At 37.7% G+C, this 72089-nt stretch overlaps 5 protein-coding genes across 5 annotated transcripts; all 5 read left to right on the forward strand.

Annotated features, from left to right (window-relative positions):
* Positions 1-6827: 6827 nt before the first annotated feature.
* Positions 6828-8150, forward strand: Hbb (beta major globin chain). The gene is made up of 3 exons (XM_027407893.2): positions 6828-6919; positions 7029-7251; positions 8022-8150. Exons 1-3 carry the CDS (start codon positions 6828-6830, stop codon positions 8148-8150), a joined length of 444 nt encoding a protein of 147 aa, XP_027263694.1.
* A 22072-nt stretch (positions 8151-30222) lies between these two features.
* Positions 30223-31188, forward strand: LOC100765480 (olfactory receptor 52Z1). The gene has a single exon (XM_027408021.1). The coding sequence runs from the start codon at positions 30223-30225 to the stop codon at positions 31186-31188; it is 966 nt and encodes a 321-aa protein (XP_027263822.1).
* A 7255-nt stretch (positions 31189-38443) lies between these two features.
* LOC100765191 (olfactory receptor 52A5) lies at positions 38444-39394 on the forward strand. The gene has a single exon (XM_027408020.1). It carries the CDS (start codon positions 38444-38446, stop codon positions 39392-39394), a length of 951 nt encoding a protein of 316 aa, XP_027263821.1.
* Positions 39395-58162: 18768 nt separating this feature from the next.
* On the forward strand, positions 58163-59113 carry LOC100765771 (olfactory receptor 52A5). Its single transcript, XM_027408019.1, has one exon. It carries the CDS (start codon positions 58163-58165, stop codon positions 59111-59113), a length of 951 nt encoding a protein of 316 aa, XP_027263820.1.
* A 7471-nt stretch (positions 59114-66584) lies between these two features.
* LOC100766064 (olfactory receptor 51G2) lies at positions 66585-67544 on the forward strand. The gene has a single exon (XM_027408018.1). The coding sequence runs from the start codon at positions 66585-66587 to the stop codon at positions 67542-67544; it is 960 nt and encodes a 319-aa protein (XP_027263819.1).
* Positions 67545-72089: the final 4545 nt, after the last annotated feature.

The raw sequence follows: 72089 nt of genomic DNA on the forward strand, positions 1-72089 counted from the left end.
TAAATAAAGCTGCAATGAACATGGTTGACCCAGTGTCATTGTGGTAGTATAGAGCATCTTTTGGACATATGGCCTTGAGTGGTATAGTGTGGTATAGGTGGCTCTTCAAGTAGATTGATTCCGAAATTTCTGACAAATTGCCATATTAATTCCCATAGTGGTTGTAGAAGTTTGCACTCCACCAGCAATGGAAGAGTGTTCCCCTTGTTCCATATCCTTGACAGCACGAGATGTCACATGTACTGTTGATCTTAGCAATTCTGACAGGTATAAGATAGAATTTCAAAGTAGTTTTGATTTGCATTTCCTTGATGGCTAATGATGTTGAACATTTCTTTAAATGTCTCTCTGACATTTGAGATTCCTCTGTTGAAAGTCCTCTGTTTGGATTCCACCAAATTCTTTAGTTGGATCATGTGGGATTTTGATACCTCGTTTCTTTAATTCTTTGTATATTTTGGATATTAGTCCTCTCTTGGATGTGAAGTTGGTAAAATAGTTTCCTATTCTGTATTCTGTCACTTTGCCTGATTGATGGTGTGTTTTGCCTTACAAAAGCTTTACAGTTTCATGGGTTCCTATTTATTAATTGTCAGATTTAGTGCCCATGTTACTGGTGTTCTGCTCAGGAAGTTGTCTCCTGTGCCAGTACATTGAAGGCTTTCCCCAGTTTCTCTTCTATCAGGTTCATTGTATCCGGTTTTATGTTGAGATATTTGTGACATTTAGACTTCAGTTTTGTTCAGGTTGATAAGGATCTATTTAGACCAGCACCATTTGGTGAAGATGTTGTCTTTATGATGGCATACATTTCTTGCTGCTTTCTCAAAAATCAGGTGTTCATAGGTGTGTGGATTAATGCCTGGGTCTTTAATTCAATTCCATTGATAATTGGGTCTGTTTTTATGCCAATAGCATGTGGGTTTTGTTACTATAGCTCTGTAGTACAACTTGAAATTATGATGGTAACACCTCAAGCAGTTCTTTTATTGTTAATTTCTCTCATACTTTCTTTTCCTTAAGAAGGGAAACTAAGTGGCAGGATACATTAATTGCTCCTGACTCTGAATGCAATATGACTAACTGCTTCAATCTCCTGTTGCCTTGAATTCCTCAGTATGATGTCCCATACCTTGAACTGTGAGATAAGTAAGGCATTGTCCATTAAGTTGCTTTTGTCTGGGTGGCTTTTTTTTTTTTGGGAAGTTTTTATCCTTTTTATTTTTTATTTTAATTAGAAAGAAAATTATTTTACCTGTCAACCCCAGGTCCCTCTCCCTCCCCTCCTTCCCTGCCCCCCTCAACTAAAACCATACCTATCCCATACCCTTTCTGGTCCCCAGGGAGGGTGAGGCCTTCCATGGGGGGTCTTCAAAAATCTGTCTTATTTTGTGGGATAGGGTCTAGGCCAGCCCCCTGTGTCTTGGCTCAGGGAGTATCCCTCCATGTGGGATGGGCTCCCAAAGTCCATTCCTATGCTAGGGATAAGTACTGATCCACTATAAGAGGTCCAATAGATTTCCAAGGTCTCTATCACTTCTCTGTCTTTTGGCTAAGATCAAGTGTAGATTTCCAAGGTCTCCTCACTGACACCCACATTCAGGGGGTCCGGAGTAGTCCTATGCTGGTTTCCCAGCTATCAGTCTGGGGACCAAGAGCTCCCTTGTTCAGGTCAGCTGTTTCTGTGAGTTTCACCATCCTGATATGGACCCCTTTGTTCCTCAGTCCTCCTTCTCTGAAACTGAAATCTGCATCCGGATTTCAGTTCAGTTCAAGGTTTAGCTGTGGGTGTCTGCTTCTACTTCCACCAGCTGTTGGATGAAGGCTATATGATGTCATATGAATTAGTCATCAATCTCATTATCAGGATAGGGCATTTAAGGTAGCCTCTCCTCTCTTGCTTAGATTGTTAGTTGGTGTCATCTTTGTAGTTCTGCAGACATTTCCCTAGGGCCTGATTTCTCTCTAAACCTTTAATGGCTCCCTCTATTGTATTATCTCTTATCTTTCTCCCTTCTGTTCTTCCCCCAACTCAACCTCCCTGCCCCATCATGTCTCTCACCCCTCCTCTTCTCCCCTTCTCATTCTCCTAGTTCCCTCTCCCCTCCCTCCATGCTCAGGAGATCTTGTCCCTTTCCCCTTCTCCAGGGGACCATGTATGTCTCTCTTAGGGTCCTCCTTGTTTCCTAGCTTCTCTGGCAGTGTGGATTGTAGGCTGGTAATCCTTTGCTCTTTGTCTAAAATGCACATATGAGTGAGTACATACCATGTTTGCCTGTTTGTGAGTGGGTTACCTCATTCAGAATGGTTTCTTCTAGTTGTTTTATCATAGTAATTAAACTTCATGTAACATAGAAGTTTTCATAAATGTTCCAAAGAAACAGTGCCCTGGCTCTTGAAAGAGGATCCGCTGGCGACTGTAAACCTGAGGTATTGCATCAAGGCTGATCACAGCTGTGGTCCACTCTTCTAAAATTACTTTAAAAATGGTATAATTGATCTAAAGCATAGTGGCTACCCAAGGAAGGCACTGGCATGGTTCCTAATCCCAGATGTCTAAACATTAGTTTACAGTCTCTCTGACATAAGCAAAGTTCCCTTGTGTTCCAAAGATTCTCCTCTCCAGCAAAATTGCCAACACGCAAACTAAATATATTCTGAATTTTCTGACTTATGCTCCACTTCATTTCAGGGAGAATTAAATGTTGAGGTTTCATTTTTTAAATAACTTCAATCTCAGACTCAATAAAGTTTTCAAAACTCCCTTGGAAAAATTTCCCTTATTCCTATTTTAACATTGTTTCAAATTTCTTTTTAACTAAAGCACGGGCCATGCCTAATATAGTCTCTCTTTATAAACAGATGTTTATAGTGGATTTTGTCATCATACTGTGGCTTATGCTAAATTATCCAATAGGTGGCAAGAAAATAACTTTGCCCTCTTGCCCTAATAGATGAAGTGGGTGGTTGAGGAGAGACTGGAAGGAGAGGAGGGAGGAAAAAAGAGGTCAGGATGTACAAACAATAAACAAACAAAACCAAAATAAATAAAACAAACACAAAACAGAAAAATTCAGTAAAATAGTCAATGGACAAAGTAATCATTATCTTCAGACATTTGTAGCTAGAGGACAATGTGAGTGATAATACCACCAACCAAATGACAATTCTGCTATAACTGCTATAATATCCAATGAAGACTACCAATCTCATGGAAGCTCTGGTGTAAATTCTATAATAACCAATGAAGACAACCAACTACATAGCAGCTCTGGTGTAAATTCTATAATACTCATGAAGACAATCAATCACATGGCCGTTCTGGTGTATATGCTACAATACACAATGAAGAAGCACATTGGAAATTAAGGCACTGCCTTCACAGTGAGCAGAATTTCTCACTTAAGTGTCATTCTTGTCTTGTATAAAGTTGCCTGGACATTTAGAAATTGCTAATTTATACAGATTTGTTTCAATCTGATTATACTACTTTTGGTTATTTTTCTATTTATGTGATAAACAGATAAAACAATGTTAGTGTGTAAGAGAGCATTCATCATGACTCTGTGTGGTTATGTTATGTTTATTTTATAGTGTTTACTTTTTTGCTTGACTCTGAGATTAAAATTTAATCATAACATTTCTCCCATTATTCTCCCAACAAAACCATCACAAATACCCCTCCCAACTCTCCATCAAATTTTGGTCTTTTTTTCATTAATTATTATTGCACACACATATGGATTTGTATACATTGTGCTGTGCCAAGCCTAAGTACAAATGGACTTTTGTGCTCAACAACATTTCCTGCAAAGAGAATTGTATGTACCAGGCTCAGAGATCACTTTACATTTGATGAGAGTCAGAGAGAGACAGAAGCAGAGATACTACAGCATCATTTTTAGAAGCTTAGTCTTACATCTCTGAGACCATTAAAATCTACATAAAAATCAGATACGAAGCAGGATTCAGAAACAAGACAATATGGAGATCCTAGATATAACCAAATACCACTGGAAAAATTCAATGAAATGATTCTTAATGATATTCTTCTATACTCATAGATCAGTGACTAGCCCAATTGACATCATAGAAGCATTGTCCAGTAACTAATAGGGGTATGAATAGAGACCCACAGCCTAACAGTAGTGGAGCCAGGAGAACTCTGCAAAAGGGAAAGTGAGGAAGAATCCAGAGGGGTCAAGAACACTAGCAGAACATGACTAATCAACTAACAAGGGCTCTGGGGGGCTCAAAGAAAATGAAGTGACTATCACAGAACCTGTATGGGACTGAGACAGGTGCTCTGCATAGACAGTATGGTTGCCTAGCTTGGTGTTCTTGTGGGACTGACAGAATGGGAGGTTTCTATGACCCTTTTTTCCTGCACTTGAGACCTCTTTCTTCTCCTGAATCTCTTTACCCAAACTTGATATGAGTGTTCGAGCACAGTGTTATTTTAATTAGTTATACTATATTGGGTTGATGGAAGGCCTGCTTTAAAATTTTTAAAAGTTTCTTTTTGTATAAAAATAACAGAAGAAGAATAGATCTAGGGGAGGAGGGTGGAGGGAACTGGGAGGAGTGGCAGTAGGGGAAACTGTGGTCAGGATATAATGTATTTAAGGAGAAAAAATTAAAATTAAAATAAACAGGCAGGAAGATATGTTTGGGGAATGTGCAAGAAAGTAAGAAAATTTACAGATGCCAAGATATTTGAAAGGGCAAGGGTGGCACTCTAAGTATTTTCTCTCCAAATAAAAAAGAAAAAGCACAATATCTTCCTGTATCATCTCATGTGTCTCCACTCTGGAAGCAGACAACCATAGAAAGAATTTGGGCCTAAAACAATTACCATATTGGGGAACTCAGGATAATTTTCTGAAACTTGCATCCTACACCAGCAGTTCCTAGTTTCCAGAAACCATGATCTTCATATTTAAATTAAATGGTTGGAAAAAACTCTTAGCAGATTATTTGTTATATTCTCATTTTTTTGTTGTAGAGCATCTGTGAAAGTTTAAGGGTGGGAATCTAATCTTAACTGTTGTTCATAATTTATTGTCTAGTCATTTCAGTTCTTGATGAGTTCATAAACTACTTGTCCATCATGTTTTGATGAAGAGGAGCATATATGTAAATGTAGGGAGAAACAGAAATGTGCAGCAGACTGATAGTCAGAGGGACCTGAATTGGGGAAGGAGGGAGGGATGGAGAGATAGAGGGAGGGGAGAATTGATGGAGGGAGAGAAAGAAAGTGAGAGAACACAGAGCTAATCTTTACTCAGAAATTCTTGATGCTTTTCCTCTTTTCATGGCAAGTTTTGAGGACTTGGTTTAATACTTTCACACATTTCTATAATGTCTGTTAGTCATTTTCACCCACATGTGCCTCTCTCTTTCCTCTCATGATGTAGCCTTTCTTCCCAGAACCTTCTCCTCCTACTTTCATGTCTTATTTTTGTGTGGCTTACAGAGTTTAGTTTCCTGCAGCTAGTTGAACACTAAGAAGAAAGAGTACACTTCAGAATTTCTTCTTATTGAGAAAAGCTAAGGATATTTTGTGTGAGTGTTTGGAGGGTGGGATGGACAGGTAGGCAGGAAAAGACATAGAAATGAAGATTAAACAATTTAATAGAAACAAAACAACAATTATATAAAACAAATGGAACTAGGTAAGGCCTATCAAAAATGAAAAGGATTCTAAAACATAGCATACATAGTGCCCATAAGGCAGCAAAATGCATGAATGAATCAGTGAAGAAATAAAAGTGAGAAACAGAAGAAGGAAGCAAGGAAGGAAAGAAGGAAAAAAGGAAGAAAAATTTGAACACAGTAAGAATTTCTTTCAACCTTCCTGACACTAGGTTTCCCTGACTGTGTTTTATTGATAAGAAGTCCCTCTGATACTCCAGTAATTAACAGACGATTACAGAAAGTAAAAGTTGCTGTTCTTATTTAGTTTTTCCTCCCAGATAATTGAGTCCCTTAATATTACCTCCAATCTTGAGTTCTAATTTTCATTGCATTGATATTGATTTTCTTCTGAATTGAGTGTTTTGTTTCCATTTGTGGGTCTCCAAAACTAAAAGAGTAACAAGTGTATAAGACTCACTCAATTCAGCTGCTTCTCGAAAATTAACTGGACTTAGTGAACAAATTAAAGAAACAAGGACACACACAAAAGACAATCTGGAAATAAATGAACACACGTTTATTTTCTGGAGATTTACCTGGAGAGTTAACCCAAAGCAGAAGAAAGACAGACTTAGAAAACAATAGAAAGAAGAATGATTATTTTGTCTTCTTGTTTATGTTGTATAACCTGAATTCACAGGGAAACCCTCTTTCAAACATTCACACTAAAAATAAAAAAAACAGGCTATTTTCATATGTATAATGTTCTTCTATTTTACATTTGTTTGGTAAACAATATTGAAGAAGTTATATCTAATATACCTACTTGGTTATTGATCCAAATATATATATATATATATATATATATATATATATATATATATATATATATATATATCTCACAGAGATGTTTTAGGACCAGCATTTGTTTCTGTGATAAGAGATCATCTTGAGAGGAAAAATGCAGAGCTCACACACTTAAGCCTGTGCCATATCCACCCTGAGAAGGTATGGCTGTCATCACTGAAGCCTCACCCAAAAGCACCACACCCTGCCATTGGCCAATCAACTCACACAGGGCAGAGGGGGAAGGAACCAGGGCAGGGCATATAAAGCAGACCAGGACCAGTTTCTTCTCACATTTGCTTCTGACACAGTTGTGTTGAGTCACAAGCCCAAAAACAGTCACCATGGTGCACCTGACTGATGCTGAGAAGGCTCTTGTCACTGGCCTGTGGGCAAAGGTGAACGCTGATGCAGTCGGCGCTGAGGCCCTGGGCAGGTTGGTATTGAGGTTACAAGGCAGTTCACAAATTGGGTGCATGGAGATGGAGGTCTGCTCTCCACAGGCACTAATTTCCAGTGTCCTCTGCCTGTTTTCTCTTTCTTAGGATGATGGTTGTCTATCCTTGGACCCAGAGGTTCTTTGGACATTTTGGAGACCTGTCCTCTGCCAGTGCTATCATGAATAACGCCCAGGTGAAGGCCCATGGCAAGAAGGTGATCCATGCCTTCGCAGATGGCCTGAAACACCTGGACAACCTGAAGGGCACCTTTTCCAGCCTGAGTGAGCTCCACTGCGACAAGCTGCATGTGGATCCTGAGAACTTCAGGGTGAGTCTGATGGGTCTGCCGGTGGCTTCCATCCCCTGGCTTTCATGCTCACCTTCCCATCAGAAGGAAGTGAACGAAATCCTAGGGGGACATTTAGAAGGATGGTGTCTGCGTGTGCCACGTGGAATGTTGACAAGTTTGATTATTTCATTGTTTTCTCTCACTTTGTTCTTCTATGTTGTGATTTCCTATTTCTCCAGCAAACTTTTATTTTCCATTGTAGTTTCAAAATGCATTTCTTCTTCTTTATCTGCTCTTTGTGTTTGTTTATTTTGTTTCCTTTCAAGTATTTCTTGGTAACTTGCTTTGAGGACAAGGAAGATAAGTGAGATTCCCTGCTTCCTTGAACAGCTCTAAAGAGTATCAGGGATAATTGGCTTTCTGGTTAGGGCAATAGGGTCACTTGTCCCCTAGAGAACAATTGCCAGCTGTGGCAAAAGTGATGAAGGCCTTTGGACATCTGTTTTCTGATGAAGAAAAGGCATTTATTTTTACTTCAGTGGTGTGCTAATTTATTGTGTGTCTCATAGAAATGTTCACAGTAATAATTCATGATATAAAGAATTAAGGGTTCAGTTCTTACCTTGGGAATATATTTTGCATATAAATTCTGCTTGAGACAGAATAATTCTTATTAAAATTGGCCAGTGGAACCCAGCTGCCGTTCTGTTTATATTTTAAGATTAAAACCACAACAGCCATTTGAAATGAGCATACAGTGTCTGGTATTTTTGTTTACTATCATGTGATACCTGTCTTCTCTACCACAGCTCCTGGGCAATGTGATCGTGGTTGTGCTGTCCCATGACCTGGGCAAGGATTTCACCCCCTGTGCACAGGCTGCCTTTCAGAAGGTGGTGAGTGGTGTGGCCACTGCCCTGGGTCACAAGTACCACTAAAGCCCCCTGTCCTGCCCTTTGTCTATGCTCAAAGCTCACTTGTTCCCTAAAGAACTGTCACCTGTGAAAAAAGTGAGGAAGGCCTTTGGGCATTTGTTCTGACTAATAAAAGGCATTACTTTCACTGTAATGGTGTTCTAAATTTTTTGTGTGTCTCATCGAAGGGTTCATGCTAAAGATTCATGATACAAAGCAATGAGGGCTTGGCTTTGACCTAGGCAAAGAAATCCAACGCTGTGTTTCATGATAGGTACTGACACAGAAAGCAGCAAGTCACAGCCACTAATGTCCACTCCTAACCACTCAAACAACAATTCACGAGGTATCTTCATTTACAGATTAGATTTTGGCTACATTTTATGCACATGATTTATTTTCTCCAGTCTTCCTCATAAATGTCTCTTATCTTTTCCCTTGCCGACACAGCACCTCAGGGACTGGTCTTTATCCATCATTTTTTCTTGCCTAAAGCTACCCTATTCCCTTAAGTTTTCTATCCATGTTTCCCTGGCCACATTGTTCATCAACCCCTGACTCCTCTTACATTAGACAGCCCAGTATGACATAGAGGTCTGCTTAAAGAGGGAATGGCAGTGCTGTTTGTCACTTGAGACTTTTCCCTCAGCTTTACAGTCAATAGTCACCATGAGTTTTCAAATGCTGTTTTCCCTGGGAAGTTTATGCATGACTCCATGCTCTGGCCTGAGTTAGGAGTTGATATTGAGAAAAATATGAGAGTAGAGATACATGTAAAACAAGGCTGTTTCTAATTCAAATTAAAATGGAAACAAAAGACTAGAAAGAATAAGAAAATTCAGTTTTTAAGGCTTATTTCTGGTTATGAACTTTACATAATACCCTGTAAATGGATGCCCCATTCTTTCTCAATATGTCTATGTTCATTATCAAGGAATGGGCTGAGAATCCAATCCCCCTACATGCTGTCTGATAGCACTCCTTTGTATGCAGATAGTAGAGTTAACACCATAGGCAATATATCTTCCATTTTGCTTTCTCTCAATTGCCACCAGGATCATACTATATTCTGGAAAGGAAAAGTGAGTTTCAGGTGTTGTTAACTGTGGGGGACCGAATATCCCTGTTATGGAATATTCTGGGATCCAGGCTCTGGCTGACATAAACAGTGGTGGCGCCAGGGAGCCCAGAGTCACCATTGTATTGTTAATTAACACCAGACTGTAACTGTTTACCATGGCGGAAGGTGATATGCCTCCTAATTTGCATCTCTGAAGCTTAAGCTTTGAGTAGGCCCATACCTGGGCTCAAGACTCTGCCTGCTTGACCAAGAGTTGTTTAGGCAACAGAATCACTTGATGTTAGCGATATGCATTGTGATAAATGCTTCCTGATGTTGCCCCTGCCCTTAGAGGACTATTTAAATGGACCTCTCAATAAACTGGGGCTGCTCAGCGTTAGCTGGGAGCCCTCCTGAGATGATATGGTGTTTCCTGTCTCATCATTAGCATCGTTGGGTAATTAAACTTCCCTAGTCCACACACCTCCACTCAGAAACGGATCCAGGACTGTAAGGCTGGCTCTGTCCACAGTCCTGAAGACATTGGTCCGGAACAGTTAACACTGCTCTCTAGAGTAATAATTTTAGTTAGATTTTGAAATGGTTGCATATAATAAGAGACCTTTAATTATGGAGTGGTCTATGTGGGTTTCACTGAGAATAAATTTTCACAGAGTAAAATCACCAAGGTTTTATGAGATTGTCCTACTGTCATAATGCATAAAAATTCAACTCCAAATGAAGTGAAGACTTAGAGGAAGATGGGAAACTATAGAACATCTAGAATGAAATACAGGACACATTAAGATAAACATGGTATGTACTCACTCATTCATGTATTTTAGATAAAGAGGAAAGGATTATCGACCTACAATACACACCATCAGAGAAGCTAGGAAACAAGGAGGACCCTAAGAGAGACATACATGGTCCCCTGGGGAGGGGGAGGGGGAAAGGGACAAGATCTCATGAGCAAATTGGGAACATGGGGGGAGGGGAGAGTGAGCTAGGAGAATGAGAAGGGGAGAAGAGGAGGGATGAGGAGGACATGAGGGAGCAGGAAGGTGGAGTCAGGGGAAGAATAGAGGAGACCAAGATAAGAGATACCATAATAGAGGGAGCCATTATAGGTTTAAAGAGAAATCAGGTACTAGGGAAATGTCCAGAGTTCTATAGGATGACAGCAACTAACAATCTAAGCAAAAGACGAGGGGTTATCTTGAATGCCCTACCCTGATAATGAGATTGATGACTAACTTATATGCCATCCTGCCCCATCCCTCGGGGCTCGGTAATTCGTGAGTCCGAGGTGGATCACACCTGAAAACAACGGACGGGAAAGAAAAATCGGGACCAAGATTTCTTGTCAAGGTCCCCTTTATTGATTATTACAAGGGGTTTTTATAGAGAAAGGAGGAAGCAGAGAAAAAGGAGGTGGGGGGGGGAGGAATGAATGTTAATTGCTCTCAGGCAGGTATCCGGAATCTCCTGTGTTAAGGAAGTGGTGGAAGGGATAGGTATTAGTTGCTTCTCAGGCCAGGTCCCAGAACCTGAGGGGTGGGATGCTAGACTGGCTGGCGGCTAGCTAGGCATGGGGGTCGCCAAGGCTGGCTTCTGACACCATCCTATAGCCTTCATCCAGCAGCTAATGGAAGTAGGAGCAGACACCCACAGATAAACACTGAACTGAAGTGGAATCCAGTTGCAGAGAGGGAGGAGTGATGATTTAAGGTGTCAAGACCAGGCTGTTGAAACCCACAGAAACAGCTGACCTGAACACAGGGGAGCTCATGTTTCCCAGACTGATAGCTGAGAAACCAACATAGAACTGATCCTGACCCTATGATGTCGGGGGCCTCCTGTAGTAGATCCATACTTATCCCTAGCATAGGAATAGACTTTGGGAACCCATTCCATATAGAGTGATACTCCCTCAGCATAGACACATGGGCTGGGCCTAGGCCCTATCCCAAAAGAATATGACAGCCTTTTAAGATCCCCCATGGAAGGCCTCACCCTCCATGGTGAGCAGAAAGCCTATGGGATCAGTAGGGTGTTAGTGGGGGGCATCGAACATTGAGATTTGCCAGGATGTGGTAGCACAAACTTTAATCACCCCAGTAGGGAGGCAGAGACAGCCTTTTCTTTGTGAGTTTAAGGCCTGCAGGTCTAGAGTGTGCATTCCCGAACAGTCAGAGCTACACAGAGAATCCCTATCTTGAAATCCAAAAGCAAGCAAAGAAAAATATTGGTATTTAAAGGTGTTTGTGTGTTGTGTGATGGGGAATGTACTGTGGATGTTTATCTTATTGATTGTTAAATAAAATACTGTTTGGCCAATGAGGCAGCCAAGTTAGATGGGACTAAGAGTCAAAGAGGATTCTGGGAAATGTAGTAGAGAAGTGGTGATCCAGGCAGGAAGTGACATAGCAATGAGACTCATATTTAAAGGAGAATGCCATCCACCAGTAAGGAGGGACACCAATAAGGCGTCCGATAAGATAAGTCTTATAAAATATATAGATCTATGATAATTAAGACTGAGCTAACAGATGAGGAATCCTAGTCATTGGCCAAGCAGCTTTGAACCTAATACAAGTTTCTATGTATTCATTTGGGCCTAACTCAGGTGGGCGGCTGGCGTAAAGCTCACATGTGGCAGTGGGGCTCAGGCGGCTTTTGGCAGAAAGATTTATCATAACAGTTGTGTGCTTGCCTATTTCTACCTCATTAGCTTGTTCCCACTCCCATAAGTACATGTTTCTGTATTAAGAAATTGTCACAATTTTATTTGAACAGTTTAGTAGTTAAATATTTTACATGGACATATTATGGAATATTCCTTTACAGTTTATAAAGACATGCCATTGTTGTTGGTTTAATGAAGAGACACACAGCCAATAGCTAGTCAGGAAGAGGTCAGACAGGACTTCTTGGAACAGAGAAGTCTTGGGGAAGAAGACATGCTGAGTTTCCCGACATACACAGAGGAAGCCGGACATGCAGGAGGAGAGGTAAAAGCCACAAGCCATGTGACAGCACATAGATTAATAGAAATGGGTTAATTTAAGTTATAAGAGCTAGTTAGAAACCAATCTAATTTAAGGCTGAGCTTTCATAATTAATTAGAAGTCTCCATGTGGTTATTTGTAAGCTAGCTGGCAGGACAAAGAAAGACTCATTATACATGGCACCCAATGTGAGAACATGCATATCCACAAAGGGCCTGAGAAAGACCCAACTCCCCCCAAAAAAGTTCAGAACAAGGAGTCAAACAAGGCTTCCTTGTGACTATGGTCTCTTGGATAGACTCTGCATAGAGACATTCAGCTACTGGCCATTTCCTGCAGGTTGCATATAACTGCCAGCACCATGCACTAAGTACCATCACTAAGCTGAGCCATGCAGCAGCTTACATAGCAGTTTAAGACATGATTCATTCAGTCAGAATGCTTCAGGAACTCAGTAAAGACAGATCCAGACAGGAAAACCCCTCTAAATAGGTTAGTGTTTTTTGTTTTTTTGTTTTTTTTAAGTATGTGTAGGCTTAAAAAAGAAAAGAAAACTGGTATAGACTATCATTGAAAAAATAGTTTATAAATAATAAGATAAAGTCCTTAAATAGAGAATAAAATAATATAAGGAGAATAAGCTATGTAAGAATGGAAAATACACAAAGAGTCTAGATCCTATATGGTGTCATGTTTACTTTAAATTTTTTGATTGCTGATGAGCAAACAATGGCTCCTGAACGACATGGGAGAGAAGAGGGACTGCTGAATTAAACCACCAGAGATACTTTAGGAATACCTTGACTTTAAAATCAAATTCAAAATATGTCTTGCATTGTGGAAGAGGTTATGATTTTGCTTCCACTGGAAAGGCAAAGCTATAGATTCCTTCAAAGTTAACTGGGATCAGATTTGATTGGGGAGATACCCCGAAAAATCCTAACTGCAGACATAAGAAAAACAAATGCAAAAAACCCTTCAAAACAGGTGACTTACATTTTACCTATTTAAACATAATAGAAAAAAAAAATCATCTTTGGCTTGCTTATTTACAACGCAGAGTTCATATTTGTGTTAATGCAGATATGTTTGTCACCTTTGAAAGCTTGTGTGTTTTCAGAGCAAGGGGATCAGGCAACAACTAAAATGGGTGGCCCAGGTGATTCAGCCTCTCAGAGTGTCTCTGTTGTAGTTTCCCAGAACAGCTTAGAGTCTCCTGATTGAGATAGTCTAGGCTTGTATACTACTGAAGTCATGACTTCGGATAAGCTTAGCACTCTCCCATCACACTGAGACTGGACAACAGCTAGTCTCCCAGAACTTGATCTGTATCTCAATTTTTGGGTTCCCCTAATACTGTCACCCCCAGACAACAGAGAATAATTTTAAGAACATGACACCTGCATTCTCAAGAAGTGCTGCAGATAGTTTTTGGTCATTCAATGGAAGTTTCTCATCACTTAGGGGAGTTGGTTACAAGTTGTTATTAGTCATGGTCAGGGAGGATACTAAGAAAAGGAAATTAGATTTAGGTATCTCATTCTAAAAAGGTAAAGGGGGGAGATAAAATTGATAACATAAAAGAGTAGATCACTGTATCTACTTTCAAACTAAAAAGCTACTACTAGTCTCAAATATTTTCCACTGGTATGGATTTTTGTATATTGATACAAATTTAGGATTATTTCTATGAGAGTATGTATGTTTCTAGTCTTGTTTAAGATATTTTTGCATATTAATACAAATTTAATGTCATTTCTTTATATATATATATATGTATATATACATATATATATATATATATATATATATATATATATATATATATATTCTTGTTTAAGGTATTATGCCTATGAAACTTCTTTAAATGCACTTAAATTTCTAATCACTGAAAGCTATTAAGGATAATAAGGAAATCCAAGTCAACAGTTAGTCATCTATGACAATGAAACATCAAACTTGTAGTCTTGCTAGACATATCTCCATGTTTAAACCAATGTATTATTGATTGACTGTCTTCAAACGCTTTAGAGACCTACAGACTATGGCATTTGTGATGTTTTAATAAACTAAGACTTTTCATGACAAAGAGACACATCACCTGGCATCACAAATCTACTAGATAAGAGGATGATGGACATCAAAGAACCTCTATATTGAAAAATGCATGGACCCCAGAGAATGAGAAGGGCCAGGATCTCCTGACCTAACTTGGAGCATGAAGGTAGGGGAGAGAGAGCTGGCAGAATGAGAGGAGGAGAAGAGGAGGGGAGAGGAGGAAATGGAGGAGCAGGAAGGTTGAGTCAGGGGAAGAATAGAGGAGAGAAAGATGAGAGAGCCATTATAGGTCTGAGGAGAGATCTGGCATTAGGGAGATTTCCAGAGATCTACAAGGATGACATGAACTGACAATCTAGGCAATGGTGGAGAGGCTACCATAAATGACTTTCCCATAAATGAGACTTATGACTACTTTATATGCCATCCTAGAGCCCTCGTCCAGTGGCTGATGGAAACAGATGCAGACACCCACAGATATACACTGAACTGAACTCTGGAACCTAGTTGCAGAGAGGGAGGAATGAAGATCAAAGGGGTCAGGACGAGGCTGGTGAAACCCACAGAAACAGCTGGCCTGAACAAGGGGGAGCACATGGACCCCAGACTGCTGTCTGGGAGGCCAGCATGGGACTGATTCAGATCCCTGAACATGGATGTCAATGAGGAGGCCTCGGCACTCTACGGGGACCCTGGTAGTGGATTAGTATTTTTCCTTGGTGTAAGAAGGGACTTTGTGAGCCCATCCCACGTGAAGGGATGCTCTCTTGGCCTGGACACATGGGGGAGGGCCTAGACCCAGCCCTGGATGATGTGATGGACTTTGGGGAGCCCCCACTGAAGGCCCTACACTGCCTGGGGAGTGGAGAGGGTGGGTGGGGAGCAGATGTGGCTTGGGCCTGAGAGTTGGGGGGAAGGGAGGGAGAAGGAATTGACATGTGAAGCAAGCTTGTTCCTAATTTGAACTAATAAAAAATAAAAAATAAAGAAGAACCTCTATATTGAGTTTGATTTAATTGTGGCAAAGCTAGCCATTTGGGCAAGAATGTGTCCTTGCCTCAACTGCTGACAGTATACTGTACAATTGAATAAAAAGGACACAAAAGAATGGGACTGCCAAACTGTCCAGAAAGGGTAGGGCAGTCCTTCAAAATTCCTGCTTCCCAGAAATGTGTGTTAGATATTCTAGGTCTGTAAGCTGAAGATGGATGCCCCAACATTAGAGAGGAACCTTGGGTGACTGTCCAGGAAGCCAGCTGTTTTGTCATTAGTATGGTTCAGAGTACTTTGTTCTTTTGGTGTCCTCCATCCATTTGGACTCTTATGCTCTTTCTGTCTGTTCTTCCAACCAATCCCCTGAGACTTGGGGAAGGGATTTGACGGAGACCTCCAATTTAGCCCCTCTCTCCACATAATGTCTGGCTGTGAGTCTCTGCATCTGTTCCTATCTGCTGCCTGAGGAAGCCTCTCTGATAATGATTGGATAACTCACTTAACTTAGTATAGCAAGATATCATAAGTGTAGATGGAAGTTTCTGTTCCACATGGTCCTAGCTTTGGTTTAGTCCCAGAAAAACACACAGAGAGGCTCATATTGTTTGTCTGATGGTTCAGGCTTCTTATTGACTAGCTCTCTTTTAATTATTAACTGATTTTTATTAGTCTGTGTACCTCTGCATGGTCTTATCTTACTGGTGATGCCCAGGCCTCTTTCTTTCTTGGCAGTTATATGTCATTTCCCTCAAGACTCACTCTCTGCATTCTTCTTCCAGAATTCTAATCTGATAGCTCCATCTATACTTCCTGCCTGGCTACATCTTGCCTGTCTATTGGCCAGAACAGCATCATTCATTAACCAATTAGAGAAACATATATTCACAGCATACAGAAGGACATCCCCCATCACATAAAAATAATTTTATGTTATTTTTTTGCATTATTATATATGTAACTTTTAATTGTTTTTCAGGACCATTATACACACAAAATCAGTAAGTATCTTCTCACATTACAAAGTGTTCTTTCAACTATGAGAATTTTTTAAAGTTTTGTTTTTTATTAACTTATTTTTTATATTCCAATCCCAGTTCCTCCACCCTCCTCTCCTCTCACTTCCCCCAATACTCCCACTTCATATCTACTCCTCAAGAGGGTAAGGCCTCCCCTAGGAAGACTACTAAGTTTGTTGATGATTGTTCAAGGCACCACTGCACTCCCACACCCCTGTGTCTAAGCTGAGCAAGGTTATGTCTCCATATAGAATGGGCTCCACTGAGTCATGTTGTGCATTAGTGTTAGATCTTGGACCCACTGGAAGTGGCCTCATATACTGTCCCAGCCACACCATTGTCACCTATATTAAGGGAGTCTAGTTTGGTTTTATTCAGGTTCCCCTTTTGTCAGACTTGAGTCTGTGATCTCTCCCTAGCTCTGGTCAGCTGACTCTGTGAGTTTCCCCATCATGATCTTGACTTCTTTGTTCATGTGATTGTTCCTCACTCACTTTGCTTGTACTCCAGGAGATTGGCCCATTGTTAAGTTGTGGATTTCGGTTCTTCTTCTGTTTCTGGAAACAGGGTTCTAGTTTCTCTGGGGTTGTAAATTGTAGGCTGGGTATCTTTTGCTTTATGTCTGGTATCCAGTTATGAGTGAGTACATATTATATTGGCCTTTCTGTTTGTGGATTACCTCACTCAGGATGGTTTTTTCTAGTTCTGTCATTTGCCTGTGAATTTTAGGATGTCATTGTTTCTTACCACCAAGTAGTACTCCATTGAGTAAACATACCATATTTTCTTTATCCATTCTTCAGTTGAGGGGCATGTAGGCAGTTTCCAAGATCTTGCTATTACAAATAATGTTGTTATGAACATGTTGAGCAAATGTCCTTGTGGTGTGAATGTGCTTCCTTCGGATTTATGCCAAACCATGGTATAGCATGGTCTTGAGGTAGGTTGATCCCCAATTTTCTGAGAAATTACCATACTGATTTTCACAGTGGCTGTACAAATTTGCCATCCCACCAGCAATGGAGGAGTGTTTTTCTTTTTCCACATCCTCTCCAGCATAAGCTGCCATTGGTATTTTTGATCTCAGCCATTCTGATTGGTGTCAGATGGAATCTCAGAGTGATTTTGACATGCATTTCCTTAATGACTAAGGGACTTGTGATTATTCTGTTGAAAACTCTCTATTTAGATCTGTACCCCATTTTTTTAAAATTTATTTATTAGTTCTAGTTAGGGAACAAGATTGTTTCACATGTAAGTCCCTTCTCCCTCTCCCTCTCCCTCTCCTCACTCCCATCCCTCCTCCCCCACCCCCAGCCTACCCTCACCTCATCCACCCACCACTCCCCAGGCAGGGTAGGGCCCTCAACTGGGACTCTGCAAAGTCCACCAAATCTTCCTGTGCTGGTCCTGGGCCCTTCCCCATGTGTCCAGGGCCAGAGTGTAACCCTTCAGGTGGGATGGGCTCTCCAAGTCCCTTCTTGCACCAGGGAAATACACTAATCCACCACCAGAGGCTCCCTGGAGTGCAGAGGCCTCCTTATTGACATCCATGTTCAGGGGTCTGGATCAGTCTTGTACTGGCCTCCCCGATAGCATCTGGGGTCGATGTGCTCTCCCTTGTTCAGGCCAATTGTTCCAGTGTGTACCCCATTTTTTAAATTGGATTACTTGGTAGTTTAATGTCTAATGTCTTAAGTTGTTTGTATATTTTGGATATCAGCCCACTGTCAGATGTGGGGTTGGTGAAGCTCTTTTCCCATTCTGTAGGGAGCTGTTTTGTATTGTTGACCATGTTCTTTGCTATACAGAAACTTCTCAGTTTTTGGAGGTCACAGTTTTAATTATTGCTCTCAATGTCTGTGCTCTAGCATTTTATTTAGGAAGTGGTCTTCTGTGCCTATGCATTAAAATGTATTTCCCACTTTTTCTTTTAGGAGGGTCAATGTGGATGGATTTACATTGTGGTCTTTGATCCATTTTGAGTTAAGTTTGTTGTGGCAATGGATATGTATCTGTCTGCATTCTTCTAGATGTTGACACCCAGTTATACCTGTACCACATGTTGAATATGTTTTCTTTTTTCCATTTTATATTTTTAGTTTCTTTGTCAAAAATGAGGTGTTCATAGGTTTGTGAGTTGACATTGGTGTCTTTGATTCAATTTCCTTGGTCCAGCTGTTTGTTTTTATAACAATACCAAGCTGTTTTCATTACTATAGTTTTATAGTAAAGCTTGAAGCCAGAGATGGCAAAACCACAAGATGATCATTTATTGTACAGAATTATTTTTGCTGTCCTGGATTTTTGTTTTCTCATATGAAGTTGAGTATTCATCTTTTAAGATCTGTGAAGAATCATGCTGGGATTTTGATGGAAATTGCATTGAATCTGTAGATCACTTTTGGTAGGGTTGCCATTTTTACTATGTTTATTCTACCTATCCAAGAGCATGGGAGATCTTTCCATTCTCTGATATCTTCTTTAATTTCTTTCTTTAAAGCCTTGAAGTTCTCATCATACAGGTCTTTCTCTTGTTTGTTTAGAGTTTCCACAAGATATTTTATGCTATTTTTGGCTATTGTGAAGGGTAATGTTTCTCTCATTTCTCTCATTTCCTTCTCAGCCCATTTGTCATCTATATATAGGAGGGTTACTGATTCTTTTGAGTTAATCTTGTATTCTGCTATATTACTGAAGGTGCTATCAGTTGTAGGAGTTCTTTGGTAGAAGTTTGAAGTCACTTATGTAGACTATCGTATAGTCAGCAAATCTCTTTTTCAAATTTGTATCTCTTTGATGTCCTTTTACTGTCTTATTGGTATAGCTTGAACTTCAAATACTATGTTGAATAGATATGGAGAGAGTGGACAGCTTTGTCTTGTTCCTGATTTCAGTGGAATTTCTTTGAGTTTCTCTCCATTTAGTTTGATGTCGGCTGTTGGGTTACTGTATATTGCCTGTATTATGTTTAGGTATATTCCCTTTATCCCTATTCACTCCAAGACCTTTATCATGAAAGGTTGTTGAATTTTGTTGAAGGCTTTTTCAGGATCTAGTGAGATGATCATGTTTTATTTTTTCTTTCAGTTTGTTTATGTTATGGATTACATTGACAGATTTTTGTATGTTGAAGCATCCCTGCATCTCTGGGATGAATCCTACTTTGTCATGGTGGATGATTTTTCTGATGTGTTCTTGAATTCGGTTTGCCAGTATTTTATTGAGCATTTTTGCAACTATGATCATGAGGGAAATTGGTCTGTAGTTCTCTTTCTTAGTTGTGTCTTTGTGTGGTTTGAGTATCAGTGTAATTGTAGCCTCATAAAAAGTGTTTGGCAATATCCCTTCTGTTTCTATTGTGTGGAATAATTTGAGGAGTTTTGGTATTAGTTTGTCTTTGAATTTCTGGTAGAATTCTGCACTGAGTCTATCTGGGTCTGGGCTTTTTTTGATTGGGGGGACTATTGATAACTGTTTCTATTTCCTTAGGGGCTATAGGTGTATTTAAGTTGTTTATCTGTTCTTGATTTAATTTTGGTATGTGGTACTTATCTAGAAAACTGTCCATCTCCTTAATTTCAAAATTTTTTTGGGGGGGATACAGGTTTTCAAAGTATGACCTGATGATTCTCTGGATTTCCTCAGTGTGTGTTTTATGTCCTCCTTTTCATTTCTGATTTTGTTAATTTTCATGTTCTCTCTCTGCCTTTTGTTTAGTGGTTCATTTTATTGCTACAATAGCAAGACCAGAACATCCCAACACAGATGAAGCAGAAACAACAGAACTTAAATATAACTTATAAGGATTATTGAGGCCTTTAAAGAGTAAACAAAAAATTCCCTTAAAGAAATGGAGGAAAAGACAACCAAAAATTTTGGAAGATATCCACAAATTCCTTAAAGAAAACAAAACAAAAAAAAAAAACAATTAAACAAGTGAAGGAAATAATACAAGACATGAAATCTGAAACAGAGGAAATAAAGAAAACACAAAGTGAATTGTGAAAATAGAAAATCTAGGTAAATGATCAGGAACCACTAAACAAAAGGCAGAGAGAGAAGATGAAAATTAACAAAATCAGAAATGAAAAGGAGGACATAAAACACACACTGAGGAAAATGGACAATTTTCTAGATAAGTACCACATACCAAAATTAAATCTCAATTGTGAGAAGAATGATGAGGGCCTTTGGGCTTTTGGCTTCTGTCTAATAAAAGACAATTTGCTTCATTGCAGTGTTGTCTTTAACTTGTGTCTCTTGGAAGGACTCATGTGAAGCAATTAGAATATGATAGAACCAGTCCCCCTGAATGTGGATGTCAGATAGGAGGCTGGGCAGTCTATGGGGCCTCTGACAGTAGAACACTATTTATCCCTAGTATAGGAATGGACTTTGGGAGCCCATTCCCCATGAAGGGATACTCTCAGCCTAGATACACAGGGGAGGGCCTAGGCCCTGCCCCAAATGATGAGATAGACTTGTTGATTCTCCATGAAAGGCCTCACTCTCCCTGGAGAGTGGATGAGGGATGGGATAGGGGGTTGTTCGGGGGCATGGGAAGGTAGGAGGGAGACGGAAGTGGAATTGATATGTAAAATAAGATTGTTTCTAATTTAAATAAAAATTTATATAAAAGAAGATATAAAGTAACTGGGACACTCTGGTGTGAGGGTAAAAGTCATGTCATTCTATTTCAAATAAAATCATTCAAAAATAAAATATAAAAAAGAAATGAGTATTTTGCTAAGGTTATTCAGTTTGACTTTGAGCTAATAAAGTGATACCTGATACTTTGTGATAGGTGATAAGATGGTAAACAGCTACTATGGGGAAACCTTTCCTGATGCCCATTCCTTGTCACTCAGAAACAATTTAAGTTAGGGCTTGATTTAGAACATAGGTTTTCACTCTGTTTTATAATAAAAAAAATTTCTAGTTTTTTTCACAAATGTCTCTTATCTCTCCACTTAATGCCTGGTACCTCAGAGACTTCACTTTCATAATTTCTCTGCCTGAAGTTCTCACTGCTCTTAAAAGTTTTCTTCTTTCCATGTGTTTCTACAGGCATGTTTCATCCTCTCTTAACCTCTTTTGTCTTAGACAACTCCACTATGTTACAGAGATATGCTGGACACAGAAAAAAGAGGAGCTCTTGAGCCCTTGCCTCTGACCTCTACCAATAGCAATGATTACGAATCTCCACATCCTCACAGCTCTCACAGTTCAGCAGATATGAATACAGGGTAAATGAAGGACTAGGGAGAATAGCAGAAGGAACATTTTGTTCCCAGATAGTCATTGCTAACTTATGGAGCTTTTATGAGCTCACAGCAAACAGAATTACATTCTGTCCCAATGTGTTTGTCTTGAATATCCATGAAGGGGTTGAAGGTTGGCATCTCTCAGAACTTCTTTCTGATGAGGTTTTTTTGTTTTTTGTTTGATTTTTATTTTCCTGGCTATGTCATTGTTCCTGTTAATACTGGTAATACCTCACACTTGCATTTCCCCCTTCAGAACCTTTTGGATATGCTAAATTCTGGAGACAAAATATGAGTTTCAAGTGTTCTTTACCCTCTATTCTACTACAAGTCTGGCAATGTTGTTAGACTCATGTATATGATACCTGGTGAATAATTAGTGCTCTATTATGAGGTCACATGATGAAACCATCAACATGAAGTTAATTTTAACCGAGGAATCTGTTATCTACAAAAATACCTTGCAAGGATGCCAACTTCAAAACTGCTAACTTCATACACACACACACACACACACACACACACACACACACACACACACACACATTCACATATGCCCTAACATCTCTTTTTTTGTTTTTCGAGACAGGGTTTCCATGTGGCTTTGGAGGCTGTCCTGGAACTAGCTCTTGTAGATCAGGCTGGTCTCGAACTCACAGAGATCCACCTGCCTCTGCCTCCCAAGTGCTGGGATTAAAGGCGTGCACCCGGCGGCCTAACATCTCTTTTGCCTGTTTGAAAACAGCTATTATAGCAGAATAAAGTGATATCTCTTGGTGATTTTTGATTTGCATTTCCCTGATATTGAATTTCTTTTCATATATTTGTTGTAATACAGTTCATATATTCATAAATTTGTGTGACTTCTTTTGAAAAAATACCCGTTTCATTCCTTTTTCAATCTTCTTTTTAGTGGATTATATGAGTTTCTTATATATTTGCATATTAATCTGTTATTGGAATTAGTTCACTGATATTTTTTCCATGTGGCAAAACACTAGGTCCTCTCCTCACAGTGAGCCGTAATCTAAATCAGGTTAATGACGATAGGGACCACCTGAATACTGGGTAAAAAAATGCATTCCTGCTAAGAGAGTGAAGCTGCTTTATAAAATGTGGGTCTCTCCGATCCCATACCTGCCAATATGAAAGTCATATTCACTTATTCTGGAAGCAATGTCTTCTTGTTTCCTATGGAACTGAAGATTTTCACAATCTACCCAGTAACTGACACAAGTGAACTTTCTTTCTTTTTTTTCCCTTTTTTATTTATTTACTTGTAGTGGTGGTGGGTGGTGAATGATACTGCAACAGAGACATAATGACTTGCATAATGCAAATACAGAGACACAAGCTAGCTGAGCTTGGTCACTGCAGGAACAGAGGCTTCATCAGTTCATAAGCCCAAAGCACTGTAGAGCCTGCATAGGGCTCTTCATGAGATTTACTCTTCATAAATTCTATTCATAAGCTAAGCACACAACTTTTTGTTTTTCTGAAGCCAATGAGACATGATGATGAAGTTCCAAGACCAAGTCAATTCTTGTGGGTCTTATTAGAAAGCAGCATTTTTCCTTTCAGGGTCATGTGCCTCCATTTATCTTTTTCTTTTTATTAGTTCAAATTAAAGAGATAAATAAACAACAAGCCTTCAACACAGCAGTTGGGCTCACTGCCCACTTTTGTCAGGGTTTAGAATGCCACAAAGAAATACAGGTTGATAAGAGGCAGTACATGTCACTTAAGAGATATACCTGTAGATTGAACCATTATAAAATGTATCATTTTTTGTTTTCTGCCAGTTGTTAATTCTTAGTGCTTGGGCTGATTTAATCAGAAACTCCCCATGTGAGGTTCAGAAACTGAAATTTTATTCAGCATACCGAAATAAGCATAGTTCACTTACTTCATGTATTGTTAGGAAAATAAAAAGTGTACATACTGGGAGGAAAAAAATACAGGACCCTTGGTGATTTTTTAGTGCACCAAGATTAATTCTGAGAACAAGTTCCTAATTCTCTTCAAAAAGCAAGAAGCTAAGCATGATGTAGCGACTTCACAGCTAGCCTTCCTTATCATCAAAGACAGTCCTCAATGTGGTGATGCGTTGATATGAAAGCACTACTCACTGCTACTTCATCCTGACAGAACTTGTTGATTCAGTACCCTTGAGTACTAGAGGTAATAAAGGGGAAAAGGCTAAACAGAACAGCCAGCTACATAGAAAGAGGAAGGAGAGACAAATATTGATAACTCAGAGGATCAAATGACTAGGCTACAAATGGAAATGGAAAGCAAGCCATATCATTTGATAATTTAAGGTCACCCCTTTTATGAAAAATTTTATTTAAAATATTTTAAATTAAGGAGGAGTTTATCATAGGTACAAACTGGGTTTGGTATTTAACTTCAGTCTTCTCTCACATCACCTCATGTTGTATTTGTTAGACACACCCACATAACTTCCCTTGTTTTTCCCACTTTTAAACATCACTAGGATTTCTAATGTAATACTAAGAAAAGAAAATGATGACTAAACATTGCTGAACACCAAATTAATGAGCATCAACGGGGATCTATTTAGCTGGTGGTAAAAGGTTAAGGTCCTGATGTGGCAAAACTCATAGCATCCAGCTGATCTTTCACCCCCATATTGACTTTATTTAAGAGAGAAAAGTGAAGGTGAATAAAGAGCAGATAAATCATAGGAATATAGAAAATTCTCTTTCATCTGAAAGTCAAGTATAATTGGTTCCTTACATGGAAATAAGTCCCACATTTTGGCAGCCACAAAATAGTACTAGTCACATCATTATTCACATTAATATGGAACACAGACACTTGAATATCCACAGCGCCTACACAGATTAGAGCCAGAATTCCTTGAAAATTGTTTTTACCTTGAATCTATTTTCTAGATCTCTTTAGTATTTTCTGATGTTTTCAGTGACATTAAAATGAATATACCTTCTAAGTTCTTATAATTAAATGAGAAAAGGGATTCACATGATGTCCTGGGGCTAGTACTGAGCCTTTCATAATTACATGTGGATGTCCAGGGGCTAGTATTGAATCTTTCCTAATTAATCTAGTCAAGATGAGTTGACTGAGAACACACTGGGTTTCTGACTTTTTCAAAAGAAATGTTTTTCTGGGCCTTGATGCTATTAGTCACTATGTTTATCAGAGTGGATCTTGTGCACATTAACTATGATAGCATAATAGAGGGGTGAGTGATGCCTTGCAAACATGCAAATAACAGAAAGAATATACAGGATCATACAACAAGCCAGGATGTGAGTTGTACAGGTTTTGTGAGCTTTGAGCTGTCTTCCCAGTCATCTTTGGAGCTTGGAATATATATATATATATATATATATATATATATATATAGGACCAGAACAACACAGAAGGTTCTTGATCCTATCTTTCTTGTAATAGAGCACTTATGGTTAAAGACACACCTGTGAATCAAACAGCCCATCTTTTAAAGTTCTGCCTGATGTACAGTTGGTAAAGAGTTCCTCGGAACCTGTGGGTAACCTCTTCACTTCATTTGCAGTCTTTGTTGCTGAACAGATATTTTGAAATTTTATGAGGTCCCCTTTGTCAAAGTTGGTGTGGGGGGCCAGAGTCTTATTGGGAAAGTCCTCATCTATGCCTGTCTCTTGGAGTGTTTACCTTTTCCTCTAGAGATTTCAGAGCTTCCGGGTTTACACCAAGGTGTTTGATAAAATTGAAATTGATTTTGTGTTGTGTGAAAGAGAGAATCCAGTTTCATTCTTGCACAGGTAGAAATACAGTTTCCTGAAACCATTTACTAAAGAGTCTGCCTTTTCTCCAGTGAGTGTTTTGGGCATTTTTCTCCCTCAAAAATGAAATAATCTAAATTTTGGTGGAAGCTATTCAGAACCTGCAGATGGCTACAGTTAAATAGATGTATTATTCATATATATTTTATCATGTTTCTATATAAGATATATTTTAAATATATATTAAAATAGAAAACAATACATTATAATATATATTATAGAATATAAAATAGTTTTCAGTTAAGATTAGCATATTCTTTATAGACATAAAATATGCAGTGAATAAAATAATAGAGAAAACACGAGTAACTTAAAAGAGCATTTACAAAATAATAGCCATAACAATGCACACTGGTATTTGAGAGTTCCTTAAGTTTGTGGTCAACTGTTCTGTCTGCTATCAGCATATTTGGAACCTCTAAGACCCCAGTTCTTTGGAAAAACTTGTAGGAGGTTCTTATCTATGTTTTTCAGCCATGCCAAAACCCTAGCTCACCTGACCACATTTAAAAGCAGACTTGCTTCAAGTATCCTTGAAAAAAAAAAAAAGAAAGAAAGAAAAAGAAAGTAATGGAACACTTCTGCCCCCTACCGGTATGCGAGGGGATCTTTACAGGAATTATTTTTAAAAGCCTGTGAAATGGTGTGTTTCAGTTAGCTTTAATTGTTATCCTGAAACAACCTGGAGTCATCCGACTCAATTGAAGAATCACAGATATGCGATTGGCTTGTGGGCATACTGCTGGAAGATTATTAACTGGTGCAGGAGGGTCCAGCCCACTGAGGCAGGTGGTCCTGGTCTTTATAAGAAAGCTGGGTAATTGGGATAGAGAGATGGCTGGAGTTCAGTTCCAAGCATTCACATTAGCCTCATCATAGCAGCTCACAGTAGCCTTTACTTCTAGTTCCGGGGAACCTGATGTCTCTGGCCTCCATGTAACCTACACACATGCACACATAATTTACAAAAATAAAAATTAAACTCTTAATGAAATTAAAATAATAAAAATATTCAAAAGGCCAAAAAGATTTCTATGCTATCTTACTACAGTTTTGGAGCCTTCTAATTCTGACTAATCCTATCACGTGACCTAGGCAACAGAATGAAAATCAAAGGGCCTTAAGATTTGAAGAAACACAAGATAAAATAGCACTTATTATAGTGGCTTCTAAAAGCCATGCAGCATTCTGCCCCACACAGTACTTAGAGCCCTATTACTGTAGAAGCCTCTACCAATCAGGTTATGACTATATTAGTACAACTAAGTCTCTGGCACGCAAAACACAAACAAACAAACAAGCAAACAAGCAAAAACCCAGCACACGTGTGAATTTTAGTGTCTAGGAATGGTAACTAGGGGAAATGTTTCTCAGACTGAGGAGGAAGAGAAGGCAGGAAAGCTCTCAGGGGAAGAGCCAGAGATGGGCAATTCTCCTGTGGTAGGACACAACTTACTGCTCCTGGGCTAAACATCTAGGTCCCAAGAGAAACATAAAAGGAGATATAAGTAAGTGGTCCAGATTTTCTGTCTGGGCTTTGGGAATCTCTTTGCTGTTGTCTTTTCTCCTAATCCGTTAAGTATCGTCCAACTTCTAACAGAAGCAAGTAAGTACACAGTTATGCTCAATAGAAGCTTGCAGCAGAGGACATGAGGAAAACCAGGAAATGGCAGAAGGTCCTCATTAGTTCTTGAACTTGTGGTGCTTTCTGCAGTTCTGACGTATGGGATACAGCATTTAACTCTAGTCAAGTTGATCTGCAACCTTGGTGTAATTCTATTTTATGTTCAGTAATTGAGTTGTCAGACAAGAATTTTCCCCTTTTAGATTGTATTTATACAATGGCTTTTTTTTTTGCTGTCAAGGCACATTAAATTTCATAATGGTAAATAAGTCTTAGTTGTTTTAAAAGTTTAGTAAAAATAATCCTTACATATACGCAGATTCATGAATGAATATTTTCCACAAAATGTACTGAGCATTATAATATCAGGTGCTGGTCTGGATGCATAGTGAAAAGTCGAATATCAGAGATGTTAAATCTTCAATATTATGAAGGTTTTACACCAGTGACTGGGTAGAAATAATGGTCTTCTTTAAAGCAATGCTCCCATCACTGGATATTATAAAAACAAGTGATGATTTTGCACTACAAATTACTATAGCTAGCATAAGATAATGTATCTGAGTTTTGGGGGTATGCTACTAAACAAATTTAATCTGAAGTTCAGAAAGTTAAATTTGTTTGAAGTAGCGATTATTTTTCTGTCTTAATGGTGGTAATTTTATGAGTGCCCTCATGTCATATGTTGCTGCAATAGAGATTTATCTGACTTATGTAGTTATTCTCATCAAATGCTAACTTGAGAATGCATTCACAATGGTGCTAAATTTTTAGGTAATTTATTAGCAACAGGATTAAACTTCAAAACAACAGTCTCTGTCACACAGCCAAGTACATCTCTCTCAGCTGGTGGTGGTCAAGTACAATGGTGTGAAGCCTCAGACAGAATACAACATCAATATTGTCATGGCACAACACTACAAGGAGCACAGATCAATAGTTTAGGTAATTACAAATCTTAGTATCGCAGTGAAAAACAAATGAAACAAAAGATCAGCGGTGGCTAACATTCAATAAATGTTAAACAAAGAAAACCTGAAGGCCCAGATCTGTCTGCTTCCCTTCTGTCTTTACCCCAGTTTCTTTCATGGAGACCATTCTGTCCTGCACAGTCCCATTCACCAGTTGGTTTATGGGAGGGGAGAAGATCCATAGGTGTCTATTATTTTTAAAGAACTTCATGCCAATTTATGGCAAGGCCAATTTGGCTGACTGTGCCTTATTTAAGTATAATTAAATAAGTGATGTCTAATATTTCAATCAGTTAAGGGAGGGTATTTTGTGCTAATAGAAAATGAAAAGTGGCAACAATACAGCATGCTGGTGCACAATTAGAGTTCTCAGTTGTAGTGGAATCAAGATATAAATGCCAGCTGCTCCTGTTTAGTTAGTGTTTTTGGTTACCCACACACAAAGTGTTTTATTGTAACATACTCATCTAGCTATATCATTATGCTTAGTTCTGAGTATCTGTATCATGATACATAGTTCCTTCTGTATAATTATACTTCGCATCTTCACTATCCTCAATTATCTTCTGCTCCACCCACCCTTGTCAGGCTCTTTTCTCTTACTAAACACAGGTATTCCACAATCTTCTCTAGCACCATTTCTGCTTTTTTTTATATAACTTCATCCTGTCTCATAGCACTAACCTTACTTTGATGATCTACACACACACACACACACACACACACACACACACACTTCTCATATGTAAATTTAAAATGATATTCTACATATTACAGGAATTGTGCAAAATTTGTCTTTGCTTGGGTCTGACTTACTTTGCTTAACATAATAATCTCCAATTGCATTCACTTTCCTGTGAATGCCATGGCTTCAGTTTTCTCACTAAGGTGCAGTGGAATCTCAAAGGAGTTTTCATTTGTATTTCCTTGATGATAAGAATGTTGAACACTTTTTCAAACATTTACTGCCTTTTTTCCCTGTTGGTAACTGTCCATTCAGTCCAATAGCCTGCATACTCAATGGATGATTTTCTTGTTGCATATTAGTTTTTTATTTTTTCTTTATGTATACATGGTATTAATTCCCTGTTAGATGTACAGTTGGCAAAGATTGTTCTTTATTCCGCAGATTGTGAGATAATCATTTTGTACATCCATGTGTCCTTTAGGGAGTAAAACCTTTCACCACCTTTTGTTGGATAAAAGTTCTGGGAGAATATTGGAGGTGTCTATGAATTACAAATCTCATATCGATGTTTATACTGTGTTTTATCTGTACATATACACAGTGTGGCAATGTCTTGGCCTTTTCTGTTAACTCCTCATTCGGAACTTGTAATCAGCAAACTACCTTTCTTCTTTTTATTAAAGGACCACACAGTCATTAATGTGTGAGTGGATTTATCTGATTTATGTAGATATCACCACTTGCTTCTGTGCTCTGCTTGATAATACAAAGGTGTATTGTTTGATTTTCAATAATGACTTAATGTAGTATAATAATTTTTCTTAACTCCATAGTATTCTTGTGCATTTCAGAGACCAGTAAAATCTGAGGTTGCAAATTGTTTAGATTTTTAAAATCTCATATAGATTTGAAAATTAGATTAGTAGGCAGACAGATACATTTAATTCACTTTTATAATTCCAATGGATAATTCAAGTCTTAGCATCAATTTATTGATCATTTAACATAAAGAGGGAATATTGTATTATAAGGCTTGAAATCTACCTTATCAAATTTTATTTCACGGGTAACAAATCTCAGTTTTATAGCTACTTTCTTTAGGGATGTGATGAGTGACAGACTTGATAGTGTGCATATTCTGTGTCTAGTTTTATTTATATATATATTAGTAGATGATGGCTAAAATCAGAACTCTCAGATTTTCTGTGCCAGACTTTTGGATTCAATGAGTTCTAGGAAAAAGACTCAAAGCTTCTGGAGCCTTCCTTTTCTGTCCATGAGAGTAATTGTGTGGAAGCTATATGGGTTATTACAGAGATTATTCCAGAAGATTATTATAGAATTTAATAAGCTTATATATGTAAGATGCTAAAATACATATTAAACACTTATGAAATGATAACCATTTCTTTCAAGATGAAAGAATTAATACCTTGATAAAAGGAGTGCATGTTTAAGCTAGTTAATCCTCTTTAATGCTTTTCACACAGATGCAAATATTAGGGAACAATATGATCAGACCTCTTTCAGCCCTGACTGTACTCCTCAATCTTCAACCTTGTTGTGTTTGCTAAAGAATCAGGGCTTGTACAGACAATGAAAATGGCCTCTACTTTTCACAATCACACAAGTCCACAGGATGTGTGGTATGTTCTGATTGGAATCCCAGGAATGGAAGATTTGCATACCTGGATAGCCATCCCCATCTGTTCTATGTACATTGTGGCTTTCATAGGCAATGTCCTCCTGATCTTCCTGATAGTGACTGAACGAAGCCTCCATGAGCCCATGTATTTCTTCCTTTCCATGCTGGCCTTAGCAGATGTCCTGCTCTCCACAGCTACAGCCCCTAAGATGCTGGCGATCTTCTGGTTCCATTCCAGGGGTATATCCTTTGGTAGCTGTGTGTCCCAAATGTTCTTTATACATTTCATCTTTGTGGCAGAGTCTGCTATTCTTCTGGCCATGGCATTTGACCGCTATGTGGCCATCTGTTACCCATTGAGATACACCACCATCCTCACCTCCTCAGTCATTGGCAAGATTGGTACAGCAGCTGTGGTCAGGAGCTTTTTCATCTGTGGTCCATTCATCTTCTTGGTGTATCGACTTCTGTACTGTGGGAGAAACATAATTCCTCATTCATACTGTGAGCACATGGGCATTGCCAGACTGGCATGTGACAATATCACTGTCAACATCATATACGGCCTGACGATGGCCCTCCTGTCTACAGGGCTGGATATAATACTCATCATTATTTCCTATACTATGATCCTTCACACTGTGTTTCAGATCCCTTCTTGGGCTGCCAGATATAAGGCCCTTAACACATGTGGTTCCCATATCTGTGTCATTCTTATGTTCTACACACCTGCATTCTTTTCATTTTTTGCCCATCGCTTTGGAGGCAAAACCATCCCTCGCCACATCCACATCCTTGTGGCCAACCTCTATGTGGTGGTGCCCCCTATGCTCAACCCAATCATTTATGGGGTAAAGACCAAACAAATCCAAGACAGAGTGGTTTTGCTTTTCTCTTCAGTGAGTACATGCTGTTAAAATGACAACCAGTGCTGAAGGGTGCATATTCCCAAATAAAACTCTCCTTTTAAATGTCTGCTTTGTGAAAATAGGAGTAATGAAATTTATCTGGAAGCTCTTGGCTTTCAAAATATGATATCACCTGCGTTTTATAAGATCTAATTTTCCACATATGCTTTGGGGATTTCTGTTCTAAGACATTAAGGGGGCATCCTGGTGTAAATAGAGCTCTACAAGAGTACATCACTGGAAAATCCCATGCCTAATAGTTAAAAAGAAAATCCAACAGAAGTTTCATTAAAATATTCATACTGAATACTGTACACTGGAAAAGGCTCTAATCAGACAACATACATGTGTGTGAACTTGTTTTGATGTTATATGATAATTCAATTTGCTAAGTATCTTTCCATTTTTTGTTAAAACCTATGAAAATGTAAAAAAAAGATTTGATTTATACAAAAGAACAGAACAATAACATTTAGAAGAGAAATGACAGGGGATAGGGGTTGGTGTGGGGCAGGGGAGGAGGAGAGGGAGAGGGAACTGGGATTTACATGTAAAACAAGCTTGTTTCTAATTTAAAATAAAAAACAAATTAAAAATGAGCTTTTAAACATTTTTGTAACTTGTTAAGAGTTTGTTGCTATCTTGTTTACTTGTGTACACACACACACACACACACACACACACATATGAGAATGTGTGTAAACATTCTCATATACTTACAGCAGACTCACAAATACCAAATGCTTTAATGATCTGTGAATGAGCTTTCATGTATTATTTCCTTGTGAGAAGAAAGAAGACAAATAGCTCTAACCATAAAGCAAGGTATTATAGGCCACACTGCTGACAAAAACGACCTCTTCCTCCCTCAATGGCCATCTCCTACCCAAAGCTCCTCAGATAGGGTGGGGTCTCATGAGCCTCTCTCCTGTGCTTGTTGAAGTATGATTGATCCTGTGCAGGACTTGTGCAGGCAGTCACAGCTGCTATAATTCACGAGTGCAAGGTCCTTCTGTCCTTCCATGTCCAGAAGACACTATGTCCCAGAAATTCTATCCAACCTCTGGCTTTTAAAGTCTTCCTCTTCTTATTTCTCTTCTTCCAAGAATTAAAGGGAAAGCTTTTTTTTTCTTTTGGACAAGGTCTCATTATATAATCCTGGCCTGCCTGAGACTCACCAAATAGATCAAGCTGATCTCAAACTCACAAAGATCCACCTGCCTCTGTATCCCTTGCTGGAATTAAAGGTGTGTGTCACCACACCTTGCCCCAAAATGAAATTTTAACATTGCACTATTGAAAATAATATTGTTTAGGGATTATTTGTCTCATATAACTTTTATTTTGGTGGGAAATTTTCTCTAACCAAACTGTAAAGAAATATCTTTAAATGATGATAAATTCCATAAAATAAACTCACATAATTAATGGAAGTGTATGAAAGTATCTCTGAATTTTAATAAAGTGTGTTAAATTAATTCAAGTGTGAACATTGATTTATTGCTACAGCCCATGTATAAATCCCCCTTTATCACAGAGCACTATTCTCTTAATGTGTCCCTTCATTTTGGTTGTTAGCGTCTTGATGAGAATGGTTACATCTATATTCATAAGAATATTTTCTACTCCATTCCATTAGTCTACCTGTCTATTTTTATGCCAATACCAAGCTGTTTTCAGACCTATAGCTCTGTAATAGAGCTTGATGTCAGGTGATGCCTCCAGAAGTTCCTTTATTGTACAGGGTTGTTTTTGTCTATCCTGGGCCTTTTGTTTCTCCATATAAAGTTGAGAATTGTTCTTTCAAGGTCTGTGAAGAATTGTGTTTGGATTTTGATGGGGATTGCTTTTGGCAAGATTGCCATTTTTACTATGTTGATCCTACCTATTCAAAATCATGGGAGATCTTTATATTTTCTGGTATCTTCTTTAATTTCTTTTTTTAGAGACTCAAAATTCTTATGGTACAGGTCTTTCACTTTTTTGGTTAGTGTTACCCTAAGGTATTTTATGTTGTTTGTGACAATTGTAAAGGGTGATGTTTCTCTGATTTCTTTCTCCACCAATGTGTCTTCGGTATATAGTAGGGCTACAGATTTTTTTTTTGAGTTAATCTTGTACCCTACCACTTTGCTGAAGGTGTTTATCAGTTGTAGGAGTTCCCTGGTAGAGTTTTTCGGGTCACTTATGTAGACTATCATATCATCTGCAAATAGTGAGAGTTTGACTTCTTCCTTTCCGATTTGTATTCCCCTAATCTCCTTTTGTTGTCTGATTGCTCTAGCTAGAACTTCAAGGACAATATTGAAGAGATATGGAGAAAGTGGACAGCCTTGTCTTGCCCCCGATTTTAGAGGAATTGTGTTGAGTTTCTCTCCATTTAACCCACACACCTGATTTTTGACAAACAATCCAAATTTATATGATAGAACAAAGAGAAAATCTTCAACAAATGGTGCTGGCATAACTAGTTGCAGATATGTAGAAGACTGCAGATAGACCCAATCCTATCACCATGCACAAAACTTAAATCACAATAGTTACAAATTGTGCTAGTTTCCAAAACACCAAACAATCCAATTAAAAAGTGGGGTACAGAACTAAATAGACAATTCTCAATAGAGGAATCTAAAATGGCTGAAAGACACATAAGAAAGTGTTTAACTTCCTTAGCCATCAGGGAAATGCAAATCAAAACAACTCTGAGATGCCATCTTACTTCTGTCAGAATGACCAAAATCAAAACTACCAATGGCAGTTTATGCTGGAGAGGATGTGGAGAAAGGGGAACACTTCTCCACTGCTGGTGGGAATGCCAACTTGTACAGCCACTTTGGAAATCAGTATGGCGACTCCTCAAGAAAATGGGAATCAGTCTACCACAAGATCCAGCAATTCCACTCTTAGGCATATACCCAAAAGATGCTCATTCACACAACAAGGACATCTGTTCAATGATGTTCATAGCAGCACTATTTGTAATAGCCAGAAACTGGAAGCCGCCTAGATGCCCCTCACCAGAAGAATGGATAGAGAAAATGTGGTACATTTATACAATGGAGTACTATTCAGCAGGAAAAAAAATGGAATCTTGAAATTTGCAGGAAAATGGATGGAACTAGAAGAAACCACTCTGAGCGAGGTAACCCAATCACAGAAAGACAAACATGATATGTACTCACTCATATGCAGATTTTCAACATAGAGTAAAGGATTACCAGCCTACAATCCACACTGCCAGAGAAGCTAGTAAACAAGTAGGACCCTAAAGAGACATACATGGTCCCCTGGAGAAGGGGAAAGGGTCAGGATCCCCTGAGCAAACTGGGAGCATGGGGAAGGGGGGGGAGGGAGCTAGGAGAATGAGAAGGGAAGGAGAGGAGGGGTGAGGAAGACATGATGGAGGTTGAGTTGGGGGAAGAACAGAAGAGAGCAAGTTAAAAAGATAATATAATAGAGGGAGACATTATAAGTTTACAGAGAAATCAGGCACTAAGAAAATTTCTGGAGATCTACAAAGATGACACCAGCTAACAATTTAAGCAACAGAGGAGAGGCTACCTTAAATGCCCTCCCCGGATAATGAGATTGATGATTGACTTATATGCCACCCGATAGCCCTCATCCAGCAGCTGGTGGAAGTAAAAGCAGACTCCCACAACTAATCACTGAACTGAACTGGAATCTGGATGCAGATGAGTGAAGAGCAAAGGGGTCCAGACCAGGCTGGTGAAACCCACATAAACAGCTGACCTGAACATCGTGGAACTCTTGTCCCCAGACTGATATATGGGATAACATTATGGGACTGATCCAGACCCCAGGAACATGGGTTTCAGTGAGGAAACCATGGAAATCTATGAGACCTCCTATAGTAGTTCAGTGCTTATTCATAGCATAGATGTGGAATTTGGGAGCCGATTCCACATAGAGGAATACTCCCTGAGCCAAGTCCTATCCCAAAGGATACAATAGACTCTGATGATACCCTATGGAAGGCTTGATCATCCAGGAGGAGCAGAAGGGATATGTGATAGATAGGTAAGGTTTTAGTTGGGGGTGGTGATAGGGGAGGATGGGAGGGAGAAGGGAACTGGGATTGTCATGTAAAGCAATATTGTTTCTAATTCAAATAAAAAAATCTGGGTAAAAAAGAATATTTTTCTATAACTAATCTTCTTGTAGTATCTTTGTCTCTTTTGGTCTTGAAAAATAAATTTGTTATATATTTCCTCTACTTTGATATATTTTTTGAGAAAAATTGGTATTTAAATGTGTCATTGATACAATTCAGCATTGAAGACAAATCATCTAGTTTTGACTCTCTTATTTTGTGTTGTTTTGTTTATTTATTGAGACAATATCTCATTCTGTGACCTATGTTTTATTGGCAATCTTCAACTTCCAAAGTGAGGAATTACAGATGTGAGCCACCATACCCAGTCTGATCTATCTATCTGTCTATCTATCTATCTATCTATCTATCATCTATCTATCCATTTATCTATTATTTATGGGAGACTTTATATCTTTATGTTACTGATTCAATTCTCTTTCTTGTCTGTTCAGGCTTAGTGTTTCATGATTCAGTTCTGATATGTTAAGTCTGTCAAGGAAGTTATCCATTTCTTTTAGGTTATTCAATCATTGATATATAATTGTTTATAATTTTATTGTTATTTACTATCTTCTGTGTTTCTGATGTCAGTTGCAGTGTCACCTTTTTCAAAAGTTTAGTGTGTAAGGTAGCCCAGACACATACTATAGATCATCTCTAAAGCAAAATTCAAGAGGTCAGGGTTCATAGCATATTTCCTACATGAGCAGAAAATGGGAATCTTATTCCTTTCATCTCTTGAAACCCAACTTCAAGGCCCCTTTCTACCACAAAAGATATTAAAATGAATGTCTAAAGCATACAGTGTATTTTGATCTATGTGTGTGGTATAAATTGGAGATACCTAAATATTGAACATGTGTATCACCTAATATGTTAATTTTGATACAAATCAAAAAAAATTTAAGCAATTTAAAATGAGGTGGGGGGAGGGAAGAACTGTGGTTGGTATGCAAAATAAATCAATAAATTTTAAAAATTGCACAACATGCTATTCTTAGCTTTAGTCCACTTGAACTTATTGGATATGTCAAATAAAAATTTTTGTCTTTTGATATATATCTTTTCAATTTTTTGTCCACACAGTCTCTTGTAATCAAGATTTTACTCTTTGTCTTTGAAAGTTCAACTTTTAAAGTCTTTTTACTGGCCATGATATTAGTTCTAGGTATACTGATATCATAAGTGCTATAAAATTTTGACAAAATTGCCTAGCACCAGTTCAAGAATTTTATGAGAACAGTGTAGTGAGAGCTGGCTTACATACAGAAGCTCACTCAGGTTCAAGTGGAAGACTTCAGGTGCTAAAAGTTGATTGAAGTTCACAAGCCAGCCTCATTTATGCGTCTGAAAAGAAATATTGATTGCACCAGAATCACATTTTTAAAGTGCCTTGTTTCTTTCTCAGTGTGGTTGACACTGACTCATTTGTCCTCAAACTCTTGTGTCTCCCCCTAGGGCATGGCCTAACTTTACTTGTAAACCTTCATGCCCAACACATTCATCAAGGAACAAACAGAAATTCTGCTGGCTTTGGGAAAGGTGAACATGTAACTGTCCTGTGTAATATAGGCAGTTAAGAGATTTCCACAGGGAATAAGTACTTCATCCCTCTGAAGACTGTTCAACATTTTAAGATAATTCTTGAAAATTCAAAGGAGTATGACATAATCAAGGTGCTTTTATTTTCACCTTTAAGTCATTATTTTAAAAATAAGTGCTTGCACATGATTTTGTCATCTAAGAAAAGACGTTGTCCTGTCATTAGCTTTCATAAGAAGGGTAATTTTGGTTCTGTAATCCAAAGGGATAGAGAAGTTAGGGAAAGAAAAATATTCTGATAAATAGCATCTTTTAGCTAATTAATTACCTTACTTCTCAAACATTTTCTGTTTTCCTTTGTCTTTTTCACGGCCAGAAATAAATGTAAGGCTTCCTAAATGATGGTTAACTCTCCACCACTAAGCTACCTGAAGTCATGGTCTACTTCCCTTTTCACCTTTGTTGTAGAGTGACTGTAAGATTCACCAGGGACTAGAAAAACTCAGTTCCTTAGAGACATACTATGGTATAAAATGCTTATCCTTCACTGATTGAACTATCACAAAGATCCTACAGTATGAGAGCTGTGTTTCAACAGACAGCTTCAGGTGAGTCTCGGGGTGGGGCTTGAGGTTCTGTACCATGAGTGGGAAAGTAGAAGATAAAAGCAAACTCATAGCCTCTGTCTTCAGCCTGTGTCTCTGTCTTCAGTATATATCCCAGTGTTAGCATAAATTAGAACTTTATTTTTATTCATTGTTAAATAGTAGTCTATTTTATAGAAATGCCTGTCTACCCTTTAGTTTAACAGGATAAGCTCTTCTATAGCCTTCTGTTTTGCATTTAGAGAATTTAGAAAATTTTAATACTCAGGCCTGAGTATTAAATATAATATATATATATATATATATATACATATATATATATATATATTTCTCATGTCACATAAATGTGTTTGTTCTTTCTTGAAGTTGATCAACTATTCATTATTAAAAGTTCTCACAGGATTGGTACGATGTGCAAAATAAATGATTGGATTTAAGAAAATACCAAACTTTCCAAAGATTAATTTGGATGTAGCTTTAGAAAGTCTTTTAGGAAGAGACTTACCTGATATGCCAGAAGTAGTAGAACTATAGGACTGGAAGATGTTCTAGAACAATCTAACCTTCTTTTGAGAAGACTGGGAATGCCCCCACCCTGGTGGATTGTTAGTGTCTAGTATAGGCTGATATGAGATTATATAATATCTTCATTCTATGATTTGCACTTCGAAGTCCCTAACAATGCACAGACAATAGATAATAAGCTAAAAGGGCTTTTGTGGGTCTAGTGTTCTTGGAGAAGAAAAAAGACACAAAGCAATTTTGATTTCACTAATAAATGTAATGATAACTTAGAACTTATCGGTTCCTTTTTAAATACCCATGAAAAGGGAGACAAGATTAGAGAGGAGTGGTTAAGATGAGAAGGATACTATACTCCTCACTTATTTAGAATATATTTTGATAATAAATTAATTCCTCTTATATCCAATGCATCCACTCTAAGTATGAAGCTGAAGTTGAAGAAAGAATGCCCTTACATATTTCTGCTGAGCTCACCATGCTCATGTTCAATGGCTCAGTCTTCATGCCTTCTATGTTAACACTAGTTGGGATCCCTGGCCTGAAGTCAGTGCAGTGCTGGATTGGAATTCCATTCTGTGTCATGTACATCATCGCTTTGATTGGGAACTCTCTCATTTTAGTTATAATCAAAAGTGAAAAGAGCCTCCACATACCCATGTACATTTTCTTGGCCATTTTGGCAGTCACAGACATTGCTCTTAGCACATGCATTCTCCCCAAAATGTTGGGCATCTTCTGGTTTCATATGCCACAGATTTCCTTTGATACTTGCTTGCTGCAAATGGAACTCATCCACTCATTCCAAGCAACAGAATCAGGCATCCTCCTGGCCATGGCTCTTGATCGCTATGTGGCTATCTGCAACCCCCTGAGACATGCCACCATCTTCTCGACACAACTCACGACTTACCTTGGAGCTGGTGCACTAATCAGGGCTTTCATTCTTGTATCCCCATCCATATTGCTCATCAAATGCCGCCTTAAGTACTACCGAACTACCATTGTCTCCCACTCATACTGTGAACACATGGCCATTGTGAAATTGGCAGCTGAAGATGTCAGAATCAACAAGGTATGTGGCCTCCTTGTTGCCTTTGCCATCTTAGGGTTTGACATAGTCTTCATTACCTTCTCCTATGTGCGAATCTTCATCACTGTCTTCCAGCTGCCCCAGAAGGAGGCTCGATTGAAAGCCTTCAACACTTGCATTGCTCACATCTGTGTCTTCCTACAGTTCTACCTCTTGGGCTTCTTCTCTTTCTTCACACACAGGTTTGGGGCTCACATACCCAGCTATGTGCATATCCTCCTGTCAGATCTTTACCTGTTAGTCCCACCTTTTCTCAACCCCATTGTCTATGGTGTTAAAACTAAACAAATCCGTGAGCAAGTCCTGAAGATGCTTTTTTCCAAGAAACCTCTGTGAACAATAGTGACTCCCTGTGTTGAAATGTTGTGTTGTTTCTAAGTAGCAACTTGAATGAGTTAAACTCTATGTCTTCTACAAATTGGATAGTGTGTGATAGCATGTGAATTTCAGATAGTTATGATCTATAGAAGTATGTGTTAAATATAATACAACCTTTTGACTCACATATAATGGGATAATTCACTGATGCTGTGACTTCAAACTATTATTATTTGCTTTATATTTTGAGATTATAATGTAACTACATAATTTCCCCTTCTCTTCCTCCCTTCAAGTCTGCCCATATAACCCTTCTTGCTCAATTTCAAACTCATGGCCTATTTTTTCAATGTTTGTGTCTGTGAATTTATATTTACTTGTTCTTGGAATATGTTGATGCTCTAACAAGAAACTGCAGACAATATCACTTGCTTCAGGTAAACCCAAAGGATGACTTTGTACATCAGTACCCTTAAACTTCTAACCCAACAAGCACTTGCAATTTGGGCTTTGTTCCATTTCCTAATTATGTTGCCAATCTATAACACGGTAAATTTAGAATCATTTATCTTTTCATGGATTTTATATAAATGCTTACCAATGTAAATATAATACATAATAAATGCTGCACACAAATTTATTCATTGATAATCCAAAACTATAATGGCTAGAAATAATGCAAAGGAAGGTATTTAATTGGCATGTCCTTAAAGACACTTTCAGGAAAACAGAAACAAAAATGTAAACTTATGTAGGGGATATGTTCTTGGAACTACAGAAATTATTGAATTTCAATTTCAATGAAAATTTAGTTTTATTAAAGTTTAGAAAAGAAAGACTAAATGAATACAGGGGCTGGCTATATCTAAAAATTGCCTAATGTTATCATTTGAGAACTGAGTGTTAGCTGTCCTTCTGTATGAGATGCTTAGGGCACTACCTGACACTATTTAGACCATGTAAATTTTTTCTGATGTTAGTCAATAATATTTCTTTGACAATTATAGAATCCAATGCTAAGTAAACATTGAAATTATTCATTTAGAAAGTATGAATTTACTCTACCACTTTTAAGGAAAATGTATATTTGAAATAATAATGGCAAACCAAGTTGGACAGGAAGGACAACATAGAGAATGTATATACAACAAAAAGCAAATGTAAGGCGGCTATCTCACAATCCAATAAAATAAAATAATGAGAGGGGAATAGGGAGCACCAGGGGAGAGTTATTTGAGGGAAAAATATAAGCAAATATCTTGTATGGACTTCTCAAAAAATAATTAAAACATTAAAATAACTGGATTTCATAATATAATACTTTTAAAATAAAAGTAATGGGAGTAATTAGGGGTTAAAGGAATAATCTGGTCCAGGTATGGAAAGTGCACAAAGTGTGTAGTGTATTGAAAATTAAGGATTTATGAAAATTGCTTATGGAAAATACTTAATTATTAAGCTAATGTCCTAATATAGCTTTAAAAAGTAACTTTTTTATTTTTTAATTTCATTTTACATTCCAACCACAGTTCTCCCTCCTATATCTTTTCCCATTTCCCATCCCCTCCTCCCACTCCCACTTGCCTTCCCCCACCCCACCTCCAGTGCACTCCTCATGGGTAAGGGTTCCCATGAAGTGTTAACATAGTCTGGAACAATAGGTCGGGGCAGGGGCCGACCATCTCCAATGCATTAAGGCTGAGCATGGCATCACACCATAGGTAGTGGGCTCCAACAAGCTAGCTCATGTACCATGTTTGTATCGGTGGTCCTATTTCCAGGGGCCCTTCTAATAGTCCAAGCTTCACAACTGTCTTCCACATACAAAGGACCTAGTTCAGTTCCCTGGAGTCTCCACAGTTGTAGGTCTAAAGTTCAAGAGTTTCTATAAGTTTGGTCCAGCTGTCTCTGTCTGTGCCTTCATCAAGATCTTAACCTCCCTTGCTCATATATTCCCTCCTCCCTCTCTTTGCCTGGATTCCCAGAGCTTGGCCTGATGTTTGGTTGTGGATTTCTGAGTCTGGTTCCATCAATTACTGGAGGAAGGCTCTGTGATGACAGTTGAGGTGTTAATTAATTTGATTATAGGGGTAGGCCAGTTTGAGGTCCTTCTTGTTGGTTCTTGGGAGTTACCCTAGAACCAGGTTTCTCCCTAAGTCCATAATGACTTTCTATTAAGATTGCAAATAGTTCCATATCTATCCGCATGCACAAAACTCAAATCCAAGTAGATCAAGGACCTCAATACAAATCCAGCTACACTGGACCTGATAGAAGAGAAAGTGGGAAGTATCCTTGAATTCATTGGCACAGGAGATCACTTCCTAAATATAACATCAGTTGCACAGACACTGAAAGCAACAATTAATAAATGGGACCTCCTGAAACTGAAAAGTTTCTATAAGGCAAAGGACACTGCCAATAAGAAAAAATGGCACCCTACAGAATGGGAAAAGATCTTTACTAACCCCACATCTGATACAGGGGTGATCTCCAAAATATATAAACAACTCAAGAAACTAGACATCAAAATACAAAATGCAAAATAATTCAACTGAAAAATGGGGTACAGAGCTAAACAGAGTATTCTCACCAGAAGAATCTCAAATGGCCAAAAAGACATTTAAGGAAGTGCTCAACATCCTTAATCATCAGGGAAATGCAAATCAAAATGACTCTGATATACCATCTTACACCTGTCAGAATGGCTAAGATCAAAAATACTGAGGACAGCTTATATTGGAGAGGATGTAGAGTCAAGGCAACACTCCGCCAATGTTGGTGTGAAAACTTGTACAGTCACTTTGGCAATCAGTATGGTGTTTTTTAATAAAATTGGGAATCAATTTACCTGAAGACCCAGTGATACCACTCTTGGGCATATACCCAAAGGACTCTCAAGCACACCACAAGGACTCTTGTTCAACAATGTTCATAGCAGCATTATTCATAATACCCAGAACCTGGAAACAATGTAGATGCCCTCAGCTGAAGAATGGATAAGGAAAACATGCTACATTTACACAATGGAGTACTATTCAGATGTAAAAAAATAAAATTAAAATTAAAAAATGATGACCTCATGAATTTGCAGGCAAATGGATGAAACTAAAAAAAAACAAAACACAACAACAACAACAAAAAAACCATCCTGAGTGAGGTAACCCATAAGAAGAAAGACAAACATGGTATGTATTCACTCACAAGCAGATTTTAGATACAAAGGAAAGGATAACCCGACTACATTCCACAGCACCAGTGAAGCTAGGTAACAAGAGGGAGATAGGGATCACCCTGGGAAGGGAAATTAGATGAGATCTATAGAGTAAACTGGTCGGGGGAAGGCAAGGAGGAGGGTAGGGGGTATGAGAACATGAGGGTATGGGATGGTTGAAGGGGGTAGGGATGAGGTGGAAGAGTGAACGTAATTTAAAAAAAAAAGATTTATTTATGTATTATGTATAGAGTTCTTCCTGCATGTATGCCTACAGACCAGAAGAGGGCACCAGATCTCATTACAGTGGTTTTAAGATGCCATGTGGTTGCTGGTAATTGAACTTGGGACCTCTGGAAGAGCAGCTAGTGCTCTCAACCACTGAGCTATCACTGCAGTCCCTAAAAGTAACTTTGAATAGATGTTTACTACATTTATGGACTGTGCCACTTCAAGACTACATGGGTTATTAATTGAAAATTATAGAGTAAGGCATGGGTTCCTCTTTATGACTTATTGGCCAGGGAGACACCACATACCTCCAAATTTACTCACATTATTGCCATCATCCTTGGTTACAATCCATTATTACATGGTGACACCCTCTTGCTAAAGACATCCTCTGACTGCCGGATATACAGAAATATATCTTAAATTTCCAGAATCCCTGCTGGCCAGTTTTCATACTGTTAAAAGGTGAGATTCCAAGTGCTAGGGAGGGGAGAGGGAGCAAAACAATGGTTTACCCAGCCCCCAAACCTGAATACTGTAGCATCTACTTGCCAGCATTTCATGCTGCTTCTTTAATCCTGGTCAAAAACCCATAGTTTTGGAAGACATAAACCCATAGAACCTGCTATTATGTTGTTAATTGGTCATGGTTTCAAAGTGCTTTCGAAATATTTGTGTTTCTATTAATAGGCCTATCCTCTTCTCCGTCTTGGCCAGAGAAGCTTCTTTAGGCAGTAGGCCTAATTGATTGAGAGATGCCTGTTAGGCAAAAGTTCTTAGAATGACAGACTGAATGCTCAACCTACACAACCTACACTAGACATCTATATCACCACCACCACACACTCGCACAAAGGCTCAGCGTAAACAGGGCAAGAAGCAGGAAAGAATGTAAGATCTTAAGAATGAGAAAGTGTCTTATGAAATACTGCCATCTGGACATGACACAGCTATATTCTTACACTCAAGAACTCACAGCAGCTGTGGTTTCTTGCACAAGACCTGCTAAAGATCATTTCACCCAAAATACCTGCATAGATGTGGTAGATGGTTTCTGGGCCCCAGTCCTATATGAGTGAACTATCAGAAGTTGAAATTTGGTAGGGGTAGAGGTTAAGGATTCTTCTTGAAGATTTGACCACTGGTAGCTTTCCCATGAGCCAGTGGGTCGCCCAACACCCATACCAATACACTATGGACAACACTATCTGAATTTAGTAGGGTTGTCAAAAAAAATAAGGCATGAATTTGGGAGTTGGACTTCTCAGAGGAAAAGGGAAAATTAGGAAAGTTGGAGATGAGGCAGTGAGTTTGATGTAATTCATTGTATATTTGCCAGCAATACTCAAAAATAAAGAAAATTGAAAACAAAAAGGATTCTATGTTCCTGAGGTCCAACATGAGGAGGCGATGGATCTGGATCTGGATCTGGATCTATCTTCCATAGTGTTCCCTCCTCTTTGCCTATGTTTTCAACTTTTCTGGGTCTGATATATTTGCAGACATCATGTCTAAATTTCCTTCAATAAAGAATAAGTGAGAAATAGTGAGATAAGTATAAGCACATACAGAAGGCATTGTAGATGGGGAAGTCATCTGAATTTCAGATTTTGGATAAACAGGTGTTGAAATAAATGAATAAACAACAGATGAAAGACTTCTTTCTCTCTGTTTCTCTGTTATACATACACAGAGAGACACACACATGAGACAATGTCATTCAATAGGAAGGTGTAAATTTTAAGTTAGAAAAAAGAATCTTGGATAGCTGAAAAAACTGAACACATTATAGGATATTTTAAAAATAAAATTTAGTGTGGACAAAGGGATAGATCAACATCTAAGAGTTTATTGCACATAAGTGAGGACTGGAGATTAGTCTCAGTTATCCATTTGCATGCTTGATTTGCACACTGTTCTGTCTGTAGTTGTAGCCTTAAAAGGCACATATGGGGAATTCCCAGTGCAAGCCGACTAGCAAAATTAGACATGTCATTGAGCCCTTGGGTTTTTGTTTGTTTTCAAGATAGGGTTTCTTTGTGTAACAGCCCTAGCTGCCCTGGAACTAACTCTTGTAAACCAGGTTGGCCTCGAACTCACAGAGATCCATTTGTCTCTGCCTCCCAGTGCTGTGATGTCTTGGTTTGATCAAAAAGGTAAGCTTTAATATAGACAAGGTGGAATAGCAATGGATGATGATTGCTAAAATCAGTCTCGGGCCTCCATGTGCAATGGGCACATGTGCATGCACATCCACACATGGTTTTTGAACCAAGAAAGAATATTCTTAGACACATATGTAAGCCACATACATGATAATGGAAAAATAAGAAAATAAAATAACATAATTTATTATGTGATAAATAACAAAAGATTAAAAATGATATGTTGATAGACAACATGAAAAATATCTTGGATGCTCTAATAGAAATAAATGATTGAATAAATTAAATTAATTCTGCATTGCATAGTCAGATATGCCACTATTTGAGACACAAAATGCTGTAGAATACTCGATAAGAAATCAATATCTTAAAAGGAATAGCAATTACCAATATAGAAATTCCTTCAGAAATACCTGAAAGTTAATAAGTGATACAGATGATATTGTTGAATAAGACATTAAAACAAATATAAGGTGAGAGACACTCATTAATCACAAGTGAATTAAATTCAAAAAAGTAGGCATAAACTGTACCAAATACATAAATCAACTTAGACTGTTTTGTTAGTAATACAGTCAATTGAAAGGCAAAATTCCCATCTAATTGCAGCAGTAAAAATATACACCATGTATCTTTGTCTTTATGAAATCATGGGTTCATTATCGTCTGAGTATGAAGTATCACAAATAACAAAATTAAAAATGAACATTATAGGATGGAAAACAATGCTTTTTACATGAATTTTGATCATGGGAATCTGTTATCAGTCAAGCTATATATATTTAAGGACAATTACAGGGAGTAGTAATTAATGTAGCAATAATTTTCTCTGTATGATATAGGTTGAACAAAAGTGGATTAGTAAATTGAGCAGGCAGTTCAAAGGAAAATATACTGAGAAAGGCCTCTTACCTCACCTATGTGTCCTATAGGAAATTACAGTTTAGTCTTTGACTTAGGTGAATGGAAAAATGTAAGTACTAAAGCCACTGTTACATGCACACTTATCTTTATTTCAGATATGTAATTTGTAAACAGGAGAGGTTGTAAAACCAGTTATTATAAAAGGAATAATAATCAACAACTAGCTAAATACCTGAATCATTATTAACTACAGATCCCACAATTGTCAATTTATTCCCACTGTTGTATTTCAAAAGAGAAATGTAGTACTTCATGTTCAAATTCAAATACATGATATAGAACAAAGACATTCCATTCAAATATTTAGCATATGCATCAATTTTTCTATTATTTTTGGCAATGGTACTAAAATCTAGCTTTTTAGTAATGTGTAATACACAACATACTTTTCTAGCTTTACTCAGCTTCAACTTATTTTACCTGCTTACATAAATACTATGTCCCTTAACCTGTATCACCCTATTTCTCTGTAATTACTCAGTCCCTCGTAGTCAATATTTTACATGTTTTTTCCTGAGAGTTCAACATCTAAAATGAGTTTTTGAACACATATCCTTTCTATTCATTAAACAGAGGCTGTCATATTAGTTCTGAGAAATAGATATTAAAATTACTAAAATACATATTGCCAATTCAAACTTTTGATGGGAACATTTTGTTGAGAAGTGACTCAAACACAGCAGCATTTCGTGTCACAAATGAAATGGGTTAATTTTGGGAACTGGAAGTTGTTTGAGGCTTCATTCATGGACCTGAAGAGAAATCTCTGTTTATGTCTCTAGAATTCCAGTTAAAAATAGACATGTAGACATCATCAATTAGTGGGAATTCATTAAAGTGCTTTTACTTGTGTTTTATGTGGTTATTTTGGGGAAAAAAGTGATTACAGTTGATTTTGTCATCTTGTGACCCTGTTTTCTCATTAGCTTTACAAATCAAGGTTCTTTTGTTTCTATGTGCCAAAAGTTTAACAGACTTTCATAAAAAAATAATTGTTATAAGCCCTTTTTTAGGCAACTAATTGCCTAGTATTGACAGTAGTCTTCCCTTTTTCTCTTTTTAACTTTTGAAGCTTCACAAATAATATATAGGTCTACACTAATGAGCCACTTGCCAGCCATATTATGCTTTCTTTTCAACTTTCAGATTCTACAGGGAGTAGGAAATTCATTTCCACAGAGACACATTATGGTATAAAGTACTCGTCCTTCACTGACTGAACTATCAAGAAGATCATACTCCATGAGTTCTGCATACATCTTATTAGATGGCTCTAGGTAAATCTGTGGGTTTGAGATTCTCTACTGTGAGTGGGAGACAGAGAATTATGTCATAGAAACATGCTGATCCCCTATGGTGGTAGAAGGATAAAACAGAGTTGATTGTTTCAACATTAGAAATATTTTTAGTAATAGAAATCTGTGTACTTGGAATCTTTCAGAAATTGTTAACAAGATATGTTATAACAAAATTAAAGCAGAATTTTGGCAAACCAGAGGACCTGAAGAGATCAGTGTGAACAGAAGTGAAAAAATAAGTAGACAATGTGTTAACTATGTGGTTAAGTGAGCTATATCACACTTAGGCCTGGTGACAGAGTCATCGGGCACTAGTTCTGTGAGGCAGTATATGCTATTTACTGACATAAGCGTGTTTTGAAACAATTTCCAAATATTTAAAATGCAACGTCCTGTTCAAATTCATGACCTTTGTTCAGTGTGTTTCTATACATTATTCCTATTTTACCTATTGAACTTAATTTGTTAACAATCTCCAGAGCCAGAGGATAATCAGCAACAGATCTACATCTGGATTGTCTTCTCCAACTGCAGACTTTAAACAATTCACTCTATCCCTTGTGAGAAACATCTGTGATGGGGACATGGATTTAAAACATTTATGGAAAATAAAGAGGAGGTATTTTGAATACAATTATAAAGAATAGCTGGTTGACTTGGGAGCTGTCCTGCAATGTGGTTGTCTGCTTCAGAATATAGCAAAAGTTTACTGATAGAGCATGGTGATCACCAGAGGGGTAGTTTAAGAGACAGAGATTATTGAGATAGTAGGGAATTCAGATTAGGCTTCATAGGAGTTTGGATATTGATTCTTAAATTCTTAAAACCTTAGACTCTGGAAAATACAGACTCAGGATAGGAGCTCTAGGTAGCACAGTTTTCTCATATATTCCTCCATAGAAGAGCCAAATTGCTGTAGTGTGTATGCTTGTTCAGATGCATCAATGGGATAAGGCTTTTCCTTCTCCTTTTAAATGTGTTTAATTTGTACCCACTTACTTCTTCTCTAAATTGCCCCTTTTCATCTTGAAAAGTTACTCATAACCTGAGGCCATCTCTAGCCTCACCTTTTTATGTGTCTTTTTTTTTTTCTGCACCAGTCAGCAACTATCAGCAACTGACTAGTTTCCCAGTCTACTCCCTACTACATTCACATTGTTTCCTACCATCCTGTGTGTAGTAAACCACTGTCAAGGTATTTTTCTTACACCACCTTGTAGCTGTGTATACTGACATACATATGTAGATTAGTACCTAGCACACAGAGACAGGATGGTTAATGCAGTTCCTGGTCAGCCTAGTTTGCACAGCAAGTTTTAAATAGTCACAGCTACAGAGCAAGACACTCACTTCCCTCAGTTTCAGATATCACAGAACATTGATGCTAATAACACAATCTAAACTGACTCCAGCTGTCAGTCCAGAGTCAGTGAGCTCCCATTGGCTGGGGTCAGCTGTTTCTGTGAGTTTCCCCATCATAGTGTTGACCCTTTGCTCATATTTTCACTCTTCCCTCTCTTTGACTGGACTCCAGGAGTGGTTACTTGTGGATCTCTGCATCTGCTTCCATAAGTTACTGGATGAGGGTTCTGTGATGGCAATTTTGGTAGTCCTCAATCTGATTATAGGGAAAGGCCAGTTAAGGCACCCTCTCCACTATTGCTTAGAGTTTTATCTGGGATCATCATTGTGTATTCCTGGGAATTTGCCTAGTGCCAGGTTTCTTGTTAATCCCATAATGGCTCCCTCTATCAAATAATTATTTCCTTGCTCTCCCTTTTCTGGCCTTCCCCCAATTCAATCATCCCTTTCCTTCATGTTTACCTCCCACTCCCCTTCTTTCCTCCCTGTTCCCTTCTACCATACCCCTCCCTCTTGTGTTCCTAATTTATTCCAGAGATCTTGTCCATTTCCCCTTCCTACGCAGATCCATATATGTCTGTCTTAGGGTCCTCTTTGTTACCTAGTTTCTCTGGGTTTGTGGACTCTAGGCTGGTTATCCTTTGCTTTATGCCTAAAATCCACACATGAATGAGTAAATATCATATTTGTCTTTTGGGGACTGGGTTACCTCACTTAGGATGATTTTTTTTCTAGTTCTGTTTATTTGCCTGCAAATTTCAAGGTGTCATTTTCTTTTTATCACAAAATAATACCCCACTGTATAAATGTACCACATTTTCTTTATCCATTATTTGATTGAGGAGCATCTAGGTTGCTTCCAGGTTCTGGCTATTACGAATAATGCTGCTGTGAAGATAGTTGAATAGATGTCCTTGTGGTATAACTATGCATTCTTTGAGTATATGCACAAAAGTGGTATTGCTGAGTCTTGATGTAAATTGATTCCCAAGTTTTTGAGAAACCACCATACTGATTTCCTAAGTGGCTGTGCAAGTTTTCATTCTCACCGGCAATGGAGAAGTGTTCCCCCTCACTCTACATCCTCTCCAGCATAAATTGTCATCAGTGTTTTTAATCTTAGCCATTCTGACAGGTGTAAGATAGTATTTCAGTGTTGTTTTGATTTATATTTCTCTGATGACTGGGGATTTTGAGCAATTCCTTAAATATCTTTCAGTCATTTGTGTTTCTTCTGTTGAGAATTCTCTGTTTAGATTTGATCTGCATTTTAAAATTGGATTATTTTGTATTTTGGTGTCTAGTTTCTTGAGTTCTTTGTATATTTTGGAGATCAACCCTCTGTCAGATGTGGGGTTGGTGAAGATATTTTCTCATTCTGTAGCCAGCTGTTTGGTATTATTTACCATGTCCTTTGCTTTACAGAAGCTTCTGAGTTTCAGGAGGTTCCATTTATTAATTATTGTTCTTAGTGTCTGTGCTACCAATGTTATATTTAAGATGAGGTCTCCTGTGCCAATGCCTTCAAGGCTACTTGCCATTTTCTCTTCCATAAGGCCCAGTGTGGTTGATTTTATGTTGAGGTCTTTGATCCATTTGGACTTGAGTTTTGTGCATGGCGATAGATATGGATCTATCTGCAATCTTCTACACGTCGACCTCCAGTTACGACAGCACCATTTGCTGAAGATGCTTTCTTTTTTCATTGTGTAATTTTAGCTTCTTTGTTAAAAATCAAGTATTGATAGGTGTGTGGGTTAAATATCAGGGTCTTTGATTCAATTCTATTGCTCCACCTATTTGTTTTTATGCCAAACCAAGCTATTCTCATTACTTTAGCTCTATAACAGAGTTACTGTTGGATCCTGTCACATTACTGAAAGTATTTATCAGTTGTAGGAGTTCCCTGATAGAATTTTTTGGGTCACTTATGTATACAATCATATTATCACCAAATAGCGAAAATTTGATTTCTTCCCTTCCTATTTGTATCCCTTGATATCCTTTAGTTGTCTTATTGCTCTAGCTAGAACTTTGAGTACTATAATGATAGATATGGAGAGAGTGGAAAGCCTTGTCTTGTTTCTGATTTTAGTGGAATCCCTTTGAGTTTCTTCCATTTAGTTTGATGTTGGCTGTTGGCTTGTTGTATATTGCCTTTATTATATTTAGATCTGTTCTGTGTATTCCTAATCTCTCCAAGACATTTATCATGAAAAGGTATAGGATTTTGTGTAAGGATTTTAAAGCATCTAATGAGATGATCATGTAATTTTTTTTCTTTTAGCTTGTTTACATTGATGGATTCTCATATGTTGAACCATCCCAGTATCTATGGGATGAAGGCTTCTTGATCATTGTGGATATTTTTTCTGATGTGTTCTTGGATTTGGTTTGTCAGTATTTTATTGAACATTTTTACATACATGTTCATGAGGGAGATTGGTTTGTAAATTCTCTCTCTTAGTTGTGACTTTGTGTGATTTGGGTATCAGGGTAACTGTAGCCTGGTAAAAAGAGTTTGGCAACATTCTATTGTATGGAACAATTTGAGGAGTATTGGTATTAGCTATTCTTTGGAATTCTGGTAGAATTCTGTGCTGAAATCATGGGGCCCTGGACTTTTTTTGGTTCATGTCCAGTTCAGCCAACTTATCCAGTTCATACCTGAGGGGGGAAGTGTGGATTGAGGAAAGAAACAGACAAGAAACAAAAAACAGAGTTGGGAGGGCACCTGGTGAATACCAGGATCAGCCTTAAGTTTATTGCTCAAAATTTTTATATAGTCCAACCAAAAGGGGTGGAAAGGCAAAAGACTTCTTTACCATGATATAAGGTACAACAGACTTAGTTACTTCCTTAATTCTCCAAATTTTTTAGTAACCACACCTTAGACAACCCTCTTATAGTCTGGCTTTGAGGATTAAGACATTCAGCAACTATACCTTAGATCAAGCCTCTTGCTATCAGGCCTTGAGGATTAAGAAACCTAGTAACCTTAGATCAAGTATTCTGTTATCTAGATAAGAAACCCAGACCTTAGGCCAAACATCCTTCAGTAGCCATACTTTACACCTTTAGGTTTTGGACTTTTAACCTTGAAGGAGGAAGGATAGTTTTGAACTCTCTGACCTTAAGTGAATATGGAGCAGAACCACCTCTATGGACCCTGATAGACTTTTGACGACTGTTTCTATTTCCTTAGGACTTATAGGTCTATTTAATTTTTTGATTTAATTTTGGTATGTGGTTTTTATCCAGAAAATTGTCCATTTCCCTTAAATTTTCTAATTTTGTGGAGTACATGTTTTTGAAGAATGACATGATGATTTTCTGGAATTCCTCAGTGTCTATTGTTATATCTACCCTTTTATTTCTTATTTTGGTAATTTATATATTCTCTGCCTGTCTTTTGGTTAGTTTGGAAAAAGGTTTGTCTATCTTGTTGATTTTCTTGAAGAACCAATTCTGTCTCATTGATTTTATTATATATTTTCTTTGTTTCCATTTTATTGATTTCAGCCTTCAATTTGATTATCTCCTGTCATCTACTCCTCCTGGGTGAGTTTGTTTCCTTTTTTCTACAGCTTTCATTTGTTCTGTTAATTTTCTAGTGTGGGATTTCTCCAGCTTCTTCATGTAGGCATTTAGTGCTATGAACTTTTCTTTCAACACTTCTTTCATTGTGTTCCTGAAGTTTGAGTATACCGTGGAGTCATTTTCACTGAATTTTAAGAAGTCTTTAATTTCTTTATTTCTTCCTTTACCCAGTTGTGGTTCAATTGAGCATTGTTCAATTTCCATGAGTTTGTGGGCTTTCTTCAAATAGTGTTGTTAAATTCTAACTTTATGTCATGGTGATCTGATAAGATATGGGGGTTATTCCAATTTTTTGTTATCTGTTGAGATTTGCTCTGTTACCTAGTATGTGGTGAATTTTAGAGAAGGTCGCATGGGATGCTGAGGAGTTATATTCTTTTGTGTTGAGTGGAATGTTCTATAGATGTCTGTTAGGCCCATTTGAGTCATAACATCTGTTAATTCCTTTATTTCTCTGTTATGTTTCTGTCTGGCAGTGAGAGTGGGGTGTTGAAGACACACCCACTATTAGTGTGTGGGGCTTCATGTGTGATTTAAGTTTTAGTAATGTTTCTTTTATAAATGTGGGTGCTCTTGTATTTGGGGCATAGATGTTCAGAATTGAGACTCCATTTTGATAGATTTTTCCTGTGATGAATATGAAATATCCTTCTTCATCTCTTTTGGATACTTTTAATTTGGCCTATTTTGTTACATATTAGGATAGCAACACCAGCTTGTTTCTTATGTCATTTTGATTGGAAAATCTTTTCCTAACCCTTTACTTTGTGGTAATGTCTATCTTTGAAGTTCAGGTATGTTTTTTGTATGCAGCACAAGGATGGATTCTGGCTCTGTATCCATTCTGCTTGCCTGTGTCTTTTTATAGGTTAACTGAGTTCATTAATATTAAGGAATATTAATGACCAGTGATTACTAGAGCCTGTTATTTTTATTTTTGTTGTTGGTGATGTTATTCTGTGTGTGTTTCCCTTCTTTGGGATTTGCTGGTGTGGGATTATCTATTGCCTGTGTTTTTGTGGGTGTAGCTAACTTCCTTAGGTTGGAGTTTTCCTTCTAGTACTTTCTGTAGTGCTCAATTTGTAGATAGGTATTATTTAAATCTGGTTTTGTCATAAAATATCTTGTTTTCTCTGTCTATAGTGATTGAAGCTTTGCTGGATATACTAGTTTGGGTTGTCATCCATGGTCATCCATGTTAGTGTCGGCATAACACCTGTCCAGGACCTTCTGGCTTTCATTGTTTCCATTGAGAAGTTGGGTGCAATTCTGATAGGTCTCCCTTTACATGGTCTTTTTCCTTTGCAACTCTTAGTATTCTTTCTTTATTCTTTCTTCATTCTGTATGTTTAGTGTTCAGATTATTAAATGGTTAGGGGACTTTTGTTTTCTTTTGTTGTTGTTGTTCAGTCTATTTGATGTTCTGTAAGCTTCTTGTACTGCAGGCATGTCCTTCTTTAGATTGGTAAAGTTTTCCTCTTTGCTCATGTTGAATGTATTTTCTGTGTCTTTGAGCTGGATTTCTATTTCTTCAATTCCTATTATTCTTTTTTTTAAATTTTATTTATTTATTATGTATATAACATTCTGTTGCCATGTATATCTGCACACCAGAAGAGGGCACCAGATCTCACAACAGATGGTTGTGAGCCACCATGTGGTTGCTGGGAATTGAACTCAGGACCTCTGGAAGAACAGTCAGTGCCCCAACCTCTGAGCCATCTCTCCAGCCCCAATTCCTATTATTCTTAGGTTCTGTATTTTCATGGTGTCCCAGATTTCCTGGATCTTTTGTGTTTAGAATTTGTTGGATTTAACATTTTCTTTGATCAGTGAAATCTATTTCCTCTATTGTATCTTCAATGCCTGAGAGTCTCTCTTCCATCTCTTGTATTCTATTGTTTATTATTGACTTTTATAGATCCGGATTGTTTACCCAGAATTTCCATTTCCAGAATTCCCTCAGTTTATATTTTCTTTTTTGCCACTATTTCAGTTTTTAAGTCTTGAACCAGTTTCTTTACCTGTTTGATTGCTTTTTCTTGGTTTTCTTTATGGGATTTGTTGATTTCTTCCCATATTTTGTTTGTCATTTCCTCCATCTCTTTAATGGAATTTTTCATTTCCTCTTTAAGGGCCTCAAACATCTTCAGAAAGTTATTTTAACATCATTTTCTTCTGTTTCATCCATGTTGGGATATTCATGTCTTGCTGTTTTAGAAACACTAGTTTCTGGTGGTGCCGTATTGTTCTTTGTTTTGTTAAATGTATTCTTACATTGTTTACCAATCTCTTCCTTCAATCTGTACAGTTGGAGCTAAAGCCTGTTCTTCATGGGTTCCCTCTTCCTCCAGTTGGTGCAGTTGGGGTCTGTGGCTCCATTGATCGCTCCTCCAGGTACATGAAGGGCCACTCATTGGTCTGGTGATCATTCCTCTATGTGCATGGGGGTCTGAGGCTCCAGTGATTGCTGATGCAGCTGGGTATCTCATACAGAGAATGGCACTGGGTGCTGTCTGGGACTCCATGCTCTTTCCCACAGGCACTTGTTTTTTTTTCTTTAAACTACAAACTTGTTTTACATGTCAATCCCAGTTTCCTCTCCCTCCCATTCTACCTGCCCTGCACCAACCTCCTATCCCGTCCCATTTCTGCTCCCTAGGGAGGGTGAGGCTTTCCATGGGGGATCTTCAAAGTCTGTGGTATCATTTGGAGCAGGGCCTAGAACCCCTCCCCCCATGTATCTAGGCTGAGAGAGCCCTCTATGTGGGGTGGGCTCCCAAAGTCCATTTGTGTACTAAATATAAACACTGATCCAATACTAGAGGCCCCATATATTAACCAAACCTCCAAACTGACATCGACATTCAGGGGGGTCTGGAACAGTCCTATGCTGGTTTCCCAGCTATCAATCTGGGGTCCATGAACTCCACCTTGTGCAGGTCAGCTGTTTCTGTGGGTTTCATCAGCCTGGTCTTGACCCCTTTGCTTGTCACTCCTCCCGCTCTGCAACTAGATTCCAGAGTTCAGCTCAGTGAGTGTCTGTTCTATCAGCTACTAGATGAAGGTGCTAGGATGACATATAAGGTAGTCATCAATCTCATTATTGGAGGTGGGCATTAAAGGTAGACTCTGGACTATTGTTTAGATTGTTAGTTGGGGTCAACCTTGTAGATCTGGTCCCAGATTTTTCTTTAAAACAACAATGGCTCCCTCTATTATGGTATCTATCTTGCTCTCCTCTATTTTTCCCCTGACTTGATCTTCTTGCTCTCTCATGTCTTTTCCTCCCCTCCTCTTCTCTCTTTCTCTTCTCCCCTTCTCTTTCTCCTAACTCCCTTTCCCTTCTCCCATGCTCCCAATTTTCTCAGGAGAACTTGTCCCTTTCCCCTTCTCTGAGGGAAACATGTATGTCCTCCTTGTAAACAAGGGTCCTCCTTGTTTCCTAGCTTCTCTGATGGTGTGGATTGTTGCTGGTAATCCTTTACTCTAAGTCTAAAATTCATATATGGGTTACCTCACTCAGGATGGTTTCTTCTAGTTCCATCCATTTGCCTGGGAATTTCAAGATTCCCTTGTTTTTTGTTTGTTTGTTTGTTTGTTTTTTCTGCTGAGTAGTACTCCATTGCATAAATGTTCCACATTTTCTCTATCCATTCTTCAGTTGAGGGACATATAGGTTGCTTCCAGGTTCTGGCTATTACAAATAGTGCTGCTATGAACATGATTGAACAGATGTCCTTGTATGAATGTGCATCTTTTGGCTATATGCTTAAGAATGGAATTGCTGGATCTTGTGGTAGTCTGATTCCCATTTTCCTGAGGAATCTCCATACTGATTTCCAAAGTGGCTGTATGAGTAGACACTCCCACCAGCAGTGGAGGAGTGTTCCCCTTTCTCCAGCATAAACTGTCATTGGTGTTTTTTATTTTAGCCATCTGACAGGAGTAAGATGGTATCTCAGAGTTGTTTTGATTGGCATTTCCCTGATGGCTAAGGATGTTGAACACTTTCTTATGTGTCTTTCAGCCATTTTAGATTTCTCTATTGAGAATTCTCTATTTAATTCTGTACCCCACTTTTTAACCCCAAGCCTAACCCAGAGGCACTTATTAAGATAGTTTCTGGAAGCTGCTGTTGTGGATGCTTCTGGGCATCTAGGCTGCTGATGCTCTCCCTTTGCTATTGTCTCCATTTTCTTCACCATTTAGGCTGTTTGCTCACAGGTGAGCAGGACTGACTGAACAATGTGAGACTTGCATATGGGGAAGAGATTCTTAAGAAAGCACTGGGAACTTTTCATGGAACAAAAACAAAAGATGATAATACCTGGGAGTTTACACTGTCTCTGGACTGCATTTTCTGCCACTGCTTTGCTGACTGGTGATGTTCCCAGGACACCCCATGTGGCAACTGCTTCTCTGGGTAGTTTTCAGGTCCCAAATACTGTGTTGGATCTTCATCAGCCAGTTGTGGACCATGTAGCTCCCTGAGTCCAACAGGGCATGGTGGAGTATCTATAATTTCAGCCTCCAGATTGTTTTCTTGACTGAGCTGAACTGAGAAGGGGTAGTTGGTAGGCTGGTAGACACCATTTTCTCCCTCAGAGACAATCTACATTTATTAGCATAAAACAAAAGAAACAAAAACAAACAAACAAAAAAAGCTCAACAACTAACATATTTTCTGAATGGAAGGGAAGGAACACTTATGTGGCTTGTCTTTTTATTAATTTACCATTTTAGTTCACTCTCACAGCATTTAATACTTAAAACCATCTCAGGAAACAGGTATGTGGATTTCTGAAAGAAAATAAGCACACTTTCTAAGTTGTTTGCTACATTATGTCCTCTGCAGTGGAAATATTTCTTGAAAGAGATATAAATACAGGTTTCAAGTAAACATAAAGCAAGCCCTCCCACCCCATGCTCCATGTACCTTTGGATACATGGCAAAGAAAAGGCCTTCTGCTGAGAACCATGTCTTTAAGCCTGTGTTAATGTTGTAGATGAGAGCAATTAAAGGAGGGGGATAAAGGGCAGAGGACTCTCATGGGAATAGTCTCCCAGGAAATAATGTAAAAAAAACAACATCAAAAAATCTTGTCTATAGAAGTCGTTTCCCTCCCACAGGCATAGGATATATTAAAACTTTAGAAATTCCTCTTCATTATTTTCAGTATTATTTAAGCACTTAGGTACAAATTAATGGTAGCTTTATGTAGGTGATTTAGTTACTGATAAAGAAGAGTGAACAGCAGAGGATGAAGGTGGGGATTTGTTAAATACAAATGATGTGTAAGGTACAGAAAACGGAAGGTGAGGGTCATCTATGGCCAAAACAGAAAATATGGATGAATGAAAAAAGTATGCATTCTCAGAATATGGGCATAAATATAAGAAACAGTTGTGCTTGGGGAAAGATTGAATGGTCAAAAGATTACTTTGCATAAGATCTAGTAGATCCTTTTATAGAAGTACCAGATGATGAAAAGACTTGTAACAACATTTAATGATGGGCAGACATATAAGATCTCCCTGACAAACTTGCCTTGAGAAAACCGAGTAACCTCCCACCCTGGTGGATTATGTATATTTAGAAGATTCAAGTTCTTATAATATCTTCATTCTGTGTATTCCAGTTACAAAGAGACAAGAGTTCATAGGGGACAAGTATTTAGCAAAAGACATTTTTGATAAAAATGTTTTTGGTCTTGGAGCAGAAATAAATGATTCATTGAATTTAACTTTCTCAGAGAAAATGACTCAGGTAAGGAGAAACACAGAATCTTTTGAATAATTTCTGAATTCCTTTGGAAAGGGGAATATTTGGGATTTGAAAAAGAGGATGGTACTTCTAATCTTAATCATAAACTACATAGAATTTATTTTGCTAATGAATTAATTTCTCTTGTATTTAATGTGTCCAGTCTTAGCAGAGAGCAGAAGTTGAAGCACTATACCACTATCAAGTTCTACTGACAGATTCACCATGGCCATGTTCAATGGCTCAGTCTTCATGCCTTCTGTGTTAACACTAGTTGGGATTCCTGGCCTGGAGTTAGTACAGTGTTGGATTGGAATTCCATTCTGCATCATGTACATCATCGCTTTGATTGGGAACTCTCTCATTTTAGTTATAATCAAAAGTGAAAAGAGCCTCCACATACCCATGTACATTTTCTTGGCCATTTTGGCAGTCACAGACATTGCTCTTAGCACATGCATTCTCCCCAAAATGTTGGGCATCTTCTGGTTTCATATGCCACAGATTTCCTTTGATACTTGCTTGCTGCAAATGGAACTCATTCACTCATTCCAAGCAACAGAATCAGGCATCCTCCTGGCCATGGCTCTTGATCGCTATGTGGCTATCTGCAACCCCCTGAGACATGCCACCATCTTCTCGACACAACTCATGACTTGCCTTGGAGCTAGTGTCTTACTCAGGTCTCTCATTCTCACATTTCCAATGATATTGCTCATCAAATGCCGCGTTAAGTACTACCGAACTACCATTGTCTCCCACTCATACTGTGAACACATGGCCATTGTGAAATTGGCAGCTGAAGATGTCAGAATCAACAAGGTATGTGGCCTCCTTGTTGCCTTTGCCATCTTAGGGTTTGATATAGTCTTCATTACCTTCTCCTATGTGCGAATCTTCATCACTGTCTTCCAGCTGCCCCAGAAGGAGGCTCGATTGAAAGCCTTCAACACTTGCATTGCTCACATCTGTGTCTTCCTACAGTTCTACCTCTTGGGCTTCTTCTCTTTCTTCACACACAGGTTTGGGGCTCACATACCCAGCTATGTGCATATCCTCCAGTCAGATCTTTACCTGTTAGTCCCACCTTTTCTCAACCCCATTGTCTATGGTGTTAAAACTAAACAAATCCGTGAGCAAGTCCTGAAGACGCTTTTTTCCAAGAAACCTCTGTGAACATTAGTGACTACCTATGTTGAAATGTTGTGTGGTTTCTAAATAGCAAATTGAATGAGTTACAAATTGTGTGATAGCATATGAATTCCGAGTACTCAAAATTTAAAGAAGTATAGTTAAATAAAAACAACTGTGTTTAACTCTGTTTTAATTTCAAATTACTTTATGTATTTTTCTGCCTTGGAATTACAAATACAGTCTTATATTCTTTTCTGACACTGTGGAGTCATATTTAAAAACAAATTTCAGAGTTAGCATTTACTTCAGCAAGTTCTATAAATCAAAATTTTGAACTTCTAACCCAATACATACCCATAATTTTGGCTATGTTTTGCTTAATGGTATTACCTTCTATTCTATATTCTGACAGATTTTGGAATGGTTAATATGTTTTACATACTCTTTATAAATAAAACTATAGTGATATATAATAAATAATCCACACAAAATTATACAATGAATTCTAAAACCCATTAAAGATACTAAGAAACATGTATAGGGGAATTCCAAAGAAAGAGCAAGAAATTAGTATATTCACAAATAAACTTTTAATAAACTTGAAGCAATGATATAAATGTAGGTAAGGATATTGACTGGATTCTGATATGTTAGTTATTGTGATGTAAATTTGAGCCTACTTGTGCTTTATTAAAATTTAGAAGTTGAAGAGTAATTGAATACAGAGGCAAAGCTATAGTATTTAAAAATTGCTTACTGCCAGCATTGTCAGTAGTTTTTCCTACCTACCTTTAACTCAAAAAAATCCTAGGACACACTGCCTGACACTTATTAGAGCACAAGTGATATTCAAATTTATTCTTTTGATGTATAAATATCATGTATAAATTTTCTTTAACAAAAGAACAAGCCTGAGAATCAATAAGTTGACTATAAGCATACACTAAAAAAGCATTGTAGATGGAGAAGTCTTAATGACAATTTATTTTGGGCAAATAATTGTTTGAATAAAGAAAAGAAGAAAATGTCTATAAAAGAGAGGAAATTGGAGGGAGGGAAGGAGGGAGGGAGAGAGAAAAGGAGGGGAAGAAAGGAGGACAGAGAGAGAATCATTCAATAGATTTAAATATTAATTTTGAAAAAAATAATTTTTCAAAGAAACAAATATAAACAAGTTATTGTATATTCAAAACAAAATTTAGTGGGTATGAAAAAATGGAACAGTAGTTAAACCCTTGCTGCTCATGCTCAGAATTTTGATCCCCAGAAACTCATGCCACCAGGTGCTCATGCCAGACTACCTGTAATTTCCACCCCAGGAATATGACAACAGGACTTCCCCAGAGCAAATTAGCTTAAGAAAGATAAGACACATGGATAATCTCTGCGTTTGGTTTATATACCTTGTCTTGATTAATATAAATCTTTACCTCAGACTTGGGCTTCTACATGCCTTGCATACATCTGCATTATTGCCCACACTCATTTAAGTACTTGCACAGGAACACATTTGTACAAACCACACACACACACACACACACACTATATATATATGTAAACACAAAATATGTTTATTATATAATAAGTAATACAGTGATAAAAATCATAGAAAATGTTTTAGTTGCCCCTGCCTTTGGAGGCCCTTCACCGGGACATGTCTCCCTGTCCCACCCACCAAATCCCCAGTGTCCTGGGGGCAGCCACAAACCATCTAGCATCTCCCATCCCACCATTGGAGCCTTGGCCCCATCCTCACTGGGAGAGGAAGATCAACCACCTAAGACACAGGCCAAACCTACACTAATTGGAGAAAGAGATGGGTAGGGGACAGTATAAGAATACATTCAACAACATATAGAGTAATATGACACCACCAGAGACTGGGAGTTCTACACCAGCAAGACCTGAACATCCCAACTCAGACAAAACAGAATAAAACAACCTTAAAAATAATTTTATGAAGATGATAGAGGACCTTAAAGAGGAAATGAGAAACTTCCTTAAAGAAATGGAAGAAAAGACAGACAAAATATGGAAGAAAAGACAAACCAAAAAACATAAGGATAACCAGCCTACAATCCACAACCCCAGAGAAGCTAGGAAACAAGGAGGACCCTAACAGAGACATACATGGACCAGCAACAAGGGGAAATGGACAAGGTCTCCTGAGTAAACTGGGATCTCAGGGGGAGGAGGAAAGGAGGGAGGAGAAATAGGAGGGGAGAAGGGGAAGGGAGAGGAGAACATGAGGGATCAGGAAGGTTGATTTGGGGGAAGAACAGAGAAGGAGAGCAAGGAAAGAGATACCTTAATAGAGGAAGCCATTATGGGCTTAAGATGACCCCAACTAAGAATCTAAGCAATAGTGGAGAGGCTAGATTTAATGCCCTTCCCCGATAATGAGACTGATGACTACCTTAAATGCCATCATAAAACCTTAATCCAGTAGCTGATGGAAGCAGAAGCAGATATTCACAGCTAATTTCTGAGCCAAACTCCTGAAATCCAGTTGTAGAGAGGTAGGAGTTTATGAGCAAAGGGGCCAAGACCATCTAGGGGAAACCCACAGAAATAGCTGACCTGAGCAAGAGGGAGCTCATGGACTTCAGACTGTCAGCTGGGGTATCTGCATAAAACCAAAACAGGCCTCCTGAATGTGTGTGTCAGTTGGCGGGGGTGGGGTGTGGGGGTGGGGGGGGTGGTGGGGGTGTTGGGCAGTCTTTGGGGCCACTAGCAGTGGAACCAGTATTTATCCCTAGTGCAGGAATGGGCGTTAGGAGCTTATTCCCTGTGGAGGGATACTTTCTCAGCCTATATGTGGGGGAGGGCCTAGATCCTGCCCCAATAATGTGATAGACTTTGTTGATTCCTCCATGGGAGGCCTCACCCTACCTGAGGAGTGTAATGGGGATGGGATGGGGAGAAGTTGAGGGGAATAATAGGAGGGTAAGAGGGAGAGGGAACTGGGATTGGTATGTAAAATAAGTTTGCTTTTAATTTAAATAAAATTAACTAAAATTTTTTAGTTGATAGAAATGTGTTTAATGAGATTTTAGAAGTGATTAACTGAATAATTTATTTTAATACAGAATTGGAGGCATATATTCTGGTGCTTGTGGCACTCATCTCGGAGACATTAAGCAATGAGAAATTAACCAAAAATAAATAAACATGATGAATACAGAAATCCCAGCAGAGATATAGGGAAGCTAATGAATATATAGCATAGGTGATAGTCTTAAATATGGAATCCAAATTTACAAGATACTCTAAACATCTATTTAACAGAAGTAAATTAAATACATCAATTTTAGGTTTTAGATGTAAAAATACTTAAAAATACATTTTAAATTAGTCTGGTGTTTGTTATTAACATAAGCAACTGAAAATGGCAAACACAACACAATTGGACCAGAAAAAATTAATATGGTATATCTTTATGAAATTATGAGTAACTTATTATAATCTAAATATGAGGGACCATAAGCAATAAAAACATTCAAAGGCACATTTAAAACAATAATTTTTAGCTGCCTTTTGACAATGGGAGTCTGTTAGCAATCAACCTATTTGTGGGTATAATTAATTAAGCACAATTTCAGGGGGTAGTTTAATATGAATTTTCTGTGTATAAAGCAGATTTGGCAAAGGAAAATTAATAAAGGAGCATATACTTCAAAGGAAAACACACTGAGATAGTCCTCTGTCTCAGTGGACTCAAGTCACCTGTGTGAGTTCAATCTTGGAATTAGGTGATTAGAATAAGGTAATTAATACAGCCTTTTATCATCATTTCAGATGATGCTATGTAATTCATAAGCAGGAGAGGTCATAAAACCCAAAGAAACAGTCATTAAAGTAGCTCAAACTAGATAAATGAAACAATACCAACTCTCCGAAGTTTCTGCAATGGTTTAGTTATTACCACAAGTGTCTTATTTTCCCCATGACAAGCTTCACAGAAACATTTAATAGAATTGCTTGCTTTTACCCCCTTTTCTATATACCTAGAGCAGGTGTGAATTGCTAGTCCTATAACCATGTTTTGGTTAATTTTTGTGGAAATTGGGTCACACAACATATAACTTGTATAGTGGACAAAAGTGGATTTTCCTCAGGTTATTTATTGGGGATTTCTTCTATTTTTCTCTCCAGAATAAGAGGCTATGGAAATACATTCCACAATTTTCCTATCCTTTGTTGGGGTGCTCTAAAAACATGGACTTAGTGTGACACACACTTCTATATGTATCTTCATGTGTAGGTGGATTTTTCTTTAGGCCACCAGCTCACAAAAACAACATGGAAATGTATCATTAATTATGAAAGCCTGACCTTAGCTTATGCTTGTTCCTAATTAATTCTTATAACTTAATTTAACCCATATTTTTAAAATCTACATTCTTTTATGTGGCTCACTCACCTTTACTCTTTATTGCCCACCCGTTTCCTCTCCATTTGACTGGTGACTCCACCCTTCTCTTTTCCATGTCTGTCAGTTAAATCCAAGTACATCAAGTCTACCTCAACATACAAATTTTCCAAATTCTCCAACGTTAGAGATAAAAGAATAAATATCAAGGTAGCAAGAGAAAATGAATGAAAAACACACAAGGGTCTCTCAGTCGGCCTGTGATTCCTCAGAAGAAACCTTGCAGGTCAGATAAGCATGCACTGAAGAAAATAACAAAACAAAAGCATCCAACAAACTGTCAACAAGCATGAAAACTGAATTTAGCTGACAAATTGAGTGAACTTCATATCATCAGATCTTTTGAACAACGTGGCAAGGGATTTCTTAAAAACCTGTTTGAAGAGATGCAGCAGTAAAATAGAAAATGCTCAGTGCTAAAAAACTCACCCTAAAAGGTAGCTATGCAGGAAAATTTAGAATGTTCTAAAGTGAATATTATAAATAAACTGTTCACATATGGAATGTGAAAAGCAAAAAGCAAAAATAATTTCAAACAATGACCATTAATATGAGATGGAAAATACAGAAAGATGTGAAGATAGGGATAAAAATTCAAAATATATGGATCAATGTATTTCATTATAGCCAGACATACAGTGATAGATGTTGGAACTAAATCAATCATGCTGTTCACATTTGTGTCCACTCTTATTCAGTGTGGTCTACTTAGTGTCCTACTATACCTCTATAAGTAGACACTGCTATATTCTCCCACCTAGTGAGACAATCAAGGCTGAACTCATGGGCCAAGATCACCAGACAATTTGGCAGAGATAGGACAATTAACTGTTATTTCTTTTATTGTGATATATTTGTGAATCAGTTATTCATTAAACAAAAGTTGTTATGCATTGTTAGGCTAAAAGTACTTTATTTTCCTTGGTAGAAATCAGTAAAATAGTAAGAAAAGTACTGTTTTTGGAGAATCAGATTTCAGGTATGAAATTGTCTTTATTGCCTACTTAAATGATTTTCAAGAAGACATTTCAAATAACTTTTCTGTAGTCTAGACCACACTTGAAGCTTTTTTTTAAAGGACAATGGAGACCAACTTTATTTTTTTTCCATGTCATTCCACCAGGTTTATTAGAAAGGTGGTACACCCGTCTATATTCACATTTAAATTTTTTAGAAGAAAAACCACATGGTCATCTCACTAGATGCTGAAAAAGCCTTTGACAAAATCCAACATCCCTTCATGATAAAGATCCTGAAGAAATCAGGAATAACAGGAACACACATGAACATAATGAAAGCACTTGAAGCTTTTTCTTCTTGTCTTATGTTCTGGATACAAACCCACATCTCATTACATGCTGTATTACATCAGTTTTTCCAGACACAGAGATAACAAATACTTAACAATCTCTAGAGAATTCATTATCCACTACAATTAAATTGTGACATCCTGCTGTGATCTTGTTGGTAAAAGTGCAAAAAGGAATTGGAAAGAACAAATTGAAATGTTGTCACTGACAGGGTTACCACCTCTCTCCTGCATGTATCCTGATTCCTCTCTAAGGACTAAAGGAAGTCTTATTAAGTCGTCCTGCTTACTTTCAGAGTTGGAACATTCACTCATGGTGAAAATAACTCTTCTACAAAGTACGTGAAATAAGGGGAAATATAAAAGGGAGGATGAAAGAAAGCACGGAAGGGATGCTGAGAAGCAAATGGGAAGAGGGCAAGCATCAGAAGAGTGAAGAGAAGAGAAAAGACCAAGAGAGTTCAGGAAGTAAAAAGTTCTCAATTCATTTAATTATGTAACTTTTAGTGATTCTCTCTCTCTCTCTCTCTCTCTCTCTCTCTCTCTCTCTCTCTCTCTCTCTCTCTCTCCTGTGTTCTTCTGCTATCCAACTTAAACTAGAAAAATTTTATAAGCTGGCCTTACCTAAGATGCCCCAGACTTCCAATTCAGGTAGTATATGTTCATGCACTTGTCTACATGAGGCAAAGGACTATTTCAGATACAACAGGAATTTCAGAATGAAGTTGAAATTTCAACAGACAACCTTAAAACTGCTACCCCAACCCAAATACCATGAACTTTTCAATATGATCTTATATGTTCTTACATCTCAGAGTCTCAAATCCACTGTGCAAGTTTCTTAGACTTTCAAATTTATAAAGTAACCCTATAAACTCCAACCTCCATTTGTTAGGGAGATGCTGGAAAACTATGCTATGCCTATGTGGGTGAGTTTGAAATTACTTTGTCAGAAGCAATAGAAGTTAGACTGTCAAAATCAAACAAAGCTATAGTGTGAAGGGTTGCAAGGTAACAGAAGTAGCAGTCACTAGCAAATGTACAAAGGTGGGTACTTCAGAATGCCAATGTGGCTGCATATACTCACAGCTTGCTGAATTTTCTAGGATTTTATTTGCACATTACATGGGGAAGCTTTTCCTTTCAGAATTGACACTGGGTTGAATACAATGTATGTCATGTAGTCCAGTCCATAGTATCAGAGGAGCTTCATGGTAGAGAAAAAGTTTAAAAGGTGATGCATATCTTGATATGGATGGTTCATTTGTTGTGTCACCATCATGTGACAAAGAGATGAAATTGACCTATCTCATTTCTCTTTTTCTTTTCTTTCTTTCTTTTTGGTGTGGTGTTACTTTTTCACTGTTAATTTCAGCTTACTATGAAAATGATGAGTTTCTTATCTTCAAGGTGATTCACTTTCTTTCCCCAATTAATCCCAACATCTGCTATTACTACCCTCTTTGGTTTTCCGACATTCCTTAAGATGTCCTTTCTCTCTCAAGATCAGAGGGATCTTTAATGGGCTTGCCTTTGGGAAGGTCTTGATGACAGTAAAGGACATAGCTTACTTTAATGTTAACTACTAATAAAATGGAAATGATGAAGTAGAATGTAGAATGGATTGAGAAGTGAGTGTACATAAACACTGAAGTTTTTTGTTGTTGTTGCACTTATTTACTGTTCTTCCCTGACACAGATTCTGGCTTTGTCAATGCCGCCCCCATAAACGAATAACTGTAGAATTGGATTGTGCTCTAAAGGTCAGCCCGATGGCAACCTCAAACTCCAGCAGCATCATGTCCTCCACATTCTACCTCACAGGCATCCCTGGGTATGAGGAATTTCACCACTGGATTTCCATCCCTTTCTGCCTCTTCTACATTGTTGGAATAACAGGCAACTGCATGATCCTGCACATTGTACGGACTGATCCCAGACTCCATGAGCCCATGTATTACTTCCTGGCTATGCTTTCACTCACTGACATGGCCATGTCCCTGCCCACAATGATTTCACTTTTTAGGGTGTTGTGGTCCATTTCACAAGAGATCCAGTTCAATATCTGTGTGGGCCAAATGTTTCTGATTCATACCTTCTCCTTCACTGAATCGTCTGTGCTCCTGGCAATGGCCCTTGACCGGTATGTGGCCATCTGCCACCCCCTGCGATATGCTATCATTCTCACCCCAAAACTTATTGTCAAGATTGGAATTGCAGCTTTGCTTAGGAGTTCTATTTTGATAATTCCACTTATGGCCCGTCTAGCATTCTTTCCCTTCTGCCGCTCCCATGTTCTTTCTCATTCCTATTGTTTGCACCAAGACATAATCCGCCTTGCCTGTGCTGACATCAGATTTAATGTCATATATGGGCTAGTCCTCATTACTTTGCTGTGGGGCCTGGACTCCCTGGGTATTTTTGTATCTTATGTTTTTATCCTTCACTCAGTGTTAAGAATTGCATCCCGAGAGGGTAGACTTAAGGCACTCAACACATGTGCATCCCACATCTGTGCTGTGCTTATTCTATATGTGCCCATGATAGGGTTATCTATTGTCCACCGTTTTGCCAAACATTCCTCTCCCCTCATCCACATCTTCATGGCTCATATCTACTTATTGGTTCCACCAGTGCTTAACCCTATCATCTACAGTGTGAAGACGAAGCAGATCCGGCAAGGAATCATCCATCTGATTTGTTCTCCGAAAATCAGCTCTATTACAATGTAGGCATGTCACCAAGACAAGAAAGGCATCAGTACTTGCCATGTGAATCCTTGTAAATTGTCTGCTCCAGTGTGGTCAACAAAAGGCTAGATAGATTAAAAAGCAGGAACAAGTCAACAAAAGCACTGCAAAGAGGCTGTGAATGAACATGTTGCTCTCCACTGTGTCAGAAAGCCTGACTTCATATTTGCTTCATAAATCTTCAGTTATAGATATGTTTCAGAGCTGTATATTGGTAATCATCTCCATTTATTCTCTCCACTTTCATCTCAAATTTCATTCAAGATGATTTATCAACAAATATAATGACTTCCTATTACTTTTGATATTACATAATATGTGTCATGGAGTTTTAAGATATCTTATTTTTCTATAATTATTATGTGTGTGAATGTGCTTAAAGGTAGTGAATTTTTATCTAGAAATGAGAATTCACCACAGTTTAGAGTAGACCAATATTCATGCTCCTTAGCATCAATGTCAAATATTTATATACTTATCTCTTCCCTATCTGAGAAAGGAAAAGAAAGAGGCAGTCTCAGATTTTTGTTATTTAATCTCTTTTTGTGTGTGTGATGGCTGAGATTAAGCCAAGGCCTTGGTGCATGCAAATAAACTCTACCAGTGAGCTATTCCCCCAGCCTAATAATTTTAATGTTAAAGAAAGCAAAGAATAATTTCTTGACCATTTTCTAATTGTTACATGATCATGTGAAACTGTTATAACTTATTGATTGAATTAAATATGTCCTAATGATAATTTATATATTAATATAATTAATATTAAAATAATAGCTGCTAATGCATTTTTAAATGGTGATAACTAAAATTAAGATCTTAGAAGTTGTGTTAGCAGAAAACAGATACCTAGGTTTTTTAATATTCATCTTTTCAATGTATAAAGACATCTAGACCGCTTTTCAATATATAAAACCATTATTCATTGTAGTTTTGAAGTTATTTGGTCTGTAGTCATGCTTAGAGTAGTATAATAATACTTTCAAGATTAATTGGGCCTTCTTAGATCATGTGTCTACACTAGCAACAATAGGAATACAATCAAGCAAACAACCAGATAGAAAGATAAGTTAAGACTCAAGAGTGTCTGTGTCCCCTATGTAGTGATATGTCTCAAAAATATATATTGCATTTTAACACACATTTTTCTAACCAATAAATAGGAATTGTGGTAACTGAACTGTGGTTATTATGAGGACTTAAGATTGCTATGTATAAAATAATTATGAAATAAATTAGTTCTTGGAAAAAGAATGGCATATATATATATATATTTATATATATATATATATATATATATATATATATATATAAATATATATATATATATAATATCAAGAGACATAATTTAAAACAAAAAATTCAGTTTAATAATTTAAAATTAAAATGTTTAAATTGTAAGCATCTGATGTCATCCTGAAAAAAACCCCACAAACTACTGTTTGCACCTAAATTTTGGCTTGGTTCTATCTGTTTACACTATTTATTTTTCCTCCCCATTTGTTCAAATTTTTGTTTATTTCCTTATTTTATATCCCAACTGAAGTTTCCCATCCCTCCTCTCTTCCCATTTCCTCCTTCTCCACCCCCCTGCACTCCACCTCCTCCCCCATCTATTCCTCCCTGTTTCTTTTCAGAAAGGGACAGGTATCCCATAGGTAGCAATGAAGCATGGAAAATCAAGTTGCAGTGAGACTAAGCACCTTCCCCTGTATTAAGACTGGGTAAGGCAATCCAGTATGAAGAATAGGTTTGCAAGAGCCAGCCAAAGCATTAGGGACAGCCCCTGCTCCCACTGTTAGAAATCCAATAAGTAGACCAAGCTGCACAACTGTCACATACATGAGGAGAGAAGGTTACACTATTCTTACCTTTGGCCTATTTATTACACTATCCTGCAACACTTACATTTTGACAAATGGAATATAAAATAAAGCAAGAAATATGGATATCAAATGTAATGATTTACTTAATCATATGATATGTCTTTATCAAATTGATTTCATGAAAATATTTTTAAATATTTATTTATTTTTATTGGATGTGTATGGATGTTTGTCTTTGTGCATGGTCATGCACCACATGAATGACTTGTGCCCGCTGAGGCCAGAAGAGGGTAAAGGATCACCTGGAGCTGGATTTACAGATAGTTTTAGCCATCATTAGTATTTTGGGAATCAAACCTGAGTCCTCTGCTAGAACAGTAAGTACTCTTTTTGTTTTGTTTTGTTTTGTTTTGTTTTGTTTTACCAGACAGGATTTATCTGTACAATAGTCCTGGCTATCTTGGAACTCACTTTGTAGACCAGACTAACCTCAAACTCACAGAGATCCACCTGCCTCATGAATGCTGGTATTAAAGGCATTCTCTACCACCATTGGGCCTGCAAAAGTACTCTTATCTGCTGAATCTTCACTCTAGTTCCTCCAAGAACAACATTTACAACGAATATGAGCATCATACATTCATCAATGACATTTTATAGTTATCATATATGTGATACCTTCAAAAGCAAAGTTAATTTTAAAAATATGTATATTGAGCACATTGAATACAGACAAACTGTATATATGGAAATTACTTCACAGTAGGATCATACAACGTTAAAACAGTGGCAAATGGAAATCTTAAAACATTCAGAGTTTCATGATCTTGATGGAGTTATTATTTCCTTTGCTCTACATTAGAACAGCATGCTTCTGATCCTGTACAGAGTCTGGAATATCCTGCTAATTTTCAGATGTATGGCTCTACTAAACTTATTTGTTAACATTTGCATAACATTCTGTATGTTAAATCTTTAATTTGTATCCTACTTCAACTGAACAACATGGAATTGTCTCTAAAGAGTATGCATTGTGAAATGAAAGCAGATAAACTCAATTTTCATATCACCCTTGGAGAATGTAAAAGGCTAATTTTTTGCTTTCATGTCCAAATGTTTGCACAAAACTGAACTGTTTTCTTTATATGTGTCTAGAAAAAATCTCTGTGTTTTCCAAAGCTCAGTAGCATAAAAAACCATCAGTATAACTCATTGCAGAACTAACATAACTACTAACTTTTCCACCGAGGACTTCATCCCCAAAAGCCACAGCTCTTGTATATTCCAATCATTCCCAGGTAAATGGTTTTGTGTTGAGACTGTAGTGTGAATCAATCCTATTTAAACTTTCATGAAGTAGAGTTTAATTTAGTTGCTATGGGCAGGATTATTTATGATAAGCTAGTTGAAAGACAAGTGAGAAAGAAATATTTGTAGATACAAAAATTACAATTATATGCTTTAACATCATTATCTTCATCATACTTAAGAAACTAATTTAATGAAGTTGTTAATTCTGTGTGGTAAAGCTCCCAAATCCATAATTAGCATTATAAGATTTATTAAAAATCAGGAGAATTTTAAGAGCTGGTGTTTGAAAAATGCCACTTATAATAACAGAAAACACTGACTAGGTGCTTATTTCCTTATGTATGTCCTACTGAATATTTACATCTAGAAACCATGTAAGTATTTGAAAAAACAGTGGTTGAATGTAAAATATTGCTCTCTGCTAATCTATACATTGGTGCATTTTAATTTATTGCACTTAGTAGTCCATTGGTGAAAGCAAATTTTGAAAAATGATTTTATTTCCTTTCAGCGCATGTACACACACACACACACACACACACACACACACACACACACACACACACACACACACACACGTAAAAGTAAAAAAAAAAAATACTCTAAACAATAAAAGGAGCAGAGAGACAAAGACCAGAGGACAAACCTGAAAATCTGCTGACCGAGAGCAACCAGAAAAGCTCTAACTTTCTAATGTTTCAACATTCTCTCAGAGCAGTGGCATTTGCTGATCAAGGTTGCAAATACATAAGCCTGTGAGTGACATACTGTGCCCAAACTATATTTATAAAAAGCAAAATTAAATAAAACTTCATAATTTATAGAATTGAAGAAAGATAAATGAAGCTACCTTTTCAGAAACATATGTTAATTTTCCCAGAAAAAAAACCCTAATGTATAAACAAAATTTAGCATGATATTGTAAAGATTATAGCATGAAATGAATATTAAAAATAACTAACCTATTCACATACAGAAATTTCAATTTTACCTTCTGAGAATGATTTTAGAAATGAGATTATATTTTATAAAAAAGGATTTTTATTTGTAGGTATGTGAGTGCATGCTACATTTGTGCAGGTACTTGCAGATGCTGGTAGAAGGTATTGGATCCCTGAGTGCTGGAGGTTTAGGTGGTTGTGAGCTCATGTGGATGTGAGGAATCAAATTCTAGTCTCTGCAAGAGAAGTCCGGGCTCTTAACAATTTGCCAGTTTTCCAGCCACCAGGGTGTATATAAGAAAAAGAAATGGTCTAAAGAAACACAAACTAAAACCTGATGTTTTGAGATTTGAATTTAAAGGCTGAAGTGATACTTGGTCCATAAAATGTTTACTTAATCTCATTACAGACTTATTGAGATAGCTGTTTGATTGATATCTTAGCATCTCATT

This window comes from Cricetulus griseus, chromosome 3, assembly GCF_003668045.3.
Source record: "Cricetulus griseus strain 17A/GY chromosome 3, alternate assembly CriGri-PICRH-1.0, whole genome shotgun sequence".
NCBI classification, from domain to species: Eukaryota; Metazoa; Chordata; class Mammalia; order Rodentia; family Cricetidae; genus Cricetulus; species Cricetulus griseus.

Bases quoted from the DNA above. Each gene is read 5' to 3' on its own strand.
- Hbb (XM_027407893.2), top strand. From the start codon at position 6,828: ATGGTGCACCTGACTGATGCTGAGAAGGCTCTTGTCACTGGCCTGTGG. The intron at 6,920-7,028 runs GTTGGTATTGAG...TCTCTTTCTTAG, and splicing joins GGCGCTGAGGCCCTGGGCAG to GATGATGGTTGTCTATCCTT. The intron at 7,252-8,021 runs GTGAGTCTGATG...TCTCTACCACAG, and splicing joins TGGATCCTGAGAACTTCAGG to CTCCTGGGCAATGTGATCGT.
- LOC100765480 (XM_027408021.1), top strand. From the start codon at position 30,223: ATGAAAATGGCCTCTACTTTTCACAATCACACAAGTCCACAGGATGTG.
- LOC100765191 (XM_027408020.1), top strand. From the start codon at position 38,444: ATGCTCATGTTCAATGGCTCAGTCTTCATGCCTTCTATGTTAACACTA.
- LOC100765771 (XM_027408019.1), top strand. From the start codon at position 58,163: ATGGCCATGTTCAATGGCTCAGTCTTCATGCCTTCTGTGTTAACACTA.
- LOC100766064 (XM_027408018.1), top strand. From the start codon at position 66,585: ATGGCAACCTCAAACTCCAGCAGCATCATGTCCTCCACATTCTACCTC.